Source organism: Gossypium hirsutum, chromosome D10 (genome assembly GCF_007990345.1).
Source record: "Gossypium hirsutum isolate 1008001.06 chromosome D10, Gossypium_hirsutum_v2.1, whole genome shotgun sequence".
Classification (NCBI taxonomy): Eukaryota; Viridiplantae; Streptophyta; class Magnoliopsida; order Malvales; family Malvaceae; genus Gossypium; species Gossypium hirsutum.
Window position 1 is genome coordinate 57,251,163 of NC_053446.1, and position 72,089 is coordinate 57,323,251.

A 72,089-nucleotide genomic window follows, 5' to 3' on the forward strand; every position below is an offset into this window, starting at 1 on the left:
GTGCCAAAACAATACCGTTTTGGCCCTGATCCGCGCGGTGACCCGACCCTGAGGGAAGGATCCGCGCGTTTCCACCTAGGGGGCTATTTGTGCAATTGGTCCCTCCACCTTTGCAGTTTGCTTCAATGAGGTCTTTTGTTTTTTTCTGATTTCGGCTTGCGAATTTTGCTTCTATTTCGATTTGGTCCTTAGACCATGTGTTGCCCCTGGTTGAAACGCAGCGTTTCAGGACTGGGAAACATTTCCCCACAAGTCCCTCACGTTTTAAGTGCATTTCACTTCGGCCCTGCATTATTCCTTATGTTTATTTTCATATTTAAACCCCGAAGTTTGTTTAAAGTTTTAATTTAGTCCTTTTTATTTTGATTATTTTCTTATTAAGTAATAAATTTAATGTTATACTGTTATCATTAATTATTATTGCTGTTATTTGCTTATTTATACCTTTAAAATTTCAAATTTTATCATATATATATGTGTATACTTATTTTATATTTTATAATATGTATCTATATATCTATATACATATCTTTATACTTATACATATATAATTCTAACATACGTATATACATATATATTTTACAATTTTATTCATTACTATTGTTTCATTTGGTGTTCATTTATTTATTTATTTACATGTTCATTATTGTTATTATTTACTTAAGTGCTTTAGTTTTTATTGGTTTATTTACTTTTATTCGTGTATACATTATTGATTTCTTTTTATTATATATTTGCCACTTTATTTATTTATCTTTTCTTATTTGTTTGTATTATTAACATTATCATGATGAGTGTTATTTCACATTCATTTATTTTTACTCGGATTCGTCAAAAAACAGAAAAATTTTAAAGTGAAAATAATACTCGAGCCCTAATGTATTAGGTTCCGATTTCCTTCGTTGAATCTAAATAATCGCAACTCTTTTTTATATAAAACATAACTAAAAGCTCGTTATTGGGAATTCAATACGTCGTATCCTAATGCATTGATATGACACGTTGTTTTCTCGAGACAAGTATTTTTCATAAATGTAATATTCAATGTTTAATATTACCCTAACATATTGGGGTTGGAACTTTTTCACATGACTTAAACAATTAATATCTTATTATGCGATTTTTTTTAGATTAACTCATTTCTAAAGAGGTAAAATATCGTGCTCTAACGCATTGGGTATGACGTTTTCTCTTTCTAAAACGAGAGGGTCTTCATAAGTAACATGATTTATATAAGTTTTTTTATAATAATAAAGGATCATATTTTAAATCTCTTCAAAATTTTTAATTTTCGGCATTAAGACATTAATTAATCAACTAGGTACCAATTTTGGGCATTACGAGGGTGCTAATCCTTCCTCGTACGTAACCGACTCCTGAACCCATTTTTCTAAATTTCGTAGACCAAAATTGTTGTTTTAATAAAATTAAATCGTTTATAAAAAACAACCACTTTTTGAGGTGATCCGATCACACCTCATAAAAAAGGATGAGTGGTGACTCCCGTTTTCGTTTTCATTTTCAAAATCCAAGTCGACCCCGTTTTAGCAAAAAAATAGTGCCAACAAATTAAATTTTAAATTTGTAAAGAGTTAGGGACCAATAATATATTTGACATTTTTTATGTAATAATTGAAACAACAATCTCAAATTTGTCAAATTTAGCCAACATTATTGTTGAGCAGTTGAGATTCTGTAAAAAGGTAGAAAATGTTGGTTGAGTGAGGAATTCTTTTTTCTTCTTATTATGAACAAAGTTTCAGAAAAGGAGGCCTCACCATTATTGAGTAAGGTATATTAAGGTAGTTGACGTTAAATTCAATTTTAGTAAATTTTAGTTTTAGATATGATGATGTTGATATTTGTTGATACAATTATACAATGAGGAGGGAATATGGATGAGAGAGTGATGGTTGTTATGGAGGCCGGTTTATCCAGTCGAAAGTTACAAAGAGTGGGGGAATATGAATGAGAGAATGATGGTTGCTATGGAGGCTGGTTTATCCTGTCAGGGTGAAGAGTCGGAGGTTACAAAGAGTGAAGATAAGAGGAATATGAAGGCTAAGGGCTAAAAGTAAGTTAGAAGAATATAAGTTTGATTTCTTGGAGAGTAGATCTCTTTTTCCTTATTCCAGGGGGCATTTATAGGGAAGGATTTGTGTAAGGTCATGTTAATATGTTGGACTTGCATAAAGCCATCATTACGAATGCGTGGGGTGGATTTCTTCGATGGGATAATGATATATGTGATAAGACAGATCCTATCATTTATTCTACCTATAGATGGCATGGAATATTTGAACCTATGTAGTATTTAGTGACCAACAATTTCATATTTCCAATGAAGCTTAGGTGTTTGAATGGTGGATGGCTTGCCCTTGTTTGAATGGTCATCCCGAAAAGGAAAACTCGTAAGTGACCTTCCAGATTATTGGCACTACACCAAAACAGACTTTTAGCGGCATATTTTGTGGCGTTTGGATGGAAAATGTCGCTAAAAATCGAGCATTAGCGGCGCAAAAAATAAAACGCCGCTAAATATCTGGCATTAGCGGCGCTTCAATCAAAATGCCGTAAAAGGACATAAGTAGCGGCGTTTTTGGTTATGCGCCACAAAATCTCAAGACCAAAACGCATCGTTTTCGTATTGATATATACAATAATTAGTGGCGATTATGCTTAAACGCCGCTAAAGCAAGTAATAGCAGCGCATTGTGGGAAGCGTCGTAGAAATCTTAACGAAAACACATCGTTTTAGTATCGATGTATATTAGAATTAGTGGCGCTTACAAAAAAACGCTAGTAAAACAAGTATTAGCGGCATTTACTAAAAGCGCCGCAAAATATGATAACCAAAACGCAGAGTTTGGTCTTGAGGTATATTAGGATTAGTGGCGCTTACAGACAAACGCCGCTAAAGAGTACTATTAGCGGTGCGTTCGGAGAAGCGCCGCTATATTTCTTAACCAAAACTGAGCGTTTTGGTCTTGATGTATAATATAATTAGTGGCGCTTATAATAAAACGCCGCTAAATATCAGTATTAGCGGCGCTTTTAGTTAAGCGCCGCAATATATGCACACCAAAACGCAGAGTTTGGTATTGAGGTATATTAGGATTAGTGGCGCTTTTTAGAAACGCCGCTAAAGTATACTATTAGCGGCGCTTTCTCAGAAGCGCCGCAAGATATATTAACCGAAACGCTGCGTTTAAATCTTGATGTATACTGGAATTAGTGGCGTTCACGAGAAATCACCGCTAAATCATATTATTAGCGGCGCATTTTTATAAGCGCCGTAAAAGATCTTTACCAAAACGCACAGTTTTGGTCTTAACCATGCATTAATATAATGTAGGTTATTATATATTTAGTTTATCGTATTTGGGTTACGTTTAGGGTATTAGGGATCATTATACAATGTTTATTATTTTGGATTATAGTTTAGGGTATTAGGGTTTACTATGTAGGTATATTGTTTTTAGTTTAGGGTTTGAAAGTTTAGGGATTAAGGTTTAGTGATTATTATAAGTTAAAAAGTATATTGTATATAGTTTAGGGTTTTAGGGTTAATCATTACATAATGTTTAATATTTTGTGAATATTAGAGTATTGAGTTTAGGGTTTATGATGTAGGTTATGGTGTTTTAGGTTTAGGGTTTAGGAGGTTAGGGTTTAAAGTTTAGGGTTTGGGGTTTAGACTGCTTTAGTCATGTTATTAAGAGGTTAATTATTGCTTTAGGGGTTTATGCTTGTGGTTAACGGTTTGTAGTTTATAATTTAACGTTTACAATGCATGGTTTTGGGGTTTGGGCAATTTAGGGTTTAATGACTTTTTTGGTACCAATTTGAAAAATATGACAAATACGTATTGTTTTTTTAATTATTATTATGATACTATAGTTCTAAGTGACACAAATGACGATAGTTTACTAATTAATGACGAATGACATATTTATATGTTATATATGATGAAGCAAATTATTTTAATATTGTGTTATTTACATATATATATTAATCATTTATATATTCACTTAAAAATAGAGTATATATAATTTTAAAATTATAATACATTAATTGAATAATATAAATAATTTATAATTTATAATTTTAAATATTGATATATTTAAATTATACAGAATTATTTTTAAAATTTATAAAATTTTAACAATTGAAATTAATAAATCTGTATAAAATTTTTACATAATATTATTAATAATATTAATAATGGCCTAATTTTAATGTATGAATTAAAAATAATGTCTACAACAATGTAAATAATTTATAAAAAGCTAAATATTAGCGGCGTTTGTTAATAAAACGTCGCAAAAATATATAAAAAAATGAAGTAGTACGACACCGTTCCGTTGACGAGTTACAGGTTAGTGGCGTTTTTTTGTGAAACGCCGCAAAAGTTGTGAAAGTTGTGGCGTTTATGCGTAAGCGCCACAAACATTATAATATAAAACGATGCCATTTTCATAGCAATGATCGAATAAGTTTTTGGAATGCGGCGCCGTTTCAGTGTTGGCAAATATTTGATAGTGGCGTTTTTGAAGGGAAACGCCGCAATAATTAATTAAATTTCTGGATTCGGCGCCGTTTCTATTTTGGAAGATAATTTAATAGTGGCGTTTTGTTATAAAGCGCCGCAATTATATATACACTTCGCCAATGCGGCGCCGTTTGTGAGCTTCATAAAATCCAATAGTGGCGTTTATTATAAAAACGCCGGAAAATGCAACGCAAAACATTGCCATTTCGCTTACTGAAAACAATTTTGGGGTATACCCCCGAAGCAATCTTCCCCTAGCCCCAAATCCGTCGCCCCCAAATCCCTAAATCACCTTTTCTCTGTGAAATTGTTGCGTCCTTCCTGCCCAATTTCTTGAATTCCCAAATCTGTAAATCACCTCCTTCTTGCCAAATTTCTTAAAATCTGAAATCCCTAAATCACCTCCTTCCTCCTTCCAGAGAAGACGAACGTCGCACAATAGGCCTTCAAAGGTTCGATTTTGTTCCGATTCTGCGTATGTAATCTTTGGGTTTTGACTTGTTTATTAAATTTATTCTATTTTTTATTCGTCAAATTTATTTTGATCTTCCTTACTTTAAAAAATTTCTCTCATCTGATCTGTATAGGGTTTTCGTCCGTTTCTGTTCATCGTCCTACAGGTACTGTACTTGTTTGTTTTTACTATGATTTGGGAATGGTTTCATTATTGGGTATGCAACTGACGTTATGTTGTTTCAGTGATAGTTTTTAGGTTTATTTCATTTCGCCGTTGACAGTGGTTTTCCTCATCGGCCTGCAGGTACACTGATTTTCTTTATGTTTGAAATTGTTTTTCTCGAAATGGTTTCAGTGGGTGTCTTCATTTCATTTCATTTAATTGGTTTTAGGCAACGTTTCACACACCATTTGAGATTGTCTGTCGATGTGTTACTGTTTTTCTGCATTTTTTAGGCATACTGGTCTGTTACTGTTTTCTATCGATGTCATAATTTGTAGAAATCTTAAAGTATGCAAAAACATGAAGTATCTAGCAACAGAGCGTGGATTTAATCTATTTTATTTTTATTAAATTATTATAGGTACTTAGGTTAAATAAATTTTTAGTATAATGTGTGATAAGATACAAAAATTGAAGCTAAAATTGGTAATTTAGTATTGCCGAAATTAATAGATCATGAAATTGAGTATGTCATGAGATTTGAATTGCTTGAAAATGTTGTCATGTTAAGATTTGTTTGAGTATTTGCATATGGTAAATGTTGTCAATGGATTACTATGAAATGAGCCTTTGTATTGAATGGTAATGATGTATGGTATTTGTACAGTTATGAATAATGTAGTACTGCTTACAATTGAATTTGTTAAGAACATATTTGGCCAGAAATGTGGTATAAAATGTGAATGGGCTGATTATGTATTTGCAGGTTGGTATCGAAAATTTGGCCTTTTGGGGCTCCGATTTTGTATACATTTTTTGCTGGTTTTCCTTTCAAATATTTGATGATTTTACTTACTTAAAATTGCCATCTAGTTTTCTGCCTTATATTTTTCTGCTATAATCTGGCATCTAGTTTGCCATGTTTTGGTATTAAATTATTTTGGTCCTTCACAAATCAAAGACGGTATATTAATGTTTAGGGACTAATTGATGATACTTTGTCTAAAGGAATCTAAATATGTTCTCATGTGTCCTGCCATCACCATTGCCGTTAATTACAGCATAAGTTACTGCATAGGATTGTAAGGACCCAAATATAATACAGCTCGTAAATTACATAATTAGATAAATTTGAAAGTTTCCTTTTTGAATCTACTTTCTTCTCACATTTAACTTTCATTAATAAATAATTAAATCTTCTTCCATTTCTCAAGTAATTCATTTCCAAAATCCCATTTCAAATGTGTAAATAATATTAACATAGATAAATAAATTTGTCCAAACTATACAAATATTTATATGTTTTCCTTTTTCATTATCTTTTTATTTTAATTTTATGCTATTTTAATCACGAAAAATATATTTTGTTTTATTCTATTTTATTTTTAATTTACCTAATTAAATAAATTGTATTTAAAGTTATATTTTAAATATTTTATTTTATTTTAATCATGAATTTTTTTAAATATTTTATTTTTTAATCACGAATATTTTTAAATATTAAATTTTTTTTAAAGTTCAAATTTCATAACTTACGTAATTTACATATCTTACATAATTCATAACTTACGTAATTTAAATTTATAATACTTAACTTACATATCTTATTAATATTTATATATAGTTTTTATATATATATTTAAAATTTATATATATTTTTAAAAATTGATACATTACATAACTTACATAACCTACATACATAAGCTTTCATATAATACATAACTTGTATAACTTAAATTTAGCAATCATATCATAACTTACATAATAATACATAATAATACATAACATACATAAATTAAATAAGTTACATAATACACAAAAACAAAAACTTACATAACTTACATAATATCCTACATCCCTACTTACATAATAATACATACCGTACATAAATTTAATAAGTTACATAATATACAAAAACAAAAACTTGCATAGCTTACATAATATCCTACATCTCTACTTACATAATAATACATACCGTACATAAATTAAATAAGTTACATAATAAACAAAAACAAAAACTTACATAACTTACATAATAACTTACATAATAACAATGATAATAATGCATACCCTACATAAATTAAATAAGTTACATAATACACAATAAGGTTAAAAACACAGTGTAACTTACATAATAACTTACATAATAATACATACTCTACATAATAATACATAACTTACATAAGACATAACTTACATAAGTTTCATAGTACACAACTTACACAACTTACACAACTTACACAACTTACATAACTTACATAACTTACATAACTTACATAACTTATTCCTAAATCCTAAACCCGTGCCATTTATTGTCAATGTTAGACTTCAAGAATTAAGAAATGGACCGTTCTTGGATGAATTTGTCAAGAGTTAGCGACGGTTATCGAAATAGAGTGCAGAGTTTTCTAAATTTTGCATTTCAATATGCAAGCCAAGAGAACATGATTCTTTGCCCGTGTAAGAAGTGTGTCAACATAAACTGGCATTATCGTGAGGTTGTATACGAGCATCTAATTGTTGATGGGTTTGTTCGGGGTTATAAGCAATGGCTTTTTCATGGAGAATGTCCGCCTAGTACGTCCTCTTCAAGGATGGATGTATCTTATCCTGGTACTGCCAATTACCATCAGTCTGAAAGAGGGGATGACATGGAAGGTATGTTGCGGGATGCATTTAATATGCACAATCATGGTGTGCAGTCGTTCACGGCAGATTTTGTGGCATCTGATGACTGTAATATTGGTGGAACTGCATTTACCGAATCGGGCGGTAGTGTACCTCATGAAGAGCTGAATGGAGAAGCGGCAAAGTTCTACGCGCTACTTAATGACATTAACGAAGAACTGTATGAGGGATCAAAGTTTTCAAAAATGTCATTCTGTGTTCATCTCTTCCAGTTAAAATGTTTGAGAGGGTGGACCGGAAACTCGTTGACAATTCTGTTAGAGTTTTTGAGAGAAATGTTCCCGTTTGCAAAAATCCCTCAGTCATGCAAAGATATGAAGAAAATGATAAAAGATTTAGGCCTTGGGTACAACAAAATCCAAAGTTGCCCAAATGACTGCATGTTGTATTGGGGCGATCAAAAAAACCAACAATGCTGTCATGTATGCGGCCACTCCCGTTGGATTAGTAGAAACACAGAAGATGGGAACGACGATGAAAATGATGCACAGAGGATAAAGAAGCCAGTCAAGATTTTACGGTATTTCCCACTCATACCAAGGCTTCAAAGGCTTTTCATGTCGTCGAAGACAGCGGAGTCAATGACGTGACACCATGATGGACGAACCGATGATGGATTACTAAGGCATCCGGCAGATTCTTTAGCTTGGAAATCATTTGACAATAAATTTCCAGGCTTTGCAAGCGATCCTAAGAGTGTGAGGCTTGGGCTAGCATATGATAGATTTAATCATTTTAAGATCATGAGCACTGCGTACAGTACTTGGCCAGTAGTGCTTGTTCCTTATAATCTGCCTCCGTGGATTTGCATGAAGTAATCTTCCCTTATCTTATCTATGATTATCCCTGGTGAGAAAAGGCCCGGGAATGATATCGACATTTATTTACAGCCACTTATTGAAGAGTTAAGACAATTATGGGCTGGTGTCGAGACATACGATGTGGTGAGAAAAGATAACTTTAATTTACGTGTGGCTCTGATGTGGACCATTAATGACTTTCCCGCTTATGTCAATTTATCCGGTTGGAGTGCCAAGGGTCGTTATGCGTGTCCTTGTTGTGCTGCACAAACATGTTCGCAATGGTTGTACAATGGGAAGAAGTTTTCTTACATGGGGCATCCTCGGTGGTTACCAGAAAATCATAGATTTAGATTTCAGAGTTCTGTATTTGACGGCACTGAAAAGTTTAGAGAAGCTCCTTCCCAGACTAGTGGCTCTGAAATCTTGTTCATGTTGAAAGATATGAATTTCATTTATGGGAAGATGAACCAACCACCAAACGCACAAAGAAACAGAAGATCAAATAATGAAGCTGATGAAAGCTCCGACGAAGAGGACGATCCTAATGAGGCGGACTTGTGGAAAAAAAGAAGTATTTTTTTGAGTTACCTTATTGGGAGTATCACCTTTTACGACACAATCTTGATGTTATGCACATTGAGAAAACTGTCAGCGAGAACATTGTGGGTACAATTTTGAACGTCGAGGGAAAATCAAAAGACAATCTTCAGAGTCGACTTGATTTAGTCCAAATGGGAATTCGACCTGATCTTCATCCCAATCCACTTCTGAATGGGAAATATTGGTTGCTGCCTTCTATTTTCTCAATGTCCAAGACAGAGAAAGAACTTTTTTGCATGGTGTTGAAGGATATAAAGGTTCCGGATGCGTATGCATCAAATATATCTCGATGTGTTAGTGTTAAAGATCGAAGATTATATTCGGTAAAATCACATGACTATCACATCTTGATGCAAGATTTACTGCCAGTTGCTCTACGATGTTGTATGTCCAAGAAGGTGACGTCTTGTATCATTGAACTATCCAACATAATGAAAACCATTTGTGGCAAAGTTTTGGATGTTCAAGAACTTCAGAAGGTACAGGATCGAGCCGCTTTGACTTTATGCAACATGGAGAAAATCTTCCCACATTCCTTCTTCACCATTATGGTTCACTTGATAATTCATCTCCCGTACGAAGCAATTCTTGGCAGACCCGTTTTCTATCGATGGATGTATCCCATAGAAAGGTGTTAAAGAAGTATTTTTAAAATTTTCCTTCATTCACCTCTATGCCTTTAGTTACAACTTTTGATAATGTTTTATTGTGTTTAGGTTTCTATCCAAATTAAAGTCTCACTGCCGCAACAAGCGATATCCTGAAGGATCGATTGCTGAAGGCTACTTGGTAGAGGAATGTATGACCTTCTGCTCAAGATATTTGGAAGATGTCGAAACAAGGTTGAACAGACCAAATAGGAATGCTGGACTCACGGACTATAACTTAGCCGATACTTATTTGTTCCAAAGTTTTGAAGAACTAATTAGCAAAGTTGAAATTGCAGAATTAAATCATTTATCGTGGGTGCAAGCACATCGATATGTTCTGTTTCACCACGAATCATTGGAACCTTTACGAAAGTAAGTTCTACAAATTTTATAAATATTTATCAAACTAAAAATTGTTTATCTTCTAACAAAGATCACATTTTTTAAACATAGTGAGTACAAACAAATATTGAGATCTCGTTCGCGCTCCCGAAGAACACAACATCAAGATATTAATAAGTTGTTTACAGAATCTTTTTATAAATGGTTGTGCCAAACGGTATGCAGTTCGAGCTTCCGCTTACAAATTATAATGCTTTCTCATAACATTTTTAATTAGTCAGTTTACTTTCCATTCAATAGGTTTAGAGTGGGAAGAGCATAAACGACGAAGTTAAATGGCTCTCCCAAGGTCCAAATCGAGTGGTTAAAAGATATAGTGCGTTCATCATCAACGGATTCAGATTTCATACAAAATATCGCGAGAGGTTAAGGAGAACGCAAAATTGTGGAATAGTTGTTAATTCTGCAATTACAAGTTATGCTAGTGCTAGGGACAATAATCCTGTTGAGGGAAATGTGGAATATTTCGGACATCTTACTGACATAATTGAGTTGGATTACTACGGCAAATGGAAAGTTGTCTTATTTCGAGGTGATTGGGTCGATGTTAATACAGCTCGTGGAATCAAGCAAGATCAATTTGGTTTTACAATGGTGAACTTTGACCGATTGATTCACACAGGACAACAACTGATAGATGAGCCTTATGTATTCTCATATCAAGTCAAACAAGTTTTTTACTCAAAAGATCCAACTGATGAGGGTTGGTACATTGTACTTCGTAACATCCCTAGAGACTTGTTTGACATGGGCAGTGGAAGTAGAGATAACATCGACGACAGATCAGAAACTTTGCCATTTCCAGAACAAAACTTAAACGATAATATCCCTAGTACTAGTGCACATGGACAATAGGTTCGTCAGGATACGAATGAAGATATTTACGAATAATGATGTAGTAAGATTTTACGATTGTTTAATTATATGTAACTTACATTAGTATTAAATCTTGGTCTTATTATAGATTTCAACTATTTTATATTTGCTGTTATTGTTGTAATTAGTTATTAAGTTTAATTACATTTTATGTGTATTGCAGATAAAATGCCTAGAAGAAAAATTATAAGGGAAAGCATTGTTCAAAATGATCCAAACTCGACAGGAACAAATAGTACTGAACAACAGACAGTAATTGGATCTTCGAATGTTTCGATTACACCTGAGGATCCTACGGAAGTTCAAAGTAACTAACATTAATTACATGCGTGTTGACTTAAAATTGATTTATTTTTCAAATTCTTATATTATAATATACCATTTGTAGCTGAAAATGGTGGGACGCGCAGAGGTCGGGGACGTACGATACTTAGACAGTTATACGAGTTAGATCCAGTCGAGCGTGTCAAGGTATGCAGAAACAGTTTTGGTCAGCCTGTTGGATCAGAAGCTCGACTTTTAGCAGGATACATGGGCATTTTAGCACGAAATGCGAATATGTTGCCTATCAACTACGAGTCATGGTGTCAAATGCCTGATAGCAACAAAAACCAAGCCCTCGATAATATTAAGGTAACAAAATGTTAATGTCATCTGTAATGCTTGGGAAATAGTTTCATATATATATATTTTTTATTAACTTGTGTTTTTTGTAGGCGAGGTTTGCTTTAGAGGTCTCGGATGCTTATGTAAAGAAGGCATTGGGAAAAAGATGGAGAGACAATAAAAGTACTTTGAAGAAAAATTATTATAAGACAAAAACAACCTTCGATGAGAAATTGCAAAATGTCTCGCCGGGTATGTTGAGGTACCAATGGGAAGATGCGGTTAGATTTTGGCATTCTCAGAAAGGCGAGGTATGACGTACTTCCAAACTATTGTAATTATTTTGGTTTATAGTATTTACTATTTACGTACTAAAAATTTTATATCGTAGGATCGTGAACGAGTTGGAAAAAGTAGCCGGTAGCAACAAAAATTCACTCATACAGCCGGGTCGAGAAGTTTTGCATGTGTAGCTGAGGCGGAGGTATTTTTAATTTTTTAATATTCTCAAATATGTATAACTTTCTATTAAATAATATTTTTACTACTATATTGTAGGGACGGTCGTCCGGTCAAAAAGTGGACGTCTTCAACTTTTTGAAATTACACATAAGAAGAAAGATGGATCTGCTATGACTCCTGAAGCTGGTGAAATTATCGTACGTTTACTTAATACGATTTCACTTGTGTTAGTTATTTATAATGTTTATTTTCTAATGGTTTAATTCATTGCTTGTAATGTGACTATTGTTATATTGCATTTTTTTTTACTATATATTGCGTTCCTAACTATGTGATTTATTTATTAGGAAAAACTAAAGGAAAAAAGACAGAGTACAAAGCGATTGCTTCTAGTGATAGTTCTCTTCATCTTGAACACATTGATAACCGGATTATTACTGAAGTTTTGGGTCCTGAAAAAGTATGGTCGGGTTCGATTTCAAGGATCTTTTATCAGCCCAACCCAATATTTTGGATCCAGCTCGCACCAATACATGGCTTCGGGGAGTCAATCTCAAGCTGAAGTTCAGAGGTTAAAAGACCAGATGGCTCAAATGCAAGCGACCACATTTGAGGTTCAAAGGAAATATGAAGAACTTCAGCAACAACTTAAAGCAGAGGTGGCAGCGAGGGAAGCAGAGGCTACAGCGAGAGAAGCAAAGGCCGCAGCGAGAGAAGCAGCGATAGAAGCAGAGGTTCAAAAGAAATATGAAGAACTACAGCTACAACTTCAAAAAGATGCGGCATCGAGAGAAGTAGAGCAGAGCAAAAAGTACGACGAACTTCAACAGCAGCTTCAGATTATGATGAAGATGTTTCAGCAGTCGCAACTTCCGCCATCATAGTGTATATTGCATAAATACTTTTAACGTTTTTGTAAAGAAAAGTATGAATTCACTTTTATTTATATCAATTAATATTATTTTAGTCATTTAATTTGAAATATTATATAAATTTATTATTTTTGGTTAGTTTAGATCTGGTTGCTTTTGATTTGTTGTTACAGGAGGGCTGAAAAAAACAGAAAATTTTATTTTAAAAAAATCCCAAAATTAGTGGCGTTTTTTAAAAAAGCGCCGCTAAAAGTCATATCAAACAGTGGCGTTTGTGAAATAAGCGTCGCTAAAAAACACTACTTTTAGCGGCGTTTTAAACAAGCGCCGCTATAGAACAAGCGCCACTATAGAACATTACTTTTAGAGGCGTTTTCTTCCAAAGCGCCGCTAAAGAACATGATCTTTCGCGGCGTTTTTTCCAAAGCGCTACTAAAGAACATGATCTTTAACGGCGTTTTTTTCGAAAGCGCCGCTAAAGAACATGATCTTTAGCGGCATTTTTTCATAAGCGACGCTAAAGAAAATAATCTTTAGCGGCGTTTTTTCATAAGCGTCACTAAAGAACATGATCTTTAGCGGCGTTTTTTTCTATAAGTACCGTAAAAGTTAGCGACATTGTCCTTAGCGGCATTTTTTGTGGCGCTTTTTAAAGCGTCGCAAATGGATTTAGTGGCGTTAAAAAGCGCCGCTAAAGGCCTAAAAAAGGCCGCTAAAAACCTGTTCTGGTGTAGTGTGGTGATAGTCTTACTATTTGGAATCCTTTCTAGCTTGCCATGTGTCTTGATGCGAATGAAAGTATAACAATATTTTAAATTGAAAACAAACATAAAATTAAATTTATGAAACTATTAATTAGAAACTTCAGTAATTTGATTATATGCTGAAATTCTTCAAGGAACAACGAACACTTAAATAGCATGATACTTGGATGAACAGACTAACTTTTAGCTTTCAATGTAGTTGTTAGTACACAACATAAATTACAAGACGAATAAAATCACCATTGGATATTCTAGCTTGTCGTACCTAAGACAAAAGTTCTCCACATACCTGCAAGTAGCGAGCAATCCTAAGCTTCGCCACTTTAATTTATTTGGCACGTTTAGAATTAATGTTTAAGTTGATAGTTAATTTTTTCAACAATATTACTTTTAAGATTTAAGTTTATCTATTGTTATATTAAAAAACACACCATATCTTCCCACTATTCTCCACACTTATTTATATCTTTCTTTATTATCTGACTACTAAAATGCTTAATTCCCTTCACCATTATAATATATTCTTTATTGATTCTTTAAAGAGCATCCTAAAACACAGGTATCGACGCTGCCTTAGTTTACATTTGTCTTGGAAGACTAAAAAGAGAGAGAGAAAGAGAGAGATCATTAATGACCATAAGAATATTAGAATTGAAATTTATCAATATCACATTTTAAGAAGGATGGTAAGAACCAAACGGATATCACTATGTTGATGAATGAATGGAGTTCTGTTTCTGTTTGAAAGAAATCACAGTATTGCAAGAACAACCAGCTTGAGCATTGGTAGAAACGGGAATTTATCCGAGGAAGAGAAAGTTGATTGTCACACTGTGACACCATCACCTGCTTCAATAGAGTCATTTTTAAGATTTTATTGATTAAGCTACCCATGTCAACCGATAAGCTAATTTAGTGAACCACACACGGGCCAAACAATTTTTTACCCTCAACCCCAAAATTCCACTTCCCTCTTCAAACCTCTCTCGCTTGCCTCCGTATCACTCCCATTTCCATCCTTCTCACTGGCAGTGATAGATTACCAGCAAATGTAGTAGTTCAACTCAACAAGCTAAGTGAGTTCAACAAGAAGAAGCTTGCAGATATTTTATTCTTCGACCGACGGTAATGGACCACGATAGGAACTGAAGATTCATTCTTTGAAATGGTTTCACTGAGACCAGGAGTGATCTACACATAAACAAAAGGAGCTTGAAGCTTAGCCCCTTGCGCGATGTTTGAGGAAGTTGATATATATGGAAGGCAAGGCTAACCCAGATGGAACTAAGCCTATCTGCCGATAGGTTTAGGTGACCCTGATATGACAGATGAAGGAGAAATTGTAAGCTGCCATTTTGGAATAGGTTTTGGAATGAAATTTGGATGGTTGCTCCTATAATGCTGTTCTTGGCTCTTGGAAAGATAGAGCAAACTGTAAAGGAAAATCTTTTGGCGCTATCTTGGATTTACATGGAATGCAGGTTGTAGCAGGAAGGAAACAAGAAATTACATGGTAAAAGGCCTAAACGTAGTTTTTTTTTTGTCTGAACAGGTTCATAGTTTGTTTGTGAGAGTGAGAGTGGGGCTTACAAGTTGTGACAAGATTACTGTAAATACTCAAAATCAATCACCATGTAGGGAATGGGGCTTAAAAGTACATAGGGAGTAAGTGTTTTTTCTTTCTTTCCCTGTTTTGTTTTATGTGTAGCAAAAATTTGCATCAAAATCTTTCGGATGATTAAAATTTTCAATAACCCAAAAGAAAAGCCCAAATCTGGTTAAACTTACGACTTCCACTAGTTTGCTGATAGCAAGCATGTCGCCGATGGAATTGTTTAATTACACCCTTCTTATATGTAAAGAAATACTCAGAAAATTACAGATATTTAGCAATCTTGGCTGATATATAGCATGCGTACATATAAATAATTAGTATTTTTCATAAAGATTTTGCTTTTTAGAAAGCTACCGGGAAGACAGCAAATTTAAGTGGTGTCCTTGACTAGTTGCTTTTTCCTTTGGACTCATACATCGGGTTGTTAACTCCAAGTCTCCGTCTAAAATTTAATATAATTTCTTTCGTAGTTGTATAATTTCCATGACAAGTCTTCGTCGTTTGTGTTTTTCCTTTTTCCTTTTGCTTTATTGCTTTATTATCTCATCATAATTAGAATCATCATTTTATACATCAATAATTGGAATGTTTAAACCGTACAAATGATTTCTAAGAAAATAAAATATTATTAATTTCATGATTAGTTTTTTTTAATCTATAATTTTATTTAAGTTAAGAAATTGTTTTTGGAAAGTGATTTGGTGAAATTTTTAATCTATAAAATTTTATAAAAAGTGATTTTAATCTATAATTTCCTACTATATACAAAAAGGATTAAGTTAAATTAATTTCTCAATTTTTATAAAATAAAAAATCAAATTCTTACATAATTGAGGGTATGCAAGAGCAGTACTTGAATTCAAATTACGTGCTTACATTTATTTGTTTAATCAAAAACTATTTTTTATTTTTTATTTTTATTTTAATTTTAATTTTAAATTTGAATTGGAAATTTTCATTATTAGTTAAAAATAGGGCCAATTATACTCGGTTTAGAATTAGGTTATTACTATTTCAATCATCCAATTATTTTTGTTAATTACTCAAACATTAAATTCATTTTTATTTTTTTATATTTTCCTTATTCTTTATCTTTTTCCTTAATTTTTTATCCCTTCTCTTTCTTTTCACTTTCTCTCTTTTAACCTAAAAATTTTAACCGTTGCTTCCCTTAAAGATATCGTTGTTGTTTTCGTCGAAATACCCCCAACAAACTCAAAAGTAGAAAAACATTTCAAATCAATTCACATCACCGATGGGGTTAGAAGATCGAAGCACATAATTTTTAAAGCTTTTAAAGTGGCCTCACAACTTTTGTTTTGGTTTTTTTTTTTAGAAATCTAATTGTATAGATCTAAAAAGGAGACTTTAGACTTCACTTTGGTGGTTTTGGATCTACAGTCTAATATAAAAAGAGACGTCAAATGACAACAATGAGAAGCCAAATTTGTGAATAAGAATAATAAATACTTAAATCATAATAGAACAATTATTTCTGTTTTTATATTTTTAAAAATTATATGCATTTTTTAAATTATGTATATATTTTTTCTTTATTTATATATATTTTTTATATTTTTACAAATTTTCAAAGTTTATATTTGAAAAAAAAAAAGAAAATCTATAAGTTGTACAAAAGAAATGTCACTTGGCATTTTTTATTGGCTAACAAAACTATCAATTTTTTTTAGGTCTGTTCAAAAATTGGACCAAAAAACCATAATTAAACAATTTTTTAGGTATCAAATTGAAAAAAAAAAAGTAATAAAGTGAGAAAGCAAGTTTACTTCAGGAATGAATTAAACTTTTCTTTTAATAATTTTATATGTTTTATAATTAAAAAATGATAATTTCAAAATAAATTCTCAATTTTTTAAAAAATTCCAAAAACCAGCACTAAGATTAAGATAAACAATCCATGATAATGAATTTCTTTTGACAATACCATCAATTCCTCGCATTTAATCTCCAATAATTAACTTTCTTTTGTTTTCAATTGAAAATGATAAGCAGGAAATTAGAAAAAGTTTTAGATTCAATAAGTAAACTGAGTCTGTCATAAATGTATCACAAAATTGCTTCATAAAACTCACTAAGCATGGCTTCAGTTAACCAAAACATCGACTGATTAACCCCTTGTGCAATAAGGCATTCACAGAAAAATTCATCTGAATCAAACCTTTGTCAAAGTAAATTCCCGTAACAGAACAAAAATAGATTCATCATATCTAGCATAAAAGAACAACAATTTCATCATAAATCTTAAAAAACTGAATCTATTCTCAAAGAACTAGAATTACTCATAACTGATCATCAGAGATGGTGTGGGAGACTGTGCAGTTGTCCATCATAGTGGCTTTTCTTGAACCTTCAATTTCATGGAGAAATTAAGGTCAGAGTAGAATCTTAGAGATCTTGTAATGAGTTGGATTCCAACATAAGTGGATGAACATCTGATTCCGATGTAGATGTTATGCTGCAATTCAGAAAATGTTCTGTTGAGAATGAAGTGAAATCCCAACTCTAAGCCGATTTTCTTACAATGACCTCAGCTTGTTTAAGCTGATCAGTGTGGATGTTGTCACCTTGTCGAGTTCTAAGTCTCTCGAGTTCCATGGCCACTTATTTCATTGTTGGTCTATATCTCCCATCTAAGTTCAAGCATCTTTTTGCAAGTTGATCAACTGCTATTACTTCATCCTTTTGATTGTCCTTCCCAATTTTAGCATCAATATTATCTAGCAGTTGGTTTTCTTCCATCAACAACATAAAATACGAGACTAAGCCTCTCTTTTCTTGTGATCTGAATGTCGAGATTGCCTTTTTTCCGGTTAAGAGCTCGACAATAAGCACTTCGAAACAATAAACATCACTATTTTTAGAAAATTGACTTGACTGGAAATATTCGAGATCTAAGTACCCAAAAGTCCCAAGCACCTGAGTCATCAAGTGAGTTTGATCAATGCTGATTGATCTAGATGTTCCGAAGTCTAATACTTTCGCTCGGAACTTTTCATTTAGTAGTATGTTACTAGACTTAATATCTCGGTGATAAATGGGGATGGATGCAGCTGAGTGCAAGTAAGAAATCGCACTAGCAACTTCTGCGACAATGCGTAATCGTATATCCCACGACCTCGGGTACTCTTCATTTTGATCATGGATGAGACGAGAAAGGGTTCCATTTGGGGATGAATTCATAGACAAGGAGGGGGCACTTCGGTCTCCAAGCAACAGCCTAATAGCTTGACAATGTTTCTGTGATCAATTTGAGAAAGAATAAAGGTCTCATTGATAAATTGTTCAAGAAACCCTTCGTCTACGGTCTTGGACTTCTTTACTGCAACAATTCTCCCATCAGACAACATTCCTTTATAAACCATGCCTTGGCCACCACAACCCAATATTCTGTTCTCATCATATTGATCAGTAGCTATTTCTAACTCTTCAGAATTGAAGAGTTTAGTTATATCCAGACCACCTCCATTTGAAGACATCTTTTTCTGGAACAATAATCCACCATTTCATTCGAAGAGTTTTTGTTTGAGTTTAATGTACTTTCTTTTCTGCAGTATCTTATAAAGCCACCATACTCCGAGAATTAGAAACAAGAGCCCCATACTTAAGCCAATACCTGCATGAGATCCAAATAAATATGTAAATGCCACTTATTTGAGTAACTCCTAGCATCGTTAGTGTTACCATTTAAGCTACCGTTTGAATAAAATTTAGATGGGCATATCTTTTGCCACATGAATCACGATGTTGTATATATTGCTCAATTTTTGAAAAATGGATGCATAAAGTTCTTAATTATCTACAAGTCACTATTTGATTTTTAGCAAATGATGGGAATGTTGTTCAACCCTAAATGGAAATCACAAACAATCGGGCAAGTAAAGTTGATATCATCAGACAATGTAATTGTAATAATAAGAAAAAAAACTAAAATAAACATACAATACAACAGGGATATATAAATATCTCATTTATATAATACGAAACATATATTAATATTAAAATGTATATAAACATAATAGTAACACACAAATTGGAAGGAAAAAAAATTAAACTACTGTTAATATTTTCAATATTTATTTATATAAATTATATTTTTGGACATATGTAAAACTTAAAATAGCTTTCAAGAATATCAAGATATTATTGTTTATGATAAAGTCGTAAAATTAATTAAAATTAATTTTTTACTGTGGCTTTTTCTTTGAAAAAAGATCATCTAATAGTACAACTTTTGAATTCATGTAATATAAAAATGAATATGCATCATACTATATATATTTTTTACTTCAATTAATGCAATTTATGATTTATAAAAAAATAAATTATTCAAGGTAAATTATATTGTTTATTCACTTTAAATAGAGGTCATTCCTATTTTAGTCACTTCAATTTTATTCTTAATTTAGTAACCTAAGATAAAAATTGATCAAATTGGTCACTCCACCATTAGATGATAAAGGAAGACATATATCACCCTCCAACTTGAGGGGGAGTGTTGAAGTTGGTAATAAGTTGTTATAGCATCTTCTAGTATTTAGGGATTAGTTCTTTGTAATTAACAATTAAAATACGTACTAAGTATGCTAGTTAGTTACTACGTACCCATTACATAACAATCAAGCTGTAGCAACAAGAATGACAAACTTGAAGCATTTTATTTCTCTCATCTTTTCAATCAATATCTTAACAGAGTTAGGCTTTAAAATTCTAGCAGAGCCAAAATCAGAGACACGAGCTTCATAGTCCAAATCCAAGAGAACATTGTTGCTAGAAATGTCTCGATGAACTATATGTTGTGACTGGTCATGATGCATATAATACAAAGCATTAGCTAATCCTTTAACAACATTTAGCCTCTTCTTCCAGTCCAATTCCTTAGCATGTTCATTGTTGCTTAACACCATTCTCAAACTTCCCCTTTCCACAAGCTCATAAACCAAAAAAGAATGCTTTGGATGTGAACAAAAATCGGTGCTCCCCACGGAGACACACTAAGGCAGATGAACCCACGATCTAAAAGCTCTTGAACATGAGCCTTAAACTCCACAAGCTCCTAGAGGTCTCAGTACATCTTATTTCGGCCTGGATGCATAGCATAAGGGCTATTATGCGCCTCCTCAGTATGGTCTGTCTCAAATCAATATCATTCGGAACACATATTGTTCTATAGAAACAGAGTACCGCATCACTGTTTAGTCCAGAATTCGTAGTACTACCACCCTCAATCTGCCTGAATCGAAGACCCAACGACTCATCCTCTAACTGCTCACCCTTAATCTGCTCAATCCATGACGGCTTAACTTGAAGCTCGGCTAATAAACTACCATTCATCAAATAAACTTAGGTGAGCAAATGTCGCCTTCAAATCAATCATAGCCCTACAGCTCAGTGCATCAACCAACATATTGTCCTTACCAAGATGGTACTCAATGGTGAAGTCATAGTCTTTAAGTAGCTCAATCCTTTTGCGCTGCCTATGATTAAGCTCCTTCTGAGTGAGGAGATACTTGAGGCTCTTATGATCAGTGTAGATGATACACTTCTCACCATACAAATAATGCCTCCAGATTTTTAGTGTGAATACCACAGCGGCCAACTCCAAGTCATGCATCAGATAATTTGCCTCATGGGCCTTAAGCTGACGAGATGCATAGGCTACCATATTACTATCCTACATCAACACACATCCAAAATCGACATGTGATGTATCACTATAAACAGTAAACTCCTTTCTAGGCTCCGACTGTATCAGAACAGGGGCATTAGTCAGTACAATCTTGAAAGCTCTCTTGCTGTGCATTAGTCCATTTAAACAGCACACCCTTATGTAGCAACTTAATCAAGGGTGCTGCAATCAATGAAAAACCCTTTTACAAATCGTCGATAATATCCCGCCAGTCCTAGAAAACTGCAAATCTTAGACACGTTCCTAGGCTGCTTTCACTCCAATTCAACCTCATTCTTTCGAGGATCAACATGAATCCCCTTAGTCGAAACTACATAACCAAGAAATGTCTCCTCACGCAGCCAGAACCCGTACTTACTAAACTTAGCATAGAGTTGTTTTTCCTTCCAAGTCTAAAGAATAACTCGAAGGTGCTCATCATGCTCATACTCAGTCCTCGAGTAAACTAGTATGTCGTTGATGAATACCACCACAAATTGATCCAGATAAGGCTAGAACACTCTATTCATTAAATCTATGAAAGCTGCCAGTGCATTAGTCGGTCTGAATGGCATCGCTAGGAAATCGTAGTGACCATAACGAGTACTAAACGTCGTCTTATGAACATCAGCCTCCTTAACCCTTAATTGATGATATCCAGATCGAAGGTCAACCATAGAGAAAATCGAAGCTTCTTGAAACTGGTCAAACAGATCATCTATCCTCGGTAGGGGGTACTTATTCTTAATGGTCAATTTATTCAGCTGCCTGTAGTCGATGTACATACGCATGGATTCATCTTTTTTTCTTTACAAACAGAACCGGTGCTCCTCACGGAGACATACTAGGGCAGATAAACCCACGATTTAAAAGCTCTTGAATCTGAGTCTTAAGCTCCACAAGCACCTAAGGTGCCATTCTATAGGGAGCGATGGACACCGGAGCTGTACCAAAAAGGAGCTCTATCCCAAACTCCACTTCAAGATTCGGAGGTAAACCTGATAGCTCATTAGGAAAGACGTCCAGAACATCTTTTACCGTTCTAATATCCTTAACTGTAGAGTCCCTAGAATCCGAAACACTTACATAGGCCAAGAATGTCTCACATGCCTTATGAACCAACTTCTCTCCACTAGTGCAGATATCACATTAGATAAGTAGTTCTAACGTTCTCCGATCATGACTACCTCCATATCCTCCTCGGTGATTTTTGCCTTCTCGACCAGGGCAGAAATATCTCACTCCCAATACGGGACTATCAAAACTCTCAAATTATCTCTAAGACCATCCTCAAAGCGGACACATCACTCATACTCAGATGCCACCATACCTCGCGCATAGCGGCTCAGTCTCAAAAACTCGGCCTCATACTCAGCCACATTAGGGTGACCCCAATGACACCCATTGTAAGGCCCAATTTTTGCCCGGCCCGTAATAAATAAAACAAATTAAAAATTAAAGTCCAAAAAATAATAATACAGTCCAATTTTTTTTACATTAACAAGCCTAAACCTAAGTAGGCCTAATTCCCCCAAGCCCAATCATGAAGTGGCCCAACTGGCCTGAACCAAATGCCAGAAACCCTAGCATCAGCCCTCAACTAGCACCGCAACCACTAGGCCTTCTCCTTGCGCGTGTTGCGCCTGCGCGCGTGTAGCTACTCCTGCCCTAGCCTCTGTCGCCTCCGCATGATCATGCCTCTCCCACATATGTGCCACGCCCGCGCCTCCGTACTCCTGCAACGAATGCACGCAAACAAGCAACAGAGCACAAGCAAACAGAGAATACGGGCAGAAATCGAGAGCAAATCAGAGAAAGAGAGAAAATAAAAAAAAGAGAGGATTTTTTATTTTCTTTTGATTTTCTGTAATTCGGGTTATAAAGAGCCCAATACCATCGTTGTAAGGGGGTGTTTTTTACGCACAACAAAAAAAGGAGAAGACACATATTGTACAAAAAAACGTGAATTAATACAAAAGGTTTTTCTTTTCTTCTTTTCGATTCGTTTTTTCTCTCCGGGATTCTTTTTTTCTTTTCTTCTTTCCTTTTGGTTCATCATTAAAAATATTTGAGCATATATATATAAAGTATAAAAAATAAAAGAAAATAAGAGAGTTTACCTTCCGGAGTGCACCGTCGAAGCCTTCATCCGCTCTGGTTAGAATCGGGGATAGATGGATGGAGGTTTCGGGTTTGAAACGATGCAAAAGAGAAAGGATAGAGCAGGAGAAGGCTTACCATCGTGAGCGCGCCAACGAAGCCCGTTCATTTCGTCCGAAATCGAAAGTGGATGGGATTTCGGGATTGCGGCGCTAGAGAGAAAAGGGGGACTTCATTTCGGCTAGGTTAGGAGACTAATGAGGAATTAGGTTTAGAGCTTAGGATTAGTTTTTATTTACTGCATGAAACGGCACCGTTTAGGGCCTGCCTCAGTGGCCCTAAAACGGCGCCGTATAAGGCTATAACCTGCGTGTGTGACCCGACCCGGGGAGGATCCGCGTGTCCAACTGAACGGGCAATGAGCCCCTCTGCGTTTTGTGTTGTTTCAAATTCGATTTTCATTAATTTTTTAATTTGTATCGCACATTTAACTCTGTATTCATTTAGATCCGCGGTTGGACGGTGCCGTTTTCACTAATCGGATTTGAGCATCCGAACATTTGTGTTTAATTTCTGTTTTATTCCTCTTTGTTATTTTTATTATGATTTTTACCCTCCTATTTCATTTTTACCATGATTTAGTCCCGAATCTGTTAGATTTCACTTTATTTTTGCAATGTATATATTTATTTATTTTAAACTTTATATTATTTATTTTAAATTGTTCTATTACTATTTATTTTAAGTTTTTTTATATATTATATGTTTTAAACTATGTTAATCAATTATTCATTTTAAATATATATTATTTATGTTAAACTACATACGTATATTATTTATTTGGAATTGTTCTTATGCACATCATGCATTATCATTTTTAAAAATAATAATAATAATAATAATAATAATAATAATAATAATAATAATAGAATTTGTTTGCATATTGTTCATTTAAGATTCCTTCTCACACATTACTTATTTTAAACGTTTTACATATTATTTTAAATTGTTTTATATGTTATTTATTTTAAAATGCTTTGAAGATTATTCATTTTAACTTGTTTTACACATTATTTTAATATGTATGGAATTGTTTTAATATATATATACGTGTATAAAATGTATTGTAACTGGTAATTTCTAAATTTTATTCTACGTTTTAAAATTTTTATCATTTCGATTATGTTGATTGGTTTACTTGGGATTAAATTATTATTGCATTGATTATTCTCTTTTTGATTTTTTTAGATTGATTATTAGTTTATTTGATTATCAATGTTGATGTATTATATGTTTGGTTGCTCCAAATTGTAAATTTAGCTTGCTATTCACCATTTGATTAGTATATTGATATTTTAGTATATTGTTTGTAAAAATTGCATTTCATTAAAGCATTACAATTGTTTTATTTCAAAATTCCCACAAAGCTTGGTATTTAAAAATTCTCGAGAGGATTGTGCCCTAACTTACTGGGCTTCAATTCTTCTTTTTGATTTTAAATAACCGAATACCCTTTTTTAATTCGAATATAGAAATTCCAAAATAAAAGCTCATTCTCGGGAATCTGACGCGTTGTGTCCTAACGCATTGAATATGACGTGTTATTATCTCGAGATCAGGATTTTAAGGCAATATTCGATATTTAGGAATTTTGTGAAATCGAACCCTAACTTACTGGGTTTTGATTTTCTCATTTGACCCAGATAATCGGACATCCTCCTCAAAATGCATAGGTTTTAAAAGACGAGAGATAAACTTAATTTTGAGGATTTAAAATGTTGCACTCTAACTTACTGAGTGTGACGATTTATTTCTTTGAAATAAGTGAGTCTCATCGTCTAATTCATTTTATCCAAAATAAAATGATCGTATTTTAAAATCTTTTCAAAATTTCGACACTAAGACATAAAAAAATCAATTCGGTACCAATTTTGGGTGTCACGAGGGTGCTAACCCTTCCTCGTGCGTAACCGACTCCCGAACCTGTTTCCTCAAAATTTGCAAACCAAAAAATAACTATTTTCAGGGTGATCCGATCACACCTTCAATAAAGGTCGGTGGCAACTCCCCGTTTTCATTTTAAAAGTCGATCCCCGTTTTTTCAAATTCAAAGATGGTTTCGACACCCATAAAGAGCTCAGCTCTATTGGACCGGAATCATTTTGTAATCGACCTTCGACCCTCAAATCTAGTATTGGGCCCAGCGACCCTCTCCAAAATCCTTAGCATAGCCTGAGACAATACATCATCCCTAACCATGTAATCTTGAGACCCAGTCTCAGTAGCAGGTGACAGTAGCGTCTCACTTATATCCAAATTTGGCAGACTGCCCAATAACGAGGACTTAGCTCGAGCCCCTCTACAGCCTTTACCTTGGCTTCTAGTACCCCCGTCTATGAGTACCTCTAGTGCTCATTGTCTAAATGAGTTTTATTGGTATTAACAGTTTTATGCAGCAGTTTACAATTTCAGTGTTTATTAACAAATATTTTATGAAAACAGTATCAGAAGTGTAAAGTTTGTTTCATCCATCGCAGTGTCAATCAATGTCATCACTTTTACTACAGTCTCATTATACAAGTGTTTTTAGTATAGTCTATCTATAGTAGTCTCAGTATATACTACTTATAGCAGTGTCAGGATATACTATCAAAGACAGTTTCAGTTTCAGTTTAAACAATTCACAGTTTCAGAAAACTTATTGGATCAGTGCCAGAGACTCGGTGTACCACACTTTCAGTAAATACATTTAGAAATCAATTGTCAAAAATCACTTCTTAAAAACCCACATCCACAGTCGAGTTTTGCAACCTGGCTCTGATACCACTAAATGTAACACCCCAAACAGGGCCTAGACGTTATGGCCAAATCTGACGATGTCACAGTGTAGTGCTTTTCGAAAAATATGTCGTCGCTAAATTCTCTTTTCTATTTAACTATTTTTTTCATTACCTTATATTAATTTCAAATCGTGTCGTTCGTTTCCAAAATATTATTCATTTACAAATCGTTATTCAGTTTCAAAACTTTTTTTATTGTGGAAGCTTTTAAACAGTTTGTGTATTCGTGGTATTTTTTATAAAACATTAATTTCATTTGAAAACCCGAGTTTTACCTAACATTAGCAGATTTAAATCATAAAACCGTATAAAAACAAAATTTAAACCAAAATTCAGAAAGACCATAATTACAGCAAAATACTCCCAAATAAAAGTAAAATCATAAATAGGTAGTAAATAGTGTAAATGAAGTCGTGTGGCCACCAATGAGTCCTTCGCTGCACTGATCCGCCTATATTTGGGGATTACCTATATAGATTAAACATAAGAGGTGAGTTTACATAAACTCAGTGTGTAATCTCTATACAAATGAACAGACAGTAAACAGATAATCATAGTCTAGTCTTAAGCCCTTTTCAATATCAGTATCAGTCTAGTTTGGGCCTTAACCCATCTCAGTACAAAAACAGTCATGCAGTAGGGCTTTAGCCCATCACAGTATCAGTAGCAGTAACAGATATGCAGTCTCAAAAATCTTACCCGTCCAGCCTCTACAAACCATCTCCGTCCAACCCTACACTCTATGTGGGGATATAATCAGCCTACCCATCCCTACACTCCAAGTAGTATCGAATGCAGCACTAAACAGTAATTTGTAGCTGAGCTGTCAGTAAATTAGGCTCGAGGCCTTTCAGCACACTTCCTCCGAACATTATAATCCTCCAACGCAATGAAATGCAATATACAAATATGGAATACTATAACATAATATCATGCATGTAAACAAGGCATACAGTATCAAATCATGGGACATCATTAGCCTCAATCATATCAGTCATACAGTCATTTCAGTCAATTAGGGTCTAGGTAAACTTACCGAACCTACAGTAGGTTCACAGTCGACTTGGGCGACCCGTGTAACCTTATCAGTCAAATAGTAAAAATGGGCCTACAAGCCCATGATGTTCGCCCGTGTGGCCCACATGGCCCAAATTGGCCTTAGCCTTGTGATCCATTTTATTGTAACCCGTGGTAGATAATTATTCATACGTGTCTCCACTATTTACTTATATGATCCTTCAAAACTGTTTACTTGGTCACTATTACTAAATTATTTGTATCTTAAGTTAAAGAATTCCGAATTAAGTTCTAAAAATTTTCCCTGAAACTAGACTCATATATCGTTTTACCATAAAATTTTCAGAATTTTTGGTTTAGCCAATATGTACAATTTATTCTTTAAATTTTCCTCTATTCTGCTGTCTCACAATTTCGACCTTTCTGAACTAAAAAATAATTATCTTCTTGTACAGAATTCGGATGATGTTTCTGTTTATTTCTCCTGAAAATAGACTCATTCAGGATTTTAAACATATAAATTGTAACCCATAATTATTTCTATACAATATTTAATAAAATTTCCAAAATCAGAATAGGGGATTCCGAAATCGTTCTAACTCTGTCTCACTAAAATTCAAATATCTCAAAATATGAAATTATTTTGCTTACTTCGTTTCTTCTATGAGAAAATAGACTCAAATATCTTTAATCTCATATTTTTTCATCCTCTAATTCGTTTTCCACAATTTATGGTGATTTTTCAAATTTTCCCTACTGCTGTTGTCCAAACAGCAAGCAATTTTGGCTTTTCGCTGAATCCCTTATTTTTGTGTTTCAGGTACACACCTAGTTTTGTTTGATGCTAAAATAGCCCCCGAGCACTCCAAAGCATATAATTGAACAAATAACACCATAATCAGTCTTACCTCGTGATTAATCAAAATCTCGAAACCAAAATACTTACTCATAAAACGATGAGCACTTACCGCAAAAACTTCAAATCGGTACATTTACGAAAATCACGATGAGAGCCTTAATTCTCACGAAATGCTGCTACCAACACCCCAAAATTAGACTATTGAACACAAAATAATCTCTTAAAATAATACCCAACAACTTACTGAATTTACAGAAGTGCTGCTTAACGCTACGAAATCAAGAGAAAATAATAATTTAGGGGGAGCAAGGGAATTTCGACAATAAAGGAAAGAAAAGAAAAGATAATCGAGTAAGAAGCAAAGAAGAAAAAAAATTCGGTAGAGATGGGGGAAAGAAAATGTTAGAAAGATGGAGAGAAAAACGACTCTCTTTTTTTCGAAAAAGGAAAAAGTGATCAGATTTTAGATATTCTCCCCCATAATTCCCTAATTCATTCCTAAAATTGCTCACTCACTTCCCACTACACATCCACCACTCAGAAGCCCAATTCAGGAGAACTCTTGCCAAATTTAGGAGCAAAAATACAACCTTTGTCGTCCCAAAGATTCAAACCCATAACCTCCCTCACACCAACACTCCACTTATCCACCAAACCAACAAGCCCATTCTATTAATTATTTGTCAACTTTTACTTAAAAGTCTACTGACCAAAGATAGGGCTTATTTATAAAAATACCAAAATTTTCCCAAGTCTTAGCTTAAACTTGAGACCTCCCAAACACCCCCAAAACACATAACCACTAAAACTAACAGATGTTTGTGCCATATATTCACAATACCCAAAATTAAAATTTTGGGGCATTACAGTTCTAGTTCTTAAAGAATATATGTCTTAGAATGCCTGAAAAACTTAAAAATCACGTTTTTGCGTAGTTTAGGGTGCAATCCCATGTAAATGACACATGCTGTCACATGGTTGTATGGCAACCCGTGTGGAAATGGTCAACTTGTGTGGCTCTTGTAGATCGCTCTAATTTTCCGGTTTTCTCTCATTTTGCTCCTAAATACTCTTCTAAGTATAAAAACATAAATTTAAAATATTATAAGCATAAAATTCACCATTTACATCGAATAATCACCCAAAATTACATTAAGAATGAGGTAAAAACATGTTACTTTTAGCTCTTATCAATGTTATTCTCATTATATTGATCGGTAATTATTTCCAACTCTTTGGAACTGAAGAGTTTATCTTCATCCAGACCACATTCATTTAAAGACATCTTTTTTTGAAACAATAATCCACCATTTCTTTCAAAGAGTTTTTATTTGAGTTTAATATACTTTCTTCTCTGCAGTATGTTACCATACCCGACAATTAGAAACAAGAGCCCTATACTTAAGCCAATACCCGCATGAGATCCAAATAAATATTGATCGGTAATTATTTCCAACTCTTTGGAACTGAAGAGTTTATCTTTATCCAGACCACATTCATTTAAAGACATCTTTTTTTGAAACAAGAATCCACCATTTCTTTCAAAGAGTTTTTATTTGAGTTTAATATACTTTCTTCTCTGCAGTATGTTATAAAGCCACCATACCCGACAATTAGAAACAAGAGCCCTATACTCAAGCCAATACCCACATGAGATCCAAATAAATATGTAAACTTAAATGATTAACTCCTAAAATCGTTTATGTTACCATTTAAACTACTATTTTAAAAGAAAATTTAGTTGGACATGTCTCTTGTTATATGATGTTGTGTATCTTATAAAAAAAATATTGTTTTTAAAGATGTTATAATGGTCTGTTTGAGAATTTAGATTTGAAAATTTGAACTTAAATTTGAAGTATTATGTAAATGATATGAATGAAATGCATATTATGGATAAATTAATTCAGATTTAATCTAATTTATATTAGAAAAGATATAAACAAAGATTTATCAAATCCAATTTTTTTTTAAAGATTTCGATGAATTATATAACCTAGAGTTGTCATATCGATTGCGCAAATAATTATCATCCAGGGAGATATTCAGAACTTCTAAAAGGGTGTTGCTTAAGAATGCTTTGGGGGTGTTAAAGTGGTATTACAACGAACGAAAAAGTGGCTGCTAATGTACCAAAAGGGTATGGGATGCTTATGTTTCCGCAGTTGCTTTCACATCCAGCTTTTGCTCAGGCTGCTACTGAAGTTGTTATAAGTGTCACCATAACTGCAAACACGGCAAGCTCCTTAAACATGCAACCAAACCCCGTCACCCCTCTCTCGGCTTATATAAATCTATAGAATAACTTGTGTAAATAATAATTGTTAGGCCCTCTTCTTTTTATTGATAAATTTATTATTATTTTTAAAATTTTTATCTCCCATATTTTTTAAGTAAAATACAATAATTTCAACATTGAAAAGTTGAAAATTATTTGCTAAGTATTGTATGATAAAATATATTTTTGGTATAGTTAGATACTATCAAATCAATATTTCATTATCCAACTATTAGCATATGTTGGTATGAAATATTATGACCAAAGTTTTTAGAACTGGACCCGTGGTCGAACCGGTCAAACCTTCAATTCATCAATTCGACCAATTTAATTAAAGAAAATATTAAAAAAATAATAATTAAATAAATTAAAAAAATTGGTTCAACTACCCAATTCCTTGGTCAACAAGTATAATAGCTTTCTCCGAACTAGTGTCATTGCCAATTTTGGTCTAAATAATCTGATCGACTAATATGGTCCAGTTTAATTTTTTATAATTTTATATGTTTATATTAATTTTAATATTTTGAATCTGATTTTTTTTTTGTAAGTTTGTAAGAATTTTATATGTTTTTATAAAAATTTAAATATTTTAAATACGTTTTAGTTATTTTATATTTTTTATAATTTATTAGAGTTTATTACATTTTTATTTTATAATATTTATAATTTTTTATCTTATATAAATTTATATGTATTTATATTTAGTAATTTTTATAATTTGTATAGTCTTTTCTAATTATTTTATTTTTTTAAATATTTTGTATGAGAAAATATTAAATTAAACCAAAAGTTATCACGTATCACCATCTGATTGGCATGCCAATTTATTTTAACTATCAACATGGTCAATCATGGGTTCCGTTAACGATGGTACTTAATTAATTATTTTTAATTAATCGTAGAAACTCAATTGGGTGCGAATTTAATACAATGATTAATTAATTTGTTTACATTTTGTTAAGGATTTTTTACTTATAAACTTTTATTTGATTATAATTAAAACTAATTAATTTTTTTTTATTTTCTCAATTTCTTCCTGTATATCAATATAACAAAAATTTTCTAAACTCGATTGTAAAATTATTTTCTTTTCCAAATTTATTAACTTTCAGTCATCAAATATTATCCCATAAACAATCACTTTATACCTCGAATGTTTAAATATTCCATATAATTGCTGAACTATTATATTCAACTTCACCATAAGATGAACTTTTTCCTTACAAATTCCAAATTAGAGTATGAAAACATAGTCTTTATTCCCACTTCCATTTTGGCTACCTCTCAACATACATGGAAAAATAAGAGTTTGAATAGTATTGAGAGAGAAGCCATCTTTGTTGTCTTATATACAAAACAAGCCATGGTTTTGATTGTCTTTTGATGTTGATTGTAATAAAATTTAAAAAGCATTGAATCTTTTAAGTCATTATGTTACTCTGAAGCTTTCACATAATGTGGTATAAAATGCAACAGGTTTTATACTTTTCCACGCCATTATGAATCCATTAGAGAGTACCCCTCCTTATGTCTCCTTTCCCCAACAAACACACCTTTCATTTTACTACTAATTTTTATTATTTATATTTCGGTAGACTCTTTATAAGGAGGTAAGTTGTATTTTGATTCCTCTATTCTTATATATTAGATTAAAGAGTAAATTGATTCTTTCTATTTAAAATTCCATTCATTTGTACTAGTTAAAAGTTGGCATAGTTGATGAAATAACTAGACAATGGCATGTGACGTGCCCTGTGTAAATCATGTTGATGTATATGGACCAATTTTTAATTGCACAAATGGATGGAATTTTTAACAGAAACACTAATTTGCTCTTTGATCTAATTTATAAGGATTAATTTGCCCATTATTTGAATAAAGGAAGTAAAATATAATCTAACTCCTAGCATAGAAACCTCTATTATACTTTTAACTTCAATTGTTTAATGGACTATATGAATAATTATTAAGTTCTATTTGCTTTTATTTGAAGAAATAGGTCATAAAAGTTTAGTGGAGGAGAGATATATCAAGACCACTAAATTAGTAGTATCAAATAATCACCAAAGATGCACCCTAGTAATCAACCACTAAAAAGAAACAACTAAGAAACACTCAAAACTTAAATTACTAATACTACCAATCCTTTAAGATAAAACAAAGTGAACTATCGTCACCGCCACCACTATTGGAGAACTCCAAATAGAATTTATTTATAGACATATTTTTGCCAATAACACCTAGTAGAACTTATTTGCCAAAAAATCATTACGGAAGCAGGTTATGAAAACCAACGGAAAGAGATGTTACAATGAAAATGGGTAGAACGATGTGATTATCAACTTTTATATCTAATGAATAGTAATTTATAAATTTACACATGTGATGTCACGTAATTCATTGCTCGCCACTTTTTATATGCAATTATACAAGAATGTATATAATTATCATCTGTTATTAGTGATATATAATTATATAAAAATGTATATTACAATTATTCATAAATATTGATCATCTGAGGTGGTGTGTGGTGTGTGGTGTGTGAGACAGTGCAGTTGTCAGTAACAGTGGCTTTTCTTGAACCTTCAATTTTATGGACAAATTAAGGTCAGAGCCATCACTAGGACAGAAACAGAATAGAAACTTAGAGATCTTGTTCAAAACTGGATTCCAACATAAGTGGATGAACATCTGATTCTGATGTAGATGTCATGCTGCAATTAGGATAATGTTCTGTTGAGAATGAAGTGAAATCCCAACTCTCAGCCGATTTTCTTACAACGACCTCAACTTGTTTAAGCTGATCAATGGGGATGCAGTCACCTTGTCGAGCTCTAAGTCTCTCGAGTTCCATGGCCACTTCTTTCATTGTTGGTCTATATCTCCCATCTAAGTTCAAGCATCTTTTCGCAAGTTGAGCAACTGCTACTACTTCATCCTTTTCACCATCCTTCCAAATTTCAGCATCAACAATATCCAGTAGATGGTTTTCTTCCATGGTCAACATAAAATACGAGACTAAGCCTCTCTTTTCTTGCAATCCAAACGTTGAGATTGCCATTTTTCCCGTTAAGAGCTCAACAATAACCACTCCAAAACTATAAACATCACTCTTTTCAGTAAATTGACTTGACTGGAAATATTCGGGATCTAAGTACCCAAAAGTCCCAAGCACTTGAGTCGTCAAGTGAGTTTGATCAATACTGATTGATCTAGATGTTCCGAAGTCTGATACTTTCGCTCGAAACTTTTCATCTAGTAGTATGTTACTAGACTTGATATCTCGGTGATAAATGGGGATGGATGCAGATGAGTGCAAGTAAGAAATCGCACTCGCAACTTCCGCTACAATGCGTAATCGTATATCCCACGACCTCGGGTACTCTTCATTTTGATCATGGATGAGATGGGAAAGGGTTCCATTGGGGATGAATTCATAGACAAGGAGGGGCACTTCGGTCTCCAAGCAACAACCTAATAGCTTGATAATATTTCTGTGATCAATTTGAGAAAGAATAAAGATCTCATTGATAAATTGTTCAAGATACCCTTCGTCTATAGTCTTGGACTTCTTTACTGCAACAATTCTCCCATCAGACAACATTCCTTTGTAAACCATGCCTTGGCCACCACAACCCAAGATTCTATTCTCATTAAATTGATCAGTAGCTATTTCCAATTCTTTGGAACTGAAGAGTTTAGCTTTATCCAGACCACCTTCATTTGAAGACATCTTTTTTTGAAACAATAACCCACCATTTCTTTCAAAGAGCTTTTGTTTGAGTTTAATATACTTTCTCCTCTGCAGTCTCTTATAAAACCCCCATAACCCAGCAATTAGAAACAGCAACCCTATACTTAAGCCAATACCTACATGAAATCCAAATAAATTGTAACTTAAATGTTAGCTCTTAAATTTGTTAATCTTACCATTTAAGCTACGATTTTGAAATAAAATTTAGCTGGACATATCTCTTGCTATCTGATAAAATTTAGATTTAAATTTTAATTATTATGTAAATGGTAAGAATGAAACGCTTATTATATAGAATAATTAGTTGAGATGTAATCTAATTTATATAAGAAAAATAAAAGAATATTTAATTTATTGTATTGATAAAATAAATTGAATTTTGGATAAATATTTAAACTTTTATTTTTTTAAAGTTATAACAGATCTAATACAATCAATCATTTTAAGCATGAAACTAAATAATTAATATAAATCTGAGTAATTAATTTGTTAATTGAGTCCTTTGTAACAACTTTTGAGGTGAAAGTCTATCAAGCCTCCTACACTACCTTATAAATTTTATTTTAGTCCCTCTATTAAAAGTTACTCCATACCAATCTTTATATATTAAAATTTACTCAAATAATGACTCCATTATAATTTCTCAACTAATTACCGATAAATTGGACAAAACTTAACCATCTCAAAAAAAAAAAAAAATCATGTAGTAAAATAACTCACGCTAAATACAGTACGATAAATTTGACTCTGGATTGAAAAGAAAAAGCGTCTTGTCTAAAATATAAAGAAAGTAATTGGCATGTACAAACCTAGTGTAACAACAAGAATGAGAAAACTCTCACGGTCCTGCGGCTTGAATATAGGACGGCAACCTGTTCCATTTTTCCGGCCATCACCCTCGAACCCTTCAGGGCATGAACAATTGTAGCTTCCAGGTGTATTATGACATGTTCCAAATTCATAGCAAGGCTTCTGTCTCTCACATTCATCAATATCTACAATTTTCAAACATTTTAAACTAAAATAATATACGTATATAATTTGGCACAAAGTTGAAGTACGGATAAATAATTTTATCGAAATGAATCTACAATGGAGACGAAGTTGAAACCCTTACCTCGGCAGCCGTTTGAGAGGTAAGGATTACCCTGAAAACCAGGATTACACTTGCACAAATATCCAGGGCCATTTTCTGGAACTGTACAATCACTATTTTGCTTGCAAGCATAATTTTTTGGATCCATTTTAGCTTGTTCACAGGTTTGATTCCCGATTGTCCAATCAAGAATAACCGGGTAATTTTTTTTGCCGAAATTTGTGTCCCAAAGATCTGATGCGTGGAACTTATAGGCTCCATCTTCAACAAGAAATCCATAGCTGCAAGGATTGAAGCTCAACACGTGGGAGTGATTCCGAGGGCTACTGAAATTGAAGTAAAACACCTTCAATCCTCGAGGAATAGCCGTCTGGCAGCAGCCAATACTGGAGCAAGATCCATCTATCACATCGCCCTCGTCACCACAAAATGTTAAACATCCGGTTGAAAAGTTTTTTTTTGAAAATCCGTGTGGAGAGTCAGGTTCGAAGAAAGCGTCGATGTAGGCGATAGTGTCACAACCGATGGCCGTGAACTTGTTTCTGGTATGAGATATGGCTAATTTCGTAAACCCGACTATAATATCTGGATATAAACTACGCCCTGATGAATTATAACAGTCATGACCTATGAAGTAATTATTAGTAACGCGCAAATGACCATCCAGAGAGATGTCGAGAACTTCTATATAATCGTCCCATAAGAATGCTTTTGGGGGGTTAAAAGAGGTGTTACAATTAATGAAGAAGTCGCTGCTGATGTTGCAACCATTGCTTGTACCAAAAGGGTAGGGGATGCTTATATTTCCGCATTTGCTTTGGCATCCAGGTTTTGGTAGAGCTGCTACTGAAGTTGCCATAACTGTTACCACAACTAAAAACACAGCAAGCTCCTTAAACATACAACCAAACCCCATCACCCCTCTTGGTTTTTTTTCCCCCCCACTCTCTCGGCTTATGTAAATCTAGAATAACTTATAGGCATAGCATGCATGTACGAAGATTCAATCCATTTTTAATAGACAAGTTGTAGAGTGACTATTCAATCGAGTCAAATTGAGTTAAAAATATTTTGAGGTAATCAAGTTGATGAATCCTATTTTAACAGCTAAATTTAAATTTTTTTTAATCAAATCGAATCAAATCAAATCGAGTCAAGTTAACGAATCTTATTATTTATACTCAATATTACATGGACCGATTATTTAATTAGTAAATGAAATATAATATTATTTAATTTAATTTAATTCATATTCGAATTAAAGTGAAATTTTGATTTTTCATTCGAATTGGTAACTCGATTTAATTGTTTGTTTTTTTTTTCTTTTAGAAAAGCTACAATTCACTCCTGTAACTTGTTTTACATTGCAGAATTAAGTGGTGTACTTGACTATGAATAGTCAACTCAGCTCCAAGTCTTCGTCGTTTAGTCTGAAATTTATTATTTCTTTCCCTTTTTCTTTATAATAAATAGGGATAATGTTTGATGGGTAGTGAGACTATTAAGTCTCATACGCCATCCATCAATATTATTAGTTCAATAAATTATATTAAATTATTGATAAATTTATTTAAATTTTATTTGTTAAATTTTTTAAAATATATATATATAAAAAGTTTAAATAAGTTACTGTATTAAATTCTCATTCAATTAAATCCTTATTGGTAATTAACGTAATAATTAAATCTCTTTATTAACAAATCTGTTGTTGACCACATTGACCATTAAAATAAATTGACGAGTCAATCAAATGGTAACATACTACAATTTTTAGTCTAATCTAATAATTTTCATAAACAATGATTAAAAATCATAAACGATAAGAAAAAATAAAATATTAAAATTGATACAAATTTAATATTTATAAAAAATTATAAATATTATAAAATATAAAAAACTAAAAATCATAAAAATTTATAAAAATAATAAAAGATATTTAAAATTTGATGAACATTATAAAAGTCATAAAATATTAAAAATGATATAAATTTATAAAAAAATAAAAAAACTTATAAATATTATAAAAATAACTAATAAATCTAATAAATTATAATAGAATTAATTTAAAATAATTAAAATCTTATTAAATCTTATAAACAATATAAAAATTATAAAAAAATAAAAATTATAAAAAGTCATTTAAACTTCTAAAACCATAATATACACATGACATCACACCAACTATTGGACAATATAAAATGTTCTTGATATTCTAGAAATAAAATGATAATTGTTAGACCCTCTCTTTTTAATGATAATTTTTTTAAAATAATTTTATCTCCAATATCTTTTAAGTACAATGAATTAGTTTGAACATTGAAAAGTTGAAAATTATTTATTAGATATTGTATGATAAAAGGTATTTTTGGTACAGATAAATACTATCAAACCAAAATTTCATTATCTAAATATTAGCATATGTTGGTATGAAATATAATGACCAAAGTTTTCATAATCGGACCAGTGGTTAAACTGGTCAAACCACCAATTCATCAGTTCAACCAGTCTAATTAAAGAAAATATTAAAAAACAAATAATTAAACAAGCTAAAAAAATAGTTTAACCGTCCAATTCCCTGATCAAGTGGTCTAATAGCTTTCTCCGAACCGGTACCTTTGCCAATCTTGATCTAACCAATCTGATCCAGTTTAATTTTTAATTATTTTTTATAATTTTATATGTTTATATCAATTTTAATCTTTTTTGAATATGTTTTATGATTTTTTATAAGTTTGTAATAATTTATACATTTTTATAAAATTTTAAATATTTTAAAGATGTTTTTAGTTATTTTATATATATTTTTATAATTTATTAGAGTTTATTAAATTTATTTTATAGTATTTATAATTTTTATCTTATATAAGTTTATATCAATTTTAATATTTTATATTTAGTAATTTTTTTCGATTTAAAAACTTTTCTTCCATTATCTAAATGAAGCTTACGGCAATTTAAATTCACCCTTCGATGGATAAACAATGCATACTACAATTCACTCCAGTAACTTGTTTTGCACTGCAGATTTAAGTGGTGTACTTGACTATGAATAGTCAACTCATCAGCTTCAAGTCTTCGTCGTTTTAGTCTGAAATTTATTATTTCCTTCCTTCTTTTTTTATAATAAATAGGGATAATGTTTCATGGGTGGTGAGAGTATTAAGTCTTTATTATTTTAATAAATTATATTAAATATTGATAAATTTATTTCAATTTTATTTGTTAAAAACCTTTAAAAACATGAGGAAAAAATTTAAGTAAAACATTGTATTAAATTCATATTCAATTAAATCTTTGTCGTTAATTAAAATAAAAAGTTAAACCTCTCCTTTAGCAGATTTTATAGTTGACCACGTTGATCGTTAAAATAAATTGACGGATCAACCAAAATGTAACACACGACAACTTTTAGTCTAATCTAATAATTTTTATAAACAATGATTAAAAATCATAAAATATAAAAATATTAAATATTTAAAAATATTAAAATTGACACAAATTTAAAAATTATAAAATCTTATAAATAGTATAAAAAATTCTAATAAATTATAAAACAATAAAAATTATAAAAAGTGATTTAAACCTCTAAAACCATAATATACACATTACATCACACTAACAGTTGGATAATAGGAATAGTTATTAGATTGTTGGGGTCATTTTCATATTAAATAAAATATTCTCAATATTTCACAAATAAAATGAGAATTGTTAGACCCTCTCCTTTTTATTGATAAATTAATATTTTTATTTTTAAAATTTATCTCCAATAATTTTTAAATACATTAATACAATAGAATTTGAACATTGAAAAGTTGAAATTTATTTGCTAAGGATTGTATGATCAAAAGTATTTTTGGTATAGTTAGATACTATCAAACCAAAATTTCATTATTCAACTATTAGCGTATGTCGGTATGAAATATGATGAACAAAGTTTTCAAAACCAAACCAGTAGTCGAAACGATCAAGCCACCAGTTCATCAGTTCGACCAATTTGATTAAAGAAAATATTAAAATATCAAATAATTAAAAAAACTAAAAAAATTAGTTCAACTGTCCAATTCCTTAGACAACCGGTCTAATAGCTTTGTCTGAATTGATATTATTGTCGGTTTTTGTCTAACCAATCTGATTGTCTGATCTGGTTCAGTTAATTTTTTTAATGATTATTTTATAATCTTATATCAATTTTAATATTTTTGAATAATTTTTATAAGTTTGTACGTTTCTATAAAATTTTAAATATTTCAAAATATGTTTTAGTTATTTTATACTTTTTATAATTTATTAGAATTCATACAAATTTTATTTTGTAATATTTATAAGTTTTACAATTTTTTATCTTATATAAGTTTATGTAAAATTTATTTTTTTTATAATTTGTATAGCATTTTCTGATTATTTTATAATTTTTAATAAGTTTTATGAGTTTTTATTATTTATATTTTTAAATATTTTGTATGAAAAAAATATTAAATTAAATCAGAAGTTGTCACATTTCGCTATCTGATTGGCATGCCAATTTATTTTAACAATCAACATGGTCAACTAAAGATTTCGTTAACGATGGGGCTTAATTAATTATTTTAATTAATAGCATAGATTCAATTGGACGCATTTTTAATACAAGAATTAATTATTTTTCTACACTTTCTTAAGGTTTTTTTGACACAAACTTTTATTTGATAATAATTAAAATTAATTTTTTTTTAGTTTTAAGCTGTTTAGATTTTTCTTAAGAGAAGTATTGTATATGAAAACGTACATTGAAACTTTTAAATATGTATTCTCACTTCCATTTTCGCAACCTCTCAACACGGAAAAGTATGAGTTTGAATGGTATTAAGAAAGAAGCCATGATTTTCGATGTTGAATATTTGAAGTCATTATGCAGGTTATGTGGAATAAAATGATGATTGTTGGACCCTCTCCTTTTCATTGATAAATTTATTTATTTTTTTTAATTTTTATCTCCAATATTTTTTAAATACAATACAATAGTTTGAACATTAAAAAGTTAAAATTTATTTGTTAAATATTGTATGATAAAAAGTATTTTTGGTACAGTTAGATACTATCAAATCAATATTTCACTATCCAACTATTAACATATGTTGGTATGCAATATTATGAAAAAAAGTTTTTAGAACTGGACCAATAGTCGAACCGGTCAAGCCACTAGTTCATCAATTCGACCAGTTTAATTAAAGAAAACATTAAAAACCAAATAATTAAATAAACTAAAAAATTTAGTTCAACCGCCCAATTCCTTGGTCAACCAGTTTAATAGCTTTCTTCGAACCAATATCTTTTCCAATTTTGGTCTAACCAATCTGATCAACTAGTCTGGTCCAGTTTAATTTTTTAATGATTTTTTTTATAATTTTATATGTTTATATTAATTTTAATATTTTTGAATATTTTTATGATTTTTTATAAGTTTGTAAGAATTTTTTATGTTTTTATAAAATTTTAAATATGTTTTAGTTATTTTATATTTTTTATAATTTATTAGAGTTTATTAAGTTTTTATTTTATAATATTTATAATTTTTCATCTTATATAAATTTATATGTATTTATATTTAGTAATTTTTATAATTTGTATAGTCTTTAAAGATTTTTTTATTTTTTAAATAATTTGTATGAGAAAATATTAAATTAAACCAAAAGTTATCACATATCACCATCTAATTGGCATGTCAATTTACTTTGACGATCAACATGATCAATCATGGGTTCCGTTAACGATGGTACTTAATTAATTATTTTTAATTAATGGTAAAAACTCAATTGTGTGCGAATTTAATACAATGATTAATTAATTTGTTTACATTTTGTTAAGGGTTTTTTACTTATAAACTTTATTTGATTATAATTAAAACTAATTAATTTTTTTATTTTCTCAATTTCTTCCTGTATATCAATATAACAAAAAATTTCTAAACTCGATTTTAAATTTTTTTTCCCAAATTTATTAACCTTCAGTCATCAAATATTATCCCATAAACAATCACTTTATACCTCGAATGTTTAAATATTACATATAATTGCTGAACTATTATATTCAACTTCACCATGAGATGAACTTTTTCCTTACAAATTCCAAATTAGAGTATATGAAACATACATTGAAATTTTCAAGTCTTTATTCCCACTTCCATTATTTTGGGAACCTCTCAACATACATGGAAAAATAAGAGTGTGAATGGTATTAAGAGAGAAGCCATCTTTGTTGTCTTATATACAAAACAAGCCCTGGTTTTGATTGTCTTTTGATGTTGGTTGTAATAAAATTAAAAAACATTGAATCTTTTAAGTCATTATTTTACTCTGAAGCTTCCACATCATATGGAATAAAACTTTTCCACGCCATTATGAATCCACCATTCTTCACGGCATGAGGGTTATTAGAGAGTACCCGTCCTTACGTCTCTTTTCCCCAACTAACACGCCTTTCATTCTTCTACTAATTTTTATTATTTATATTTTGGTAGACTCTTTATAAGGAGAAAAGTTGTATTTTGACTCCTCTATTCTTATATATTAGATTAAAGAGTAAATTGATCTTTTCTGTTTAAAATTCTATTCATATGTACTATTAAAAGTTGGTGCGGTTGATGAAATAACTAGACAATGGCATGTGACATGCCATGTGTATATCATGTTAATGTACATAGACCAATTTTTAATAGCAAAAATGGATGAAATTTTCAACAAATACGCTAATTTGCTCTTTGATTTAATTTATAAGGATTAATTTGTCCATTAATTGAATAAAAGAACTCCTAGTGTAAAAACCTCTATGATACTTTTACCATTATTTTTAATGGAATATATGAATAATTATTAAATTCTATTTATTTTTATTTTAAGAAATAGTAATTCTCTTCATCATAAAAGTTTAGTGGAGGAGAGATATATCATCAAGACCACTAAATTAGTAGTATCAAATAATCACCAAAGATGCACCCTAGTAATCAACCACTAAAAAGAAACAGCTAAGAAATACTCAAAATTAAAATTACTAAATACTACTAATCGTTTAAGATAAAACAAAGTGAACTATCGCCACCGCCACCATTATTGGAGAACTGCAAATAGAATTTATTTATAGACATATTTTCGCCAATAACACCTAGTAGATCTTATTTGCCAAAAAATCATTACGGAAGCAGGTTACAAAAACTAACGGAGAAGATGTCACAATGAAAATGGGTAGAACGATGTGATTATCAACTTTTATATCTAATGAATAGTAATTTATAAATTTACACATGTGATGTCACGTAATTCATTGCACGCCACATTTTATATGCAATTATACAAGAATGTATATAATTATCATCTTTTATTAGTGATATATAATTATATAAAAATGTATATTACAAATATTCATAAATATTGATCATCTGAGGTGGTGTGTGGTGTGTGGTGTGTGAGACAGTGCAGTTGTCAGTAACAGTGGCTTTTCTTGAACCTTCAATTTTATGGACAAATTAAGGTCAAAGCCATCACTAGGACAGAAACAGAATAGAAATTTAGAGATCTTGTTCAAAACTGGATTCCAACATAAGTGGATGAACATCTGATTCTGATGTAGATGTCATGTTGCAATTCGGATAATGTTCTGTTGAGAATGAAGTGAAATCCCAACTCTCAGCCGATTTTTTTACAACGACCTCAACTTGTTTAAGCTGATCAATGGGGATGCAGTCACCTTGTCGAGTTCTAAGTCTCTCGAGTTCCATGGCCACTTCTTTCATTGTTGGTCTATATCTCCCATCTAAGTTCAAGCATCTTTTTGCAAGTTGAGCAACTGCAACTACTTCTTCCTTTTGACCATCCTTCCAAATTTCAGCATCAACAATATCCAGCAGATGGTTTTCTTCCATCGACAACATAAAATACGAGACTAAGCCTCTCCTTTCTTGCAATCCAAAAGTTGAGATTGCCATTTTTCCCGTTAAGAGTTCAACAATAACCACTCCAAAACTATAAACATCACTCTTTTCAGTAAATTGACTTGACTGGAAATATTCGGGATCTAAGTACCCAAAAGTCCCAAGCACTTGAGTCGTCAAGTGAGTTTGATCAATATTGATTGATCTAGATGTTCCGAAGTCTGATACTTTCGCTCGGAACTTTTCATCTAGCAGTATGTTACTAGACTTGATATCTCGGTGATAAATGGAGATGGATGCAGATGAGTGCAAGTAAGAAATCGCACTTGCAATTTCCGTTGCAACGCGTAATCGTATATCCCACGACCTCGGGTACTCTTCATTTTGGTCATGAATGAGATGGGAAAGGGTTCCATTAGGGATGAACTCATAAACAAGGAGGGGCACTTCGGTCTCCAAGCAACAGCCTAATAGCTTGACAATGTTTCTGTGATCAATTTGAGAAAGAATAAAGATCTCATTGATAAATTGTTCAAGATACCCTTCGTTTATAGTCTTGGACTTCTTTACTGCAACAATTCTCCCATCAGACAACATTCCTTTGTAAACCATGCCTTGGCCACCACAACCCAAGATTCTATTCCCATTAAATTGATCAGTAGCTATTTCCAATTCTTTGGAACTGAAGAGTTTAGCTTTATCCAGACCACCTTGATTTGAAGACATCTTTTTTTGAAACAATAACCCACCATTTCTTTCAAAGAGCTTTTGTTTGAGTTTAATATACTTTCTTCTCTGCAGTCTCTTATAAAACCACCATAACCCAGCAATTAGAAACAGCAACCCTATACTTAAGCCAATACCTACATGAAATCCAAACAAATTGTAACTTAAATGTTAGCTCTTAAAATTGTTAATCTTACCATTTAAGCTACGATTTTGAAATAAAACTTAGCTGGACATATCTCTTGCTATCTGATAAAATTTGGATTTAAATTTTAATTATTATGTAAATGGTAAGAATGAAATGCTTATTATATATAATAATTAGTTGAGATATAATCTAATTTATATTAGAAAAATAAATAATATATAATTTATTGTATTGATAAAATAAATTGGGTTTTGGATAAATATTTTTGCTTTAAGATTTGAATTTTTATTTTTTTCAAAGTTATAACAGATCTAATACAATCAACCATTTTAAGCATGAAACTAAATAATTAATTTAAATCTGAGTAATTAATTTGTTAATTGAGTCCTTTGTAACAACTTTTGAGGTGAAAGTCTATCAAGCCTCCCTACACTAGCTTATAAAATTTATTTTAGCCCTTCTATTAAAAGTTACTCCATACCAATCCTTATATATTAAAATTTACTCAAATAATGACTCCATTATAATTTATCATTAAATTACAGATAAATTGGACAAAACCTAACCATCTCAAAAAAAAAAATCATGTAGTAAAATAACTCACGCAAAATATAGTATAATAAAATTGACTCTGGATTGAAAAGAAAAGGCCTCTTGTCTAAAATATAAAGAAAGTAACTGGCATGTACAAACCTAGTGTAACAACAAGAATGAGAAAACTCTCACGGTCCTGCGGCTTGAATATAGGACGGCAACCTGTTCCATTTTTCCGGCCATCACCCTCGAACCCTTCAGGGCATGAACAATTGTAGCTTCCAGGTGTATTATGACATGTTCCAAATTCATAGCAAGGCTTCTGTCTCTCACATTCAATATCTACAATTTTCAAACATTTTAAACTAAAATAATATATGTATATAATTTGGCACAAAGTTGAAGTACGGATAAATAATTTTATCGAAATGAATCTACAATGGAGAAGAAGTTGAAACCCTTACCTCGGCAGCCGTATGAGAGGTAAGGATTACCCTGAAAACCAGGATTACACTTGCACAAATATCCAGGGCCATTTTCTGGAACTGTACAATCACTATTTTGCTTGCAAGCATAACTTTTTGGATCCATTTTAGCTTGTTCACAGGTTTGATTCCCGATTGTCCAATCAAGAATAACCGGGTAATCATTTTTGCCGAAATTTGTGTCCCAAAGATCTGATGCGTGGAATTTATAGGCTCCATCTTCAACAAGAAATCCATAGCTGCAAGGATTGAAGCTCAACACGTGGGAGTGATTCCGAGGGCTACTGAAATTGAAGTAAAACCAGTTCAATCCTCGAGGAATAGCCGTCTGGCAGCAGCCAATGCCGGAGCAAGATCCATTTATCACATCGCCCGCGTCACCACAAAATGTTAAACATCCGGTTGAAAAGTTTTTTTTTGAAATACTGTTTGAAGAGTCAGGTTCGAAGAAAGCCTCGATGTAGGCTATAGTGTCACAACCGATGGCAGTGAACTTGTTTCTGGTATGAGATATGGTAAAATATTCCGAAAACGAGAACAACAATTGGGGATATAAACTACGCCCTGATGAATTATAACAGTCATGACCTATTAAGTAATTATAACTAACGCGCAAAGAGCCATCCAGAGAGATGTCAAGAACTTCTAGATCACCGTCACCTAAGAATGCTTTTGGGGGATTTAAAGTGGTATTACAACGAATGAAAAAGTGGCTGCTAATGTTGCAACCATTGGCTGTACCAAATGGGTATGGGATGCTTATGTTTCCGCAGTTGCTTTGACATCCAGGTTTTCCTTGGGCTGCTACTGAAGTTGCCATAATTGTTACCAAAACTGCAAACACAGCAAGATCCCTAAACATACAACCAAACCCCATCACTGCTCCTGGCTTTTTCCCCCACTCTCTTGGCATATGTAAATCTAGAATAACTTATAGGAACAGCATGCATGTACCAAGATTCAATGCCATTTTAATATACAAGTTGTAGAATACTATAGCCAGCACATGATTCTTTATGGCAGTGTTGACTCGTTCTTTTCCCTTTAAAACTTTTCACATTTTATTTTTTTTCGATTTAAAAACTTTTCTTCGATATTCATAAAAAAAAAGGCTTAAATGAAGCTTACAGCAATTTAAATTCACCCTTCGATGGATAAACAATGCATAAATAATTGCTTTTATTTCATTTAAAAAGCTACAATTCACTCCAGTAACTTGTTTTAGACTGCAGAACTCAGCTCCAAGTCTTCGTCGTTTTAGTCTGAAATTTATTATTTCGTTCCATTTTTTATAATAAATAGGGATGATGTTTTTTGGGTGGTGAGAGTATTAAGTCTCGCCATCAATCAATTATTATTATTATTATTTTAATAATTTATATTAAACATTGATAAATTTATTTCAATTTTATATGTTAAAAAACCTTTTAAAACATGCGGAAAAAATTAAGTAAAACATTGTATTAAATTCATATTCAATTGAATCTTTGTCGTTAATTAAAATAAAAAATTAAACCTCTCCATTAGCAAAATTTATAGTTGATCACCACATTAATCGTTAAAATAAATTGACGGATCAATCAAAGAGTAACACATGACAACTTTTAGTCTAATCTAATAATTTTTATAAACAATGATTAAAAATCATAAAATATTAAATATTAAATATTTAAAATTATTAAAATTGACACAAATTTAAAAATTATAAAATTTTATAAATAGTGTAAAAAAATTCTAATAAATTATAAAACAATAAAAATTATAAAAAGTGATTTAAACCTCTAAAATCATAATATACACATTACATCACACTAACAGTTGGATAATAGGAATAGTTATTAGACTGTTAGGGTCATTTTCAGATTAAATAAAAGCTTCTCAATATTTCACAAATAAAATGAGAATTGTTAGACCGTCTCCTTTTTATTGATAAATTAATGTTTTTAATTTTAAAATTTATCTCCAATAAATTTTAAATACAATACAATAGTTTGAACATTGAAAAGTTGAAATTTATTTGCTAAGGATTGTATGATCAAAAATATTTTTGGTATAGTTAGATACTATCAAACCAAAATTTCATTATTCAACTATTATTATATGTCGGTATGAAATATGATAACCAAAGTTTTCAAAACCGAACCATTGGTCGAATCGATCAAGCCACCAGTTCATTAGTTCGACTAATTTAACTAAAGAAAACATTAAAATATCAAATAATTAAAAAAACTAAAAAAATTAGTTCAACTGTCCAATTCCTTGGTCAATCGGTCTAATAGCTTTGTCTGAACTGATATCCTTGCTGATTTTAGTCTAACCAATATGATTGTCCGATCTAATTCAGTTAATTTTTTTAATGATTTTTTTATAATCTTATATCAATTTTAATATTTTGAATAATTTTTATAAATTTGTACGTTTCTATAAACTTTTAAATATTTCAAAATATGTTTTAGTTATTTTATATTTTTTATAATTTATTAGAATTCATACAAATATTATTTTAAAATATTTATAAGTTTTATAATTTTTTATCTTATATAAGTTTATGTAAATTTTAATATATATTTTTATAATTTGTATAGCATTTTCTGATTATTTTATAATTTTTAATAATTTTTATGAGTTTTTATTATTTATATTTTTAAATATTTTGTATGAAAAAAATATTAAATTAAATCAGAAGTTGTCACGTTGCACTATCTGTTTGGCATGCCAATTTATTTTAACAATCAACATGATCAACTAAGGGTTCCGTTAACAGTGGGGCTTAATTAATTATTTTAATTAAGTGCAATTTTAATACAAGAATTAATTAATTTTCTACACATTCTTAAGGTTTTTTTTGACACAAACTTTTATTTGATTGTAAATAATTTTTTTTTTTTAATTTTAAGTTGTTTAGATTTTTCTTAAAAGAAGTATTGAATATGAAAACATACATTGAAACTTTCAAATATTTATTCTCACTTCCATTTTGGCAACCTCTCAACATGGAAAAATATGAGTTGGAATAGTATTAAGAAAGAAGCCGTGATTTTGATTGTTGAAATTAATTAAGGGCCGTTTTCGACGTTGAACATTTGAAGTCATTATGAACTAAGTTACTCTGAACCTTCCAGGTTATGTGGAACTCGTTTTATACTTTTCCTGGAGATTCTTTTGAAACACCGAATGTTTATGAGTCATGTTGGAAAGAAATAATATTTCCATGGTCATGATAACAGTTTAGTGAAAGAGAGTAGTAGAAAATTATTAAAAATGCAACACCCTGATGAATCATTATCCCACTACCCAAAACTAAAACTACTAATACTATACCGGCCATTTCGGATAAAATAAAGTGGACTACTACCGCTGCTATTGGAGAAATAAAACAGATCTCTTTATTTATACATATGCTTTCAGAGTGAATTAAAAAAAATATGCTGATTTTTTTTTAATTTAAGTATTTAGGCTGTTTTTTTTTATATATTTATTGATATCACTACACCAAAACAAGCTTTTAGCGCCGTTTTTAGTGGCGTTTGGGAAGAAAACGCCGCTAAAAATCAAGCATTAGAGGCGCTTTTAAAAAACGCCGCTAAAGATCATGTATTAGCGGTGATTTTTGGAAAACACCGCTAAAAATGAGTATTAGCGGCGTTTGTTAAAAAGCGCCGCTAAAAACCTAAGACAAACAACGTCGTTTTCGGGCCATTTACTAATAAAAGCTTAATTTTTTATAAAATTACTGAAATGGGCCCGTTATTTTATTATTTACCGGAATGGACCATTTTTCGGCAAATCGCGTCCACGTCAGCGCGATGTCAGGGGACGTGCCAGGAAATTGCAGCCACGTCAGAGCGCTTTGTTGACGTGGCAACAATTCGCCCCCTCGGTAAAGCGCGCTGACGTGGCCACGATTTCCTGACTTGTAGGTTTTTTAGATTTTAGGATTTAGGGTTTTAGGGTTTTTAGAATTTTTAGGGTTTTGGAGAAAAAAGTAAACAGATAAGTCGCCCCCACGTGTACGCGCTTCTTTATGGAAACATCTGCCCTTGAATCTACAAATGTTGAGCATGCATTCACTGAAATATTAACTCAAATACATCATGTGATCAGTCGAAAAGCACTCGAATGAGGGAATGATCAAACAACATTGCCCAAGGGACAAACCATCAATGTCGGCTCTCGGGATGATGTTTCAGCTGTGAAGAAAGACGGCTGTTGTTCTGCATAATTGTTAGATGATTCCGAGTGTCCAAATTTGCTTCCTCATTAAGCACAAGCTTTCCTCACCGTGATCTTTCTCGAGATATTTCGTTGAAGATGAAGAAATCACAACATTCCAGGGATTTTCTTATAGTTTGTTCAGACAGATCTAGTTTTAGCATTTTAAATGATTTTCATTAGTTGTGGAGAATAAATTTTAAATTAGCTATCATAATGTTTTGTATTTTCAAATGAGTATTTTATGTAATATAACAAATAAATAGGGATAATTTAGGTATTATAAATAATTTAAATAATTTAGTGCAACTATATACATGAAATTTCATTAGATTCAAGGACGCGATTTGTTGCCACGTCAGCAAAGCGCGCTGACGTGGCCGCGATTTGCTGAAAAAGGCCCATTCCGGTAAATAATAAAATACCGGGCCCATTTCGGTAATTTAAAAAAATAGGCTTTTTTTGGTAAATTGCCTGTCGTTTTCTATGTTTTTGGGGGCTTTAGCGGCGTTTTTTAAAAAACGTCGCTAATGGTCAAGGATTTAGCGGCATTTTTACGAAAGCGCCGCTAATGATTGGGGATTTAGCGGCGTTTTTGACAAAGCGTTGCTAATGCTCGCAGATTTAGAGGCGTTTCTAAAAAAGCGCCACTATTGGTCAGGGATTTATTGGCGTTTTTGAACAAGCGCCGCAAATGTTGGTTCTTTAGCGGTGTTTTTGTAAAAGCGCCGCTAATGCTCTATTTTTATATATTTTTGAAAATGCCCATCAAAAAAATATTTTATATATTTTAATTGGTTTATTTATATTAATTCAAATTCAAATTATTTATAATTGAATATTATAAATCTTCAGACAAAAAATAATGATACGTAGAAATAATTTGAAATAAAAAAACATAGAAAATATTTGTTAAAAATGGAAAAATTAAAATATTATTATTTAAAATAATTTAAAAGTTTTTTGGGTACATTACTGAGTGTTTTTTAATTACATATTAAATAATTTCTTATATAATCATAAAAGAGATAGTATTAAATAATTACTGAGCTTTAGTGCCTTTAGCGGTGGTTTAGGTTAAAACGACAGAAATTGTTGAACAAAAAGCCTTCGTTTATTGGGAACTTTAGTGGCGCTGCAAAATTTTTATTTTATTTTAAGGTTTACGTTATAGAATATATGATATAATGTCTATGGTTTAGAGTTTTAGGGATTATGGTTTAATGTTTATTATTTTGGGTTAAGAGTTTGTGTTAGAGTTTGGGTTTAGGGTTTAAGGATACTGCTTAAAAATTGAAGAACATTTAGATTTTACTAAAGATTCATGCCATTTAATATATGAATATAAAATATATGTTTTGTACTCCAGTAACATTGGCCACACGAATTCTCAAAAATATGGTTTAGGAATATTATGGTTTGGGATTTTTGGTTTTGACTTTTACGGATTGGGGTTTAGGGTTTGGGGTTTAATGTTTTGGGGTTTGGTTTTTGGGGTTTATGATTTAGAATTTATGGTTTAAGCAGGTTTATGGTATAATAGGGGTTGGATTTTAGGGTTTGGTTGTTGTTGTTTGTAGTTTCAAGGTTACGGGTTATGGGTCACAGGTTTAGGGTTTAATTTTGGATTTTTTTAGAATATAAATCTAAATAAGATAAATATAAATTATCATTTTAAAATATATATATATATATGAAAATGGGTTAAATCCCAAAAGGGTACATTAAGGATGATTTAATGTTAAATTGTATACGTACATGAACTTTAATTTGATTGAAATCTTGTAAAATAATAAGACAATTATTGATATAATTAACATTATTTTCTATTCATATATTGCATACATAAATATTTATATTTATTCAACATAAAAATAGATTGATGGATTTATTTTTTAAAACGCGAATTTATTTTTTTAAAATGTATTATTCTCTCCTTTTTTATTATTAATTTTTCCATTTTATAACTTTGGTTTTAATTTTGGATCAATTTAACTTCAATCTTGGATGACACTAATTTGACAACTCACGTGCTAGTATATTTGTATTCTATTGTTAGCGTAGATATAATTTAAAATAATTATAAACATTTTTAAATTTTGTTGAAATTTTAAATATTTTTTGCTATGAAAGGCTTTAGCGGCGTTTATTTAAAAACGTCGGAAAAAGTATTTTCACATTAAGTAAAACGGCATCGTTTACTGTGGGACTTGTAGTAGCATTAGCGGCGCTTCGACAGAAACCCCGCAATAGGTGATATGTTACCGGCATTTTTTGTAGAATCACCGCAAAATCCTGTAACTAGGAAGGGGAACAACACTGTTTTGTTCTTCTCTATTAGTGGCGCTTTACAGAAACACCGCAAAATTGTATTAGGAGTTAATGAAACTGCGCCGTTTTCCATTGTTATTAGTGGCACTTTCCATGAAACGCTGCAAAAATGTAATTATGTTTATTGAAACGTTGGCGTTTTGTCTATGGTATTAGTGGCCTTTTTTTGGAAACGCCACAAGTTTGAGTTAAGTGTTAGGGAAACGACTGCGTTTGAACTTATAGTTTGGTATATTTCGGACTTCGTACTGACATAATTGAGTTGGATTACTACGACAAATGGAAAGTTGTCTTATTTCGAGGTGATTGGGCCTATGTTAATACTGCTCGTGGAATTAAGCAAGATCAATTTGGTTTTACAATGGTGAACTTCGCTCGATTGATTCACACAGGACAACAACTGATAGATGAGCCGTATGTATTCTCATCTGAAGTTAAACAAGTTTTTTACTCAAAAGATCCAACTGATGAGGGTTGGTACGTTGTACTTCGTAACATCCCTAAAGACTTGTTTGACATGGGTAGTGGAAGTAGAGATAACATCGACGACAGATCAGAAACTTTGCCCTTTCCAAAACAAAACTTAAACGAAAATATCCCTAGTACTAGTACACAATTTCAATGGGTTTGCCAGGATACGAATGAAGATATTTACGAATAATGATGTGGTAATATTTTACGATTGTTTAATTATATGTAATATCATAATTTAAATCTTGGTCTTATTATATATTTCAACTATTTTATATGTGTTGTTATTGTTGTAATTAGTTACTAAGTTTTCAACTATTTTATGTGTATTGTAGATAAAATGCCTAGAAGAAAAATGCGAGATTTAAGCATTGTTCAAAATGCTCCAAACTCAGCAGAAACAAATAGTGAACAACAGACAGGAATTGTATCTTCGAATGTTCCGATTACACCTGAGGATCCTACAAAAGTTCAAAGTAATTTTACATTTAATTTACATGCATGTTGACTTATAATTGATTTATTTTTCAAATTCTTATATTATAATATACCATTTTTCAGATGAAAATGGTGGGACGCGCAGAGGTCGAAGACGTACGCTACTTAGAGAGTTATACGAGTTAGATCCAGTCGAGCGTGTCAAAGTATGCAGAAACAGTTTTGGTCAGCTTGTTGGATCAGAAGCTCAACTTTTAGCAAGATACTTGGGCATTTTAGCATGAAATGCGGATATGTTGCCTATCAACTATGAGTCATGGCATCAAATGCCCGATAGTAACAAAAACCAAGCCCTCGATAATATTAAGTAACAAAACGTTAATGTCATCTATAATACTTGGGAATTAGTTTCATTTATATTTACTTTCTTAACTTCTGTTTTTTGTAGGCAAGGTTTGCTTTAGAGGTCTCGGATACTTATGTAAAGAAGGCATTGGGAAAAAGATGGAGAGACCATAAAAGTACTTTAAAGAAATATTATTATAAGACAAAAACAACCCTCGATGAGAAATTGCAAAATGTCCCGCCGGGTATGCTGAGGTACCAATGGGAAGATGCGGTTAGATTTTGGCATTCGAAGAAAGGTGAGGTATGACGTACTTCCAAACTCTTGATATTATTTTGGTTTATAATATTTACTATTTACGTGCTAATAATTTCATAACGTAGGATCGTGAACGAGTTGGAAAAAGCAACAGGCAGAAATAGAAATTCACTCACCTAGCCAGGTCGAAAAGTTTTGCTTGTGTAGCTGAGGCCGAGGTATTTTTAATTTTTTAATACTGTCAAATATGTATTACTTTCCATTAAATAATATTTTTACTACTATATTGTAGGAATTGTCGTCTAATCAAAAAGTTAGACGCCTTCAACTTTTTGAGATTACACATAGGAAGAAAGATGGATCTCCTATGACTCTTGAAGCTGCAGAAATTATGGTACGTTTACTTAATACGATTTGACTTGTTTTAGTTATTTATAGTGTTTATTTTCTGATGGTTTAATTCATTGCTTGTAATGCTACTATTGTTAACTTATGTTGCATTTTTTTAAATATATATTGCGTTCCTAACTATGGGATTTATTTATTAGGAAAAACTAAAGGATAAAAAGGCGGAGTACGAAGCGGTTCCTTCCAATGATAGTTTTGTTTATCTTGAAGACATTGATAACCGGATTATTACTGAAGTTTTGGGTCCTGAAAGGTATGGCCGGGTTCGATTTCAAGGATCTTTTGTTAACCCAACCCAATATTTTGGATCCAGCTCGCAGCAATACACGCCTTCAGGGAGTCAGGCTCAAGCTAAAGTTCAGAGGTTAAAAGACCAGATGGCTCAGATGCAAGCGACCACAGTTAAGGTTCAAAAGAAATATGAAGAACTCCAACTACAACTTAAAGCAGAGGCGGCAGCGAGGGAAGCAGAGGCTACAGCGAGAGAAGCAGAGGTTCAAAAGAAATATGAAAAACTCCAGCAACAACTTAAAACAAATACGGCATCGAGAGAAGCAGAGGCTGCAGCGAGGGAAGCAGAGCAGAGCAGAAAGTATGATGAACTCCAACAGCAGCTTCAGAATATGATGAAGATGTTTCAGCAGTCGCAACTTCCGCCGTCATAGTGTATTGCATAAATATTTTTATCATTTTAACTTTTAACATTTTTGTAAAAATAATATGAATTATATTTTATTTATTGATATTAATACTATTTTATTTGTTTAATTTGAAATATTATATAAATTTATTGCTTTTGACTGGTTTAGATTTGGTTGCTATTTATTTGTTGCTATAGGAGGGCTGAAAAAATGAAAAATTTTATTGTACAAAAATCCCAAAATTAATGGCGTTTTTAGAAAAAGTGCCGCTAAAAGCCATCAAACAATAGCGGCGTTTGTGGAAAAAACACCGCTAAAGAACATGACCTTTAGCGGCATTTGTGGGAAAAAGCGCCGCTAAAAGTCATGTTCTATAGTGACGTTTGTGGGAAAAGCGCTGCTAAAAGTCATGTTCTTTAGCGGAGTTTGTGGGAGAAGCGCCGTTAAAAGTCATGTTCTTTAGCGGCGTTTGTGGGAAAAGCATCGCTAAAAGTCATGACCTTTAGCGGCGTTTGTAGGAAAAGCGTCACTAAAGAATTTGTAGGAAAAGCGCCCTAAAGAACATGACCTTTAGCGGTGTTTTTGTGGAAGCACCGCTAAAGAACATGACCTTTAGCGGCGATTATAAATAAATGCCGCAAACGTTAGCAACGTTATCTATAGTGGCATTTTTTGTGGTGCTTGTGGAAGCGCCGCAAATACTTTTAGTGGCACTAAAACGCGCCGCTAAAGGCCTAAAAATGCCGCTAAAAACCTATTTTGGTGTAGTGTATCCACAGATTTTGAAGAGAGAAATGAAAACGTGTTCTATAAGACGTATTTTTAGGAGATAAAAATGAAAATGCGCCTTATAGGGCGCGTTTTTAGGGCAACTGTAACTTCTCCAACTATCACAATTCCAACGACTATACCCCAACAACCATATTTTTTCTTCTATAAACCCCTCCAAACTTCATTTGTTTCAATTCAAACTACATTCTTAATTCTCAATTCTCTCGATAATTTCATTTTAAATATTTCTCTGAATCCTATTCTCTTCAATTTTATCTTATTCCTTATCATTTGTAAAATGACAAATTAGCTTATTCGTTTGGATGACAATCACATCTCCAGCGTTCAATTACAGATCGTAAGAAAATATTATGAAATTATGTAATTTTAATTAATTAATTACTATGTTGTTAACATTATTAAATTTTTTTATGTTTATATACTGAAGTCAAAGATCAAATTTTGGAGCCGTACATACACAATTTAAGTAGGAGTGCATCGGTTTCCATTCATGGACACTTGTGAGATGCAAGATTCTTATACGTGGCTCACATGCTTAAGGGCATTAGATTGGATCCCCCACTACTTATTAGTGCTTTGGTGGAAAGATGGAGACTCGAGGCACACACATTTTATCTTCTCTGCGGTGAGCGTACAATTACACTCAAGGACATTGATTTACAACTCGGTCTACTAGTTGATGGGGAAGTCGTTACGGGGCTAGCGGCCAGAGGTGAGTGTCAATTGGAGTGCAACATGCGAGCAACTACTAGGGAAGGTGTCAAACAAGTTTAAGGGTACCAAATCGAGATGGGATGGTTGGAGGGAAACTTCAAACAAATTGAGACCTTCATGAGCAAAGTTGAAAAAGAACAAATCGCTCACACATTCTTATTGACGTTGGTCAAAGGTTTGCTTATACCAAATAAATTTCAAAATGTTGTACATTTAAAGTATCTACTACTACTAGCTAACTTGAAAGAAGTAAGAAAACTTAGTTGGGGATCAAAGATGTTAGCAACATTGTACTGAAAAATGTGTCTAGCGATAAACCAAAAAAAGTTAAAATTGATGATTGCATACTCCTTCAATTATGGGCATGGTATCGACAACCTGATAAGTGCTAAAAGTAACATGTTTTGATTCTTGATTGTCCAATCAAGAATAACCATGTAATTATTTTTGCCGAAATTTGCTTCCCAAAGATCTGATGTGTGGAACTTATAGGTTCCATCTTCAACAAGAAATCCATAGCTGCAAGGATTGAAGCTCAACACGCGAGAGTTATTCCAAGGGCTACTAAAATTGAAGTAAAACACCTTCAATCCTTGAGGAATAGCCATCTGGCAGCAGACAATGCCGGAGCAAGACCCATTTATCACATCGCCTGCGTCACCACAAAATGTTAAACATCCGGTTGAAAAGTTCTTTTTTTTGAAATTCTGTGTGAAGAGTCAGGTTCGAAGAAATTAAGCCTCAATGTTGGCGATGGTGTCACAACCGATGGTCGTGATCTTGTTTCTGGTATGAGATATGGCTAATGTCGTAAACCCGACTAAAGTATCTGGATATAAACTACGCCCTAATGAATTATAACAGTCATGACCTATAAAGTAATTATAAGTAACGCGCAAATGACCATCTAGAGAGATGTTGAGAACTTCTATATCACCGTCCCATAAGAATGCTTTTGGGGGTTTAAAAGAGGTGTTACAATTAATAAAGAAGTCACTGCTGATGTTGCAACCATTGCTTTGTACCAAAAGGGTAGGGGATGCTTATATTTCCGCATTTGGTTTGGCTTCCAGGTTGTGGTGGAGTTGCTACTGAAGTTGCCATAATTGTTACCACAACTAAAAACACAGCAAGCTCCTTAAACATACAACCAAACACCATCACCCCTCTTGGTTTTTTTCCCCCACTCTCGGCTTATGTAAATCTAGAATAACTTGTAGGAATAGCATGCATGTACGAAGATTCAATGCATTTTTAGTAGACAAGTTGTAGAATGCAATGGTGAGTATCCAATCGAGTCGAATCGAGTTAAAACTATTTCGAGTTAATCAAGTTGACAAATCCTATTTTAGCAACTAAACTTGAAATTATTTTAATCGAATCAAATCAAATTAAATCAAGTCAAGTTAACGAATCTTATTATTTATATTCAATATTGCATTTACATGGACCAATTATTTAACTAATAGATGAAATATAATATTATTTAATTCAATTTAATACATATTTGAATTAAACTGAAATTTTGATTTTTCATTTGAATTGATAACTTTATTTAATTGTGTTTTTTTTTTCTTTTAGAAAAGCTACAATTCACTCCAGTAACTTGTTTTACATTGCAAAATTAAGTGGTGTACTTGACTGAAATTTATTATTTCTTTCCCTTTTTCTTTATAATAAATAGGGATAATGTTTGATGGGTGGTGAGACCATTAAGTCTCATACGCCATCCATCAATATTATTAGTTCAATAAAGTATATTAAATTTGCCGAAACCATTTTTTTGACTTTGAAAAAAGGGGATCGACTTTGAAAATAAAATGGGAGTCGCCACCAATCTTTTATTGAAAGTGTGATCGGATCACCTTGAAAACGATTTTAGGTCTACAAATTTTGAGAAAGTAGGTTCGAGATTCGGTTAGCACGAGGAAGGGTTAGCACCCTCGTGATGCCCAAAATTGGTACCGAATTGATTGTTTAATGTTTTAATGTTGAAATTTTGAAAAGATTTTAAAATATGATCCTTTTATCTTGAATAAAATGAATTGGATGATAAGGCTTACTTATTTCAAAGAAATAAATTGTCACACTCAGTAAGTTAGAGTGCAAAGTTTCAAATCCTCAAAATTAAGTTTATCTCTTGATTTTTTTAAACCTATGCATTTTGAGAAAGGTATCTGATCATTTGGATTTAATGAGAAAATCAAACCCAGTAAGTTAGGGTTCGATTTCACAAAATCCCTAAATATCAAATATTGCCTTTATTTTTATTTGTTAGAAGAATCCTCGTCTCGAGAAAACGACATGTCACATCCAATGCGTTAGGACACAACGTGTCGAATTCCCGAGAATGACTTTTTTATTTGTGTGTTAATTAAAAGGGATATTCAGTTTCTTAGATCCCGAGGAAGATTGGAATCCAGTAAGTTAGGACACAATCTTTTCGAGGATCCCCGATTCCGAGTGTTACGTTATTTGAAAGCTTTTTTGGATAAAAACGCTTTTGACATTTAAATGATATGAAACGTAATCTTTTGAATAAATAAAACAATAGAAGAATAACGTACAACGCAAAATGGAGATTCGTAAATCAACGTACACTAATGTATGAAGAATAATCAAGTAAATAAGCAATACAATACATAGGAGTAACAATTTCGTATCTCACATTGTGCAAATACTAACATCCATGTTTGAAAACCTAAATAAATAATCAAGGAAATGCCAAACAACTTAACACAAATAAAATGTGCCAAAAAGGTAATATGAGAAAAGAGATTTAAATGCATATTCACAAAAATTACATGAATGAAATTTTAAAATGAAATAATTAATGCAAAAACTTGACAACATTCAAGAATGGGATAATGAATATTACATGAAATAATACTACCTAAATGAACTTTAAAGTAAGTATTATAAAAAGGAAGTCAAAATAAGTAAAACTTAAAATAATATACTTGTATTAATCAAAATAGACAATATACGAAATGAAAACTCAATATAAATAATAATATAATATATAGGAAAAGTTGAGATAGCAAAAATAAAAATAGAATATTGAAAGAAATTAAGTGCATACATGCATGGAATAGGTAAAAATGATTCAAAACCAACAATAATACATGTATATGTAAAAATAATTTTTAATGAGAGTTATATATGTATAAAATATATATGTATATAATTTAAAATTAAGTAATACATATTACATATGTACATATACATAATAAAAACAATCTAAAATAATAGGAAATAATAAAGTAACACATAGGTATATAGGTAAATAAAAATATGATCAAATATGATAATAATAATAATAACAAACAGTAATAAAAATAATGATAGTAAATTAATTAACAACAAAATATTAATCAGGACTAAATTAAAATGAAAATAGAAATTTTAGGGCCAATCCGCAATAAATAAAAATGAAAATGGACCGAATCGGGTGCGCGAGGAACAAGGAGGGAGTAAAACGGAAAATAACCCCTCCCTCCAAAATGTTGCGTTGCGGCATGGACTAAAATAAAATGAAAATCAAATTATAGGGCAAAAATTAGAAAACAAAAAGGAGCGATTTGAACACGTAACAAAAAGGGAGAGGACCATTTGCACAAATCTCCCCACCGAGGCCAAACGCGCGGATCCTTCCCTCGGGTCGGGTCACACACGCGGGTCGAGCTCAATACGGCGCCGTTTTGGAGCCACTGATCAGACTCCAAACTGCGTCGTTTCATACGTCACATAAGTGCCAAAAATAAAACCCTAATCTGATAGCCTCTATTTCATTTTTTAAACGAAAAGAAAAATAAAAGAAACATTAAAAGAAAACAGAGAGCTCGAATGCTCTCCTCTCCGCGCCGTTCTGACGATTCGACTCTTCCAGAGGCCAACAATCTCCGATTCAACTCCGATGACTGCGGAGAGAAGATGGAAATCCAGCGTCTAGGTAACTTCTCTCCTTCTAATCTCTGTTTTTTATTCTTTTATTCAAAAATGAATCAAAACAAAACCGAAAAGAAAACCGAAAAAGAAAAAAGGAAAAAAAACGGAAGAAGCAAGAGAGCGATTCAAAAATCACCTTTTTTTTTAATTTTTGTATTGATATATTTTGATACAATGTGCGTCCCTTTTTTTTTGTTTACAGTGTTTGAATGGCTTTCTTATTGCCCGATTTTACAGAAAATAAAAAGAAAAATCCCCCCGAATCCTTTTTCATTTAACATTTTTCTTTTTTCTATTTTCTGATTTGCCAACAATTTCTGTTCTCTTTTTTTTGCCTATTTTCTCTGCTTTTTTCGTTTGTTTGTCCTTCTTGCAGGTATGTGGAGGCCGTACGGTGACGTGGAGGGCGGCGTACGTGCAGTGGCGAGTGGGAGGAAGAGTCGGGCTTCTGTGCGCATGGAGAGCGGTGGGGCTGTTAGTTTGCTGCCTAGGGTTTCTATTTTTGTTTTGGGCTGCGGGTATTTGGGCTGATGGTTAGGTCTAGGCTTGGGAGATTCGGGTTTGGGCTAGGCTTAATTTTGGGTTTTTAATTTTTGGTTTGTAACTGGACATTTTGGGACATTTAATTATTTTTTGGTTTTTATTTCTTTGTGATTTTGGGCCCAAGCAAATTGGCCTACTACAAAATTATTGATAAATTTGTTAAAATTTTATATGTTAAAAAACTTTTTAAAAAATATAAAAAATTAAATAAGTTACGGTATTTAAATTCGCATTCAATTGAACCCTTATCGGTAATTAACATAATAATTAAATCTCTTCATTAGCAAAATCCATTGTTGACCATGTTAACCATTAAAATAAATTAACGAGTCAATCAAATGATAACACACGACAACTTTTAATCTAATCTAATAATTTTCATAAACAATAATGAAAAATCATAAATGATAAGAAAAATATTAAAATATTAAAATTGATACAATTTTAAAAATTATAAAAACTTATAAATATTATAAAAATATAAAAAAAAACAAACAAATTATAAAAAAAATTATAATGCCTCGGGCACACGCCGAGGTATTTTTAAATTCATTTTTTTTCAAAAATTAACTCATAATGCAAGAGGTAAGTTGAGCCTCGGGCACATGCCAATGTATTTTTCAATTTATGTTTTTCAAAAAATCAACTCATAATGCGAGAGGTGAGTTGAGCCTCGGGTCGCACGCTGAGGTATTTTCAATTTATGTTTTTCAAAAAAATCAACTCATAATGCGATAGGTGAGTTGAGCCTCAGACACATGCTGAGGTATTTTTTTAATTTCTGTTTTTCAAAAAATCAACTCATAATGCGATAGGTGAGTTGAGCCTCGGCTCACATGCCGAGTTATTTTTCAATTTCTATTTTTCAAAAAAATCAACTCATGATGCGAGAGGTGAGTTGAGCCTCGGGTCGCATGCTGAGGTATTTTCAATTTCTATTTTTCAAAAAAATCAACTCATGATGCGAGAGGTGAGTTGAGCCTCGAGTCACACGCCGAGGTATTTTTCAATTTCTGTTTTTCAAAAAAATCAAACTCATATTACGAGGGTGAGTTGAGTCTCAGGTCACACGTTGAGGTATTTTAAATTTCTGTTTTTTCAAAAAATCAACTCATAATGTGAGGGGTGATTTGAGCCTCAGGTCACACGTTGAGGTATTTTTCAATTTATGTTTTTCAAAAAAAATAAACTCATAATGCAAGAGGTGAGTTGAGCCTTGGGTCACATACCGAGGTATTTTCAATTTTTGTTTTTCAAAGATCAACTCATAATTCGAGAGATGAGTTAAGCTTCGGGTCGCATGCCAAGCTATTTTCGATTTCTGTTTTTCAATAAAAATAAAGAATAAAGATTAGACAATCGAATAAAATTTAGTGCTTTTAAGTCTTTATAGCCTTATTTCACAGCGATGAGCAAAGAGGGACAGCTGTAAGCACTAAATTTTGTCCGGTTCGATTTCGTGTTTAATTTTTAAAATTAGAAAAAAAATTAAAATACAAAAATTAAAAATTAAATTTTGACCCCTAAACTTTTCAAAATTACATTTTAACCTCTAAACTTTCATAAAATTACATTTTAACCCCTAAACTTTCCTAAAATTACATTTTCACCCTTTGACTTTCTAAAAGTTACACTTTATCCCCAAAAGTTTTGTTGTGTTTGCAATTTGGTTATTTTGGCAGCCAAGCGCGATTTGCGCACCTAATCTCTAATTTTTCGACCACCGGCCTAGGGCATGGCCTCATTCCCCCTAGCCACCTAATTCCTAAAAAAAACCACCATAAAAGGGTTTCTACCCCCCAAAATAGAAGGGGGAGGAAACGCAAAAAAAAAGCGAGAGCTTCTCGAAAAAAAAGAGAAGAGAAGAGAGAAAAGAGAAGGGAAAGGGGAAAGAAGAGAGAATGGAAGAGTCCGGCCACCGTCAGCGACAGAGGAAGCAGCAGCAACAACACGACGTGGAGGTTAGGGTTTCCAAAAGAAGACAAGAAGAAGAAGAAGAAGAAGAAGAAAATACGAAAAAATTAAAAAATTAAAATAGTCGAGTCGAACTGATCCGACCCGCGACTGACTCGACCCAAACTGACCTGACCTGACAACCCAGCAGCAGCCCCCTAACAGGCCAGCCCAGTCAGGCCAAGCAGAAGAAAGAAAAAAAGCAATAGGCCTGTCCAGCAGGCCACAGCCTAACGCCCCAATAGGCCTGTCTAGGCCTACACGCAACAAGCCTAGCAAGCATGCCAGCATAGCAAAAGAAAAAAAAAAGAAAAAGAAAAGGGAGCCTAGATCGTGTATCCCGTCCTTCAATCCCGTAATTTTGGACTTTTCGGTAATTTCTTTTTTTGCCCACTTTTTAATTTAGTCCGTGTATTTTTATCACATTTTGTTTTTAATATTATTGGTATTTTTAAGCATTTTTTATTTTGTATTTATATTTTTTAATTTTAATAATTTTAATAAATAAGGCAACAAATCGATTTGACACTAAGTCATTGATTTCATCGCTATGTTGGGTGAATATCATCGGTTCATGTTAAATACAACACGCCCTTTAAAAAAATAAAAAAAAATCAAAAATTTTCAGGTTTTAAAAAAAAATGTTTATTTTTGTGGTTATTTTTAAATTATCAAATTTTCATTTTTAAAATGTATATAATACGTTAATATGTAATTTATCAAAATTTTCGTGTTTCAAAAATTTTCTTGTGTTAAAAAATTCTTGTGTTTTAAAATAAAATATTTATTTAATGTAAATTATCAAATTATATTTAAATGAATATATAATAACATGTAAATTATTAAAAGTCTTATGTTTCAATTGGATCACGATTAAATATTAAATTGAACTCGTATTTTTGAAAATTAAGATAACGTGCGCTTAACGAGATACCAATTTTGGGTGTCACGAGGGTGCTAATACCTTCCTCGTGCGTAACTAACAACCGAACCCTAATTTTCTTTGGATTTTGACGTGGAACCAAAATCATATGTATTTTCACTTGTTAATAGATGATGAATTTTTTACTCGATATAACAATTAGTTAACTTTTTTTCGAATTATATTATTCTAACAATTTATTTTCGTAAATGGAGCACTAACCCGGGTATCGGGAGGTCATACACGGTTCCAATATACCGTCTGATTATAGAGAATCATGTTGGAGAGGGGGTAAGTTTTTCCAATATCAACTTAATTTTATTATTTAATCTCACTCAACCACCGTTAATAGAACAATGTTATTAGCTGTGCAGTTTATTTGGATGTCGAATTCTATTCCAGAAATTATGGCGATTATTCCCTCGTCTACCCACGTCCACTCAAACCTTTGGTGCATTAGCGCACCAATTATCAATTTTCAAATAGTGGATTGGGATCATGGTGATCGAGTACTCCGGCAACTTGGTTGCATACAGTATATCCCGACACTGCCAGTATGATTGGAGGAGATCCATGGGATTAACAAGAGAGGGAAACATGAAAATGATTCGGGAGAAATGCATGAAGAATATATGAAACAATCGGTTAGGGAAGGTACCTCAGATGGATCGTGCTTTCGATCTGCAGCCTTCGTTAGAGTACATACAATGGTACTTTAAGATAGGGAAACCATTTTTGTTTGGTAGGTGCTTGATGGTAGTCCCTCCGTATATGACACGACTTGGGCAACCCCTTCTAGATCCGTATCATGCACCAGAGCCGGAACTACACTCTAGGGATAGCTCTTATCATCCCAATTTGGGGGCGATGACTATTTCTCGAGATCGTCAGACCACGGATATCATTAAAAGTTTGATATCTTCAGCCCACTACCACCTCAGTACTCTAGTCATCCCAGCTCGTATCCACCTCAGTACTCTACTCCTTCTGGCCTATATCTACTACCGTACTCCACTTCTCCCGGCTTGTATCCAACACCGTACTCTACTACTTATGGCTCAAGTTCATCAATGGCATTTGAGACATATGATTTTTCATCTATGTTTCACACACCCCTACATACGGGTGAAGAGAACGTTGATTGCTTCAATCACCCGCAACGTGAACGTTGAGCTCCACAAAAATATACCCCTAGAACGCACCACCAAAATTTAACACCCTAGACCAGGCCTAGATGTCCAGACCAAGTTGGAGATCATAACACAGTCAAATTGAACCATTCGCCCTGTAGTATTCATCACTACCATAATTTAATACATATTACCTTCATAAATTCCATAATATCATAAAACATAGATCCCTAATAGTAATGTTTAAAGGGAAAGAAAGAAGTTTTACCGAGCTTCTGCGGCACTAACCCGATCAAGACTGGGTACCACCTGAAATCCAATTAATAAATGAGTGAGTTGTGAACTCAGTGCATAAATGAGTAATTCAACAATGGTTGCTTGATAAGAAATTCTAGTTCAGATATTTAATTTGACATAGAGGCATGTTCAATTCAGAGTCAGAGCAGAGGTGTTACATATATATACATATATATAATTCCAGTTCAGATATGGTTCAGATCTGATTCAGATGCAATATTCATATTTTCGTCTCCTACACACCATTTTCAACCATCCCAACACACCATTATGGACATTTAATGCCCATCCATCCCTGCACACCTTTAGAGTGTTCAATGACACTTTCACAGAAACGCAGCTTACCTGCTAGATTAATATGCGACAAGTACCATAATTAGAGTAATACTCATTATGGCATAACCACGATTTCAGTACAAACTCCCTTCCTTTTCACAACCTCCCACCACATGCTAATGCAGATTACAAATACCCGTATCATATGTTCAGTTATTCAAATTCATTATAAAATTAACCAAGATAGTTCCAGAACAGTGTAGATATCACAGTGCACATATAATATTGTTACTTACGAATTAGTCTCAATATATCAGACAATTCTCATATACTTAATTTTGATTACTCTTACATTGATGAAACCAATATCAAGGTTAAGCAACATTTCCGGCCTTAGAAGACAATTTTTGGCCTAATTATTAGTCACACGGCCGGGTCACACGCCTGTGTGCCATGGCCGTATGGTTTTCAAGCATAAATAGTTAGTTACACGGTTTGGACACATGCCCTTGTCCTTACCTTTGTGATTGACACAGCCTGGGTACACACTCGTGTCTCTGCCTGTGTGGCTTTTGTACCCCAATAGTGAGTTACACCACCTGGGCACACGCCAGTATCTCTGGCTGTGTGGTCTTAATCAACAAACAGTAAACCCAGCACTAATATGGCCACACAAGGCCTAGACACACGCCCGTGTGGCCCTAAATTAACAAACAATGAGTTACATGGCCAATCACACGACCTGTCAGATGCCCGTGTGGCTCACAAGGCCTAGTCACATGCTCGTGTGTCTGGCTGTGTGACGTCGACAACCACCATTTTTGGAAACTGAAACTTGCAAAACTAAGGTTTTCGATACGCACCTGATTTCGTTTTGACTAGGAAACAACATGGAGACTACCATGAACCTAATTAATCATTCCACGATTAATTACATTATCAATTTCAACATTTAGCAAAATCAACCTATCGTTAAAAACATGTCGAAAGATTCGACTCAATTCTATTCCAGTTAGCACACTCACCTCGTACGAAAAAAGAGAAATCAAACTAATACGGTGGATTAACGGATTTTGCAATATCCTTGCCTAAACAAAGTAACCAATCGAGTCTTTAACAGAATGTTAATTAAACGAGCAAGGTCCCGTTTTGACAGAAAGAAAAAAAACATGTTAGTAGAATGAAAATCACAAACGAAAGGAAGTCGCAATGAAACTTACGGAAAATTGACCTTACAAGAAACAAGACTTCTCAATTCATATAAAAATCAATTGTCGAAAGAGAAAATAAAAGACGGAAGATTGGAGAAACAAATAACTAAATTTTAAGGAGAAAATAAAATAAAATAAAATGAAAGAACAATAGAATGCCACCACCCCTTCCGACATTCGTAAAAAAAATTCCAAATGCGTACAATGGGACTCGAACTCAAAACCAGACAAAATATAGACAGATGTTTAACCAGTGAACTAGCATGCTCATTCTTAACACCAATTTACCCAAAATTGCACTTATCCACCTAACTCAGAACCTAAAAGTGTATAAGTTTTTTTTTTGCAATTTAAATAGTCAACTTTGTATTTATGTAATGACTTTTTCACTATTTTAGTTATTAATTTTAGAAGTTTTTTTTGCCATTTAAATAATCAACTTTGTATTATTTACGTAAAAACGTTATTTAATTCAACAAAAATATAAACGTAACAAGCTTTAGACTAACTTTGTAATTCAAATTAGATTAATTGCAACAAATTTTCGACAAATTTTTTATTCAATTCTCTTTACATGTAGTGAACATCTCAATATCTACCTGATCGCGACGATTGTCCAATATGGTAGTTTCGGAGCAAGCATTTACTTCGATTATGACCGACTAATATGTATTCTCCATACAGCTTCCCATCAGATTTCTCCTTAATGTCCATTACGTTATGGATTCTGGATAATTGCGGATGACTTTTTGATTCCTATATATCCTTTTATTTGAGGCAAGCTCGAAAGTCATCGGAGGCACCTCCTATGTAGATAGGTCAGGAAACATGGGAAACTCATTCTCCCATACACGCAACGTGAACTCAAGGGTGTACACTTCATCGATAAATTGTTCAACATTGAGTGAGACTTTAACACAAGCTACCATGACATGTGCACATGATAATGAAGTGTCTGGAACCTCCTGCAATTGCACCATCTATTTCGAAGATCAACTCCGTAGGACCTAAGTGGTATACCGAGTCGACGATCAATGGTCTCTGTAACTCGAAATGTTTCATTACGTTGTGAATATACGTCTACATTTATCGACCTCGTCATCCATTGGTTTACAACCATTGCATTCCTAATAGATTTGACAAACACGTGTCCCACCTCCATCTGGTTGACTTGATGCTGGCTCATTTTTGGCATTAAGGTAGCCAACCTGTAGATAGCAGCCGAGAAGACAGATGAAATAAAAAAATATAATGTTTTCAACAACACAAAGTTAACCCACTCTTCCAAATTAGTGGTCATATGACCATAGTGAAAGCCCTCATCAAAACTTTGAGCCCGTTGTCACGGCTTCATAGTACCTAACCATTGTCGGAAAAATGTGTTCATGTGACCCTCCTTGTCACTCTCAAGTTGAGTCATCATTTTCCAGAAAATGTGTAGCTCTAGCTCATGCACTGTGCATGTATTAAGAAAATATAAGTTATAGTCTCGCTCTAAAACATTGGGTAATATATTGAAAGGATAAGGTTATTCTTTACCCATTCTCACAACTTATCTCCGCCAGTTTACATTATTATAATCTCGGTGAAAGTTAACCGCAATGTGCCAGATATAGTAAATGGATCTCCATGGCACATCGGAATGCCTAATGGCGGCAATTAATCCTTTCCTTCTATCGGAGATGATGCAAATATTATCGTTACTAATAGCATACATCTGCAGGTTTGCAAGGAAGAATTCCCACGACTCCATGTTCTCCTTATTTACGATGACAAATGCTATTAAGAGCACGTTCTTGTTCCCGTCTTGAGCAACCACAAGAAGTAGAATATCCATATATTTACCGTATAGTTATGTCCCATCTACTTGCACAAATGGCTTGCAGTGGGAAAATGCATGCACGCATGAATCAAACGTCCAGAGCATCCGTTGGAAAATTCTTTTTCCCGGTTATATTTTGTCTGGTAGTGATCCGTTAGAAATTTTTTTTCCCAGTATGTACTTCTGCATAGCGGCTATCCATCCCTGTAACTCATTATACGATGCATCGAAATCTCTATACAATTGTTCCATTACCATCTATTTAACTATCCATGCCTTCTGGTATGATACTCAATACTGGAATCGTGTCTGCATTTCGGCAATCAGTACCAAAACTTTAATGGTCAGCATGTCATTTACCATTGGCATGATGCACGTACAGATAGTTTTAGTATCAAGTTTTTGATGATCTTCTATCATATATGTTAAAGTGCATGTGTGAGGCCCAACAAATTTTTTTTATCTCCAACATCTACGACTTCTGGATAAATGCAGCTCATATCCACCAATTGCAGCCTTCCACCGACCTTCAACACTCCCCAATATATAATATCGGTTTAGACATGACGACTTTGTAGTCCACTGATATATTAATGCTATACTGCTTAATGGCAAATACGCACTTTTCCTTACTTTCGAACCACGAACAACTTCTCAGGATCAGAATCTATAGCCAACTGGTGAGCAGGTAGTATTTTAGGGTACTTCAAGAACTCAGCCACGTGAGTTGCATTGGGGTCTATCTGCGACATTTGTGCCCTAAGATTATTGTGTACCACAACACAAGGAATCTAGTTCCCTACTAAAGACACGTTAGTGTTTTCATCGTCATTCATGCCTTCATTGTCAATATCATCTGGGACTTCATCCACGTCAGGATAACTATCACTATAGACCTCGTGATAAAAAGGATCACTACTATGGTATACATCATCACCAACCACATCAGTCTCCGGTGCAACATTAAGATCAATGTCAATCTCGCGTATATTTTATTGACTATGAACGTACGATATCGAAACCACCATATACGGCTCTTGAGCTCTATGTTCTTCACCTAATGGAGTGGGATCTTCAATTGGCTCTACACCAGCTAACTCAGAAAATAACTGAATTGGTGCATTTTGATTGCTCCGAGTCTCATAATAAAGAGTGACCATTGTCTCCACGTCTTCATCATCTACAAGTTTTATTTCAGTGAATTTTATGGGATCGTCGAAACTGGAAACTTGTAGAAAAGCTTCGAGATCCTTCTCCCACAACGTCTATCAATTTTTGCACTAAACATTTCCTTCATATCATCAAACGAGATATTTCTATTAAATCTCATTATTACTTGTTTGCGACATTCAAATATACACCCCACGGTTGTTGTCAAAATTTCTCCATTGAAATAAATGCATACAAAAAACTGATTCTATATCTTCAATACTAGATCTGTCAAAAAAATTCAAAATTCTCAAAACAGTTTCGAATAACAAAAAAGTTACATAAAATTTTTAATGCAAAATTTTTCATTCTGAAGCTAACAAAATTAATAACCTAACAAAATAACTTTCAAAAAAAATACTAACAAAACTCTCCATTCTATTTAAAAAGAAATAAACTAAAATACCTTATCCTTCTTTTCTTTCTTCTCTCTATCTTCTTACTTCTGTTCTACTAAATTTTTTGGATATCCCCTACTCATTTGATTTCTAGGTGAGTTTAAATAGGAAAAAAGTTAAGCACTGGTGCCGCCTATAGGTAGGAGTCACTAGTGGCGCCTACCAGATAGGAACCACCTATCTCATACCACACTCGTACATATACACAGGTCATGTACTGAACCGGGAAAAAATAAAACAAGTAATGGCACCTATGAGAAAGGCACCACTAATAAAATGAAAATTTTAAAAAAATTATATATTTTATAAAAAAAGGTGGTGACGCCTATAAGAAATGCTCCATCCAGAAAACATGTAATACCCCTAACTCGTATTTGTCGCTAGAATAGGGTTTCAGAGCATTACCAGAATTCAAATATCAAACTTAGACATTACATATCACTTCACATTCATATCATAAATTAATCATATTATTCCTTATATAAGCCCTTGAGGCTCATAATATACCTCCGAAGCAAGTCGGGACTAAATCAGAATCTCAGAGGATTTTTTACGAAATCTCAAAAATTTTCTTAGGTGCAGGGGACACACGCCTGTGGAGTCAAGCCGTGTGGCTCACACGACCAAGTGACACGTCTGTGTCTCAGGTTGTGTGGTATTTGAAATAGGACATACGGTTGTATTCTAGTCCGTGTCCATACCCGTGTAACTCTCTGCCTTCGGTCATACGGCCAAGTCACGCATTTGTGTGCTAGGCTGTGTGAAAATTTTAATTTTCATTGATTAGGTGCAGGGGTCACACAGCCAAGTCACATGCCCATGTGCCAAGCCTTGTGTCACACACAACTGAGACACATGCCTGTGCCTTTGCCCATGTTGACGAAATAGGGTCATTTTCAAGCCAAATTTCTCACCCAATTTATCTTGTATCTACATCAACACCTTAACACATTCACCAACCAGTTCAAAACATTTAAAACAAGCCAAAACTAGGTCCTATTTATGACATATCATCAAATGTGTTCATGTACACAATCTTACCTAATTGACCAAATTCACATATATGCATATTTTATCAGATATGCTATCTCAATCCATTCATCCATATGATTACCATTATTTAACCATTTCAAAGTCACACATCAAATATGTTAATACCATATATATACATCTCAAATATATATCAATTACAAAACATACCAATGGCTAGGTCTAGCCAAGAATTTACATACCATCATTGGCTAATCAACCTATACATGTCATTATAACCAAAAAGATTTGTTTCATATCTGTACCGAAATGGACTGGTGGATAGTGTGAGTGATCCCCACCAAGCTTTCAATCCAATGAGTCTCCGAGTATTATAAGACAGAGAAAATACAACTGAGTAAGCACTTAGTGCTTAGTAAGTTCGTATAACAAAAATTAACTTACCATACATTTACACTTAAGGTAAGCATACAAAAATACATCCAAAGCAATTTGGCCATTAGCCTAACTCACACAACCTCACCAAACATGTTAGTCATGTATTTCATGTAATTAACAAGAACAAGGATGAGCTATTAAATATTAAGTTTCCATACGTTTTCAAATATATATATGGTAACGATTTATTCAGAGTTCATATCAATTTGTATCAGAATTTCACCCGTTGAATCATTTTAAATCTCAATGGATACATGTGTAATACACACAGTGTACAATACTATAAATCCGTCAATTCAGATTCGAGAGTGCTTTTACGAGCACCTAAATAGAAAGCTTTCTCTCAAGCAATATACAGGAAGCTCACATGATCCATGTAACGGGAAGCTTATCCGAGCAATATAACGGGAAGCTCATAAGAGCCATAATTAGGAAGCTCGTGCAAGCTAACAACGGGTAGCTCCAAAAATCTATTAACAAAAAGCTTCAGATAGCCATATATCGGGATGTTCAAGCGAGTCATATCGGGAAGCTTCGAAGAGTCATTAACAGGAAGCTCACAAAGAGCCTTTAATCAGGAAGCTCATGAAGAGCCATATAACGAGATGCTCAAAAGAGTTGTGGTGTGTCTACAACACATGCAAAATCACAACCAATCGGGATGCTCTGAAGAGCTATTAACGGAAAGATCGCAAAAACCATATAACGGGAAGCTTGAGAGGGCTTATAATAGGATGCTCTTTCGAGGTACGATATGTCCGCAACATATGGAGGACCACTACCAATTTGGGAATCCTGCATCCAGTTGAATTTCATTTATTCAAACGGGACTTAATATTTGTCGGCTATTTCCGGATATGTGATCAAATTTCATATACATGACCATTACACAATACACATACATACTATTCAATTTAAACATATAAATATACAATTTAGTTACACTAACTTACCTCAACAATACTCATGAACTTGTATACTATTAATTTGTTACTTTTTCTTTATCTCGATCTAGCTCCGTATTTGGTATATCCGGATCTATACGAGTAAATTTATCTCAATTTAATACAAATCATATTCAATTTAATTCAATTCACATCTTATGCAAAATACCATTTTGCCTTTATAATTTTAATTAATGACAATTTGACCCTAGGCTCGAAAAATGAAATTCATGCAATTTAATCCTTATTCCAAACCTAGCTGATTTTTACATATAACAATAACAATCTATGTATTTCATAAAAATCAAAATTTTTTCATGAATTTTATAACTTTTCAATTTAGTCCCTAAATCATGATTTCATCAAAATTCCCTTAACAAAAGTTGTTTATCTATCAACAACCTTTCATTTTCTATCATAAAACTTCATAATTAAACTATATTCATCCATGGAAAA

The 72,089-nt window shown here is 32.6% G+C and overlaps 5 protein-coding genes across 5 annotated transcripts; all 5 read right to left on the bottom strand.

The window, feature by feature from the left end:
- Positions 1–18,131: 18,131 nt before the first annotated feature.
- Positions 18,132–19,006, bottom strand: LOC107915545 (wall-associated receptor kinase-like 22). Its single transcript, XM_041101999.1, has 2 exons — positions 18,851–19,006; positions 18,132–18,767 (listed from the first exon to the last, which is right to left on the bottom strand). The coding sequence occupies exons 1-2, from the start codon at positions 19,004–19,006 to the stop codon at positions 18,132–18,134; spliced, it is 792 nt and encodes a 263-aa protein (XP_040957933.1).
- Positions 19,007–20,146: 1,140 nt separating this feature from the next.
- On the bottom strand, positions 20,147–20,861 carry LOC107915547 (MDIS1-interacting receptor like kinase 2-like). Its single transcript, XM_016844690.1, has 2 exons — positions 20,712–20,861; positions 20,147–20,521 (listed from the first exon to the last, which is right to left on the bottom strand). Exons 1-2 carry the CDS (start codon positions 20,859–20,861, stop codon positions 20,147–20,149), a joined length of 525 nt encoding a protein of 174 aa, XP_016700179.1.
- Positions 20,862–32,916: 12,055 nt separating this feature from the next.
- LOC107915166 (wall-associated receptor kinase 2) lies at positions 32,917–36,122 on the bottom strand. The gene is made up of 3 exons (XM_016844326.2): positions 35,164–36,122; positions 34,856–35,041; positions 32,917–34,162 (listed from the first exon to the last, which is right to left on the bottom strand). Exons 1-3 carry the CDS (start codon positions 36,056–36,058, stop codon positions 32,937–32,939), a joined length of 2,307 nt encoding a protein of 768 aa, XP_016699815.2. The 5' UTR covers positions 36,059–36,122; the 3' UTR covers positions 32,917–32,936.
- A 6,469-nt stretch (positions 36,123–42,591) lies between these two features.
- Positions 42,592–44,794, bottom strand: LOC107915548 (wall-associated receptor kinase-like 22). The gene is made up of 2 exons (XM_016844691.2): positions 44,616–44,794; positions 42,592–43,911 (listed from the first exon to the last, which is right to left on the bottom strand). The coding sequence occupies exon 2, from the start codon at positions 43,772–43,774 to the stop codon at positions 42,686–42,688; it is 1,089 nt and encodes a 362-aa protein (XP_016700180.2). The 5' UTR covers positions 43,775–43,911; positions 44,616–44,794; the 3' UTR covers positions 42,592–42,685.
- On the bottom strand, positions 44,616–45,854 carry LOC121203254 (wall-associated receptor kinase 2). The gene is made up of 2 exons (XM_041102000.1): positions 44,895–45,854; positions 44,616–44,798 (listed from the first exon to the last, which is right to left on the bottom strand). The coding sequence occupies exons 1-2, from the start codon at positions 45,852–45,854 to the stop codon at positions 44,616–44,618; spliced, it is 1,143 nt and encodes a 380-aa protein (XP_040957934.1).
- Between the last annotated feature and the right edge of the window lie 26,235 nt (positions 45,855–72,089).

Coding starts and splice junctions, on each gene's coding strand:
- LOC107915545 (XM_041101999.1), bottom strand. CDS start 19,006: ATGTCTTCAAATGGAGGTGGTCTGGATATAACTAAACTCTTCAATTCT. Junction 18,768..18,850: donor CTGATGGGAGAATTGTTGCA/GTAAAGAAGTCC, acceptor AATTGATCACAG/AAACATTGTCAAGCTATTAG.
- LOC107915547 (XM_016844690.1), bottom strand. CDS start 20,861: ATGAATGGTAGTTTATTAGCCGAGCTTCAAGTTAAGCCGTCATGGATT. Junction 20,522..20,711: donor CTGGACTAAACAGTGATGCG/GTACTCTGTTTC, acceptor CATCTGCCTTAG/TGTGTCTCCGTGGGGAGCAC.
- LOC107915166 (XM_016844326.2), bottom strand. CDS start 36,058: ATGGGGTTTGGTTGTATGTTTAAGGAGCTTGCTGTGTTTTTAGTTGTG. Junction 35,042..35,163: donor CCTCTCAAACGGCTGCCGAG/GTAAGGGTTTCA, acceptor TGAAAATTGTAG/ATATTGATGAATGTGAGAGA. Junction 34,163..34,855: donor CATTCTTGTTGTTACACTAG/GTTTGTACATGC, acceptor GATTTCATGTAG/GTATTGGCTTAAGTATAGGG.
- LOC107915548 (XM_016844691.2), bottom strand. CDS start 43,774: ATGTCTTCAAATCAAGGTGGTCTGGATAAAGCTAAACTCTTCAGTTCC.
- LOC121203254 (XM_041102000.1), bottom strand. CDS start 45,854: ATGCCAAGAGAGTGGGGGAAAAAGCCAGGAGCAGTGATGGGGTTTGGT. Junction 44,799..44,894: donor GTTTCAACTTCTTCTCCATT/GTAGATTCATTT, acceptor TGAAAATTGTAG/ATATTGAATGTGAGAGACAG.